This window comes from Aegilops tauschii, chromosome 3, assembly GCF_002575655.3.
Source record: "Aegilops tauschii subsp. strangulata cultivar AL8/78 chromosome 3, Aet v6.0, whole genome shotgun sequence".
Classification (NCBI taxonomy): Eukaryota; Viridiplantae; Streptophyta; class Magnoliopsida; order Poales; family Poaceae; genus Aegilops; species Aegilops tauschii.
Genome location: NC_053037.3, coordinates 557,382,265 through 557,454,353, shown reverse-complemented (window position 1 = coordinate 557,454,353; position 72,089 = coordinate 557,382,265). Strand labels below are relative to the sequence as shown.

General features: G+C 45.7%; 1 protein-coding gene and 2 pseudogenes across 1 annotated transcript; all 3 read left to right on the top strand.

Moving 5' to 3' along the window:
• Positions 1 to 20,813: 20,813 nt before the first annotated feature.
• LOC109764077 (uncharacterized) lies at positions 20,814 to 23,473 on the top strand (annotated as a pseudogene).
• A 1,704-nt stretch (positions 23,474 to 25,177) lies between these two features.
• On the top strand, positions 25,178 to 27,942 carry LOC109764076 (uncharacterized). Its single transcript, XM_020322919.1, has 3 exons — positions 25,178 to 25,541; positions 26,401 to 26,633; positions 27,412 to 27,942. The coding sequence occupies exons 1-3, from the start codon at positions 25,178 to 25,180 to the stop codon at positions 27,940 to 27,942; spliced, it is 1,128 nt and encodes a 375-aa protein (XP_020178508.1).
• Positions 27,943 to 38,550: 10,608 nt separating this feature from the next.
• Positions 38,551 to 41,271, top strand: LOC109764066 (uncharacterized; annotated as a pseudogene).
• Positions 41,272 to 72,089: the final 30,818 nt, after the last annotated feature.

Below are 72,089 nucleotides of genomic sequence, written 5' to 3'. Positions count from 1 at the left end.
GAGCTAGGAGGCTCCAAATGAGGCGCGGTTTTCGCCCACACGATCGTGATCGAACGACCTAGGGCATGGAAGAGAGTTTGGTGGGTTTTGGGCTGGTTTTTAGGTGGGTTTTGCTGCGCACACAAATGGACTTTGCGGGTGACCGGTTAATCGTTGGAGTACCAAACGACCTCCAAATGGAACGAAACTTGACCGGTGGTCTCCGGGTGGTGTAATAAGGTCACTTGAAAAGTCTCGGTCCATTCCGATAAAGTTTGACACCCGCACACGACAGAAAACAAAAGGGATGCGCCGGAGGAGATAGGAGCGCCGGATTGCAAAACGGACAACGGGGAAAATGCTCGGATGCAAGAGACGAACACGTATGCAATGCAATGCACATGATGACATGATATGAAATGCATGACATGACAAAATACAAAACGAAAGACAAAACCCGACCACGGAGGGAAAATCATAACACATAGCCGGAAATGGCAAGAGTCGGAGTTACAAATATGGCAAGTTACATCCGGGGTGTTACAACACTCCACCACTACGAGAGGATCTCGTCCCGAGATCTAGGACTGAAAGAACTCCGGATATACGGAACGGAGGTGGTCCTCGCGTTCCCAGGTGGCTTCCCGGTCGGAATGGTGCGACCACTTCACTTTCAGGAATTTGATTGACTTGTTGCGAGTCTTCCGCTCAGTTTCTTCAAGAATAGCCACGGGGTGCTCATGATAAGACAAATCTTCTTGGAGGTCAATCTCTTCGAAGTTGATAGCGCGCTCAGGCGTCTTGAAGCACTTGCGGAGCTGTGACACGTGGAACACATCATGCACGTTCGCGAAGTTGGAAGGAAGCTCAAGTTGATAGGCGAGGTCGCCTCTTTTGCCAATGATCTTGAAAGGACCCACGTATCTAGGGGCAAGCTTCCCTTTGATACCGAAGCGACGAGTGCCTTTCATTGGAGAGACGCGGAGGTAGACATGGTCTCCGATCTCGAAAGCCAAATCACGATGCTTACTATCATAGTAGCTCTTCTGGCGCGATTGCGCGGCTTTGAGATTATCACGGATGACTTTACACATTTCTTCAGCTTCAGTGATTAAGTCATTGCCAAGAAGTTGGCGTTCACCAGTCTCTGACCAATTGAGAGGAGTGCGGCACTTTCTTCCATAGAGAATCTCGAATGGGGCCTTGCCCGAACTCGCTTGGAAGCTGTTGTTGTAGGAGAATTCAGCATATGGAAGACAATCTTCCCATTTCATGCCAAAGGAAATGACACAAGCCCTGAGCATATCTTCAAGAATTTGAGTGACTCGCTCGACTTGGCCACTAGTTTGAGGATGGAAAGCTGTGCTGAAGCGAATGTTAGTGCCCATGGCCTTCTGGAAGGAGTCCCAGAACTTGGAGGTGAAGATGCTTCCACGATCAGAAGAAATCAATTGTGGAATGCCGTGCAAGGAGACAATTCTGGAGGTGTATAGCTCTGCCATCTGAGCTGCTGTGATGGATTCTTTGATTGGAAGGAAATGAGCCACTTTAGAGAGCTTGTCAATGACAACGAAGATAGCATCATTTCCGTGCTTGGACTTTGGAAAACCAGTCACGAAGTCCATTTCGATATGATCAAACTTCCATTCTGGGATAGCAAGAGGTTGGAGGAGACCAGCTGGTCGTTGGTGTTCTGCTTTCACTCTTCGACAAATCATATTCATTCACGAATTGAGCAATTTCTCGCTTCATTCGAGTCCACCAATACGACTGCTTGAGGTCATGATACATCTTCGTACTTCCAGGATGAATGGAAAGGAGAGAATTGTGCGCCTCGTTCATAATGACTTTCCTTAGATCACCTTTAGGAACCACAATCCGGTCCTCGAAGAATAAAGTGTCTCTGTCATCAATGCGATATCACTTGTATTTGGAAAGACCCTTGTCGATACCACGTTTCACCTTCTTCACCATGGCATCAAGGAGTTGTGCCTCACGAATTTGATCTTCCAAAGTAGGAGAGACTATGAGGTTGGCAAGAAAGCCTTGAGGAACAACTTGGAGATTCAGCTTGCGGAAAGCTTCACAAAGATCCGGTTGGAAAGGCTTGAGAATTAAGCTGTTGCAATAAGCCTTCCTGCTTAAAGCATCTGCAATGACATTTGCCTTGCCTGGAGTATATTCGATACTCGGGTTGTACTCTTGAATCATTTCGACCCATCGAGTCTGCCTGAGGTTGAGGTTGGGCTGAGTGAAGATATACTTGAGACTCTTGTGATCGGTGAAAATGTCCACTTGTCTTCCCAACAAGAGATGTCTCCACGTTATTAATGCATGGACAACTGCCGCCAACTCAAGATCGTGAGTGGGGTAGTTCTTCTCGTTGGGCTTCAATCGACGAGAGGTATAGGCCACAATTTTCTTCTCTTGCATTAATACAGCACCGAGACCTTGGAGAGAAGCATCACAGAAAACTTCATATGGCTTGGATTCATCAGGAGGAGTCAAGACAGGAGCTGTGACTAGTTTCTCTTTGAGAGTGTTGAAAGCAACGTCACACTTCACTTTTAGTCACTTCACTTTTCGGAGGAAAGTTGCAAGTGTCAGATGATTCAAAATCAAAAAGACTTCAAAATCCATCATAATGGAATTTTCCATGCGGGTTTCTCAAATGTGACCAAATGTAGTGCCACACTTGTGTGGTATTCTTTTAGTCTTGCGACATTTAGCGTCAGTGTTATGGATGTATCATATTACCCTCAATATTCATAACATACGTCCCATCGATGATGGAAGTATGGCCCTTATGTTATTCATAATACTTAACAACAATTGAACAACTCTTTTGCAACAAACATTGTGCAATGGGCTAGAGTGTATGAAACTCTAAAATGAATTATGAAAGTAAACCCAGAGGTATTGTATTATTATCAATATTCATAACATACATCTCATTCATAATGAAAGTATGGCCCTTGTGTTATTCATAACATCGAACATAAAAAGTTCTCTTATGAACAACCTTCTTGCAAGATACCTTATGCAATGGGATAGAGTTTGTAAAACTCTAAATGAATTATGAAAATAAATACAGATGGCAATACACCGATGGAAGGTATAGTAACATTTACTATGTTCCCTGTGTATACCTTAACCTCATTTCTAGCTAGTCTTTCAGGCCATAGTAGTTCTTACATCGAGTTGCAACAGAATGCAATCGAGCGGGCATTTTTGTGATGAACTCACAATACCGAAGAATTAGTGATTAACATGTTTAACCATAATTCGCAAGAACTATATCTTTGACCAGCCTTCTATACATCAAAAACTTGTATGACATTCATACATGAGCTGGATATTCCAGTCTTCTTTCCTTTTGCCTTTATACTTCTAACAGTTTAACTTTTAGTATTTCTCCTACTCTCAGAAGAAGCACCCAACTTAAGAGTGGCATTAGCCCCGGACTTCCTAGGCGTGTAAGTCATACTAACACCCTTTGGACACTTCCTTTCTCTTTAAGTTGTTGTTTTATTCACCTTTCATTATATGACAGGCGTTCTTCCGGATCCCTTTCCCAACAGTCAAATGCATAGTAAGCACTTTTACTAATACTTGCAAACAAACATTGCTTTGTTTGTATCTAAAAATAATTTTCAGTTCCATGAATATCATATAACTATCCCAACTTTCGAAGTTTGGGTTTCATGGAAGCAAACATATTCCACTTGACCATAACAGAATTCTAGCTTTTGGATCGAAGGACGAGAGTCACATGATCCATAGCATTAGCGGGAGGATACGGAAAGCATGCGATAGGACAAAGTCCTTCTCGGCACTTTTGAGGACAATCCTCATATTACGTTACCAATCGTAAAGTTTTAACCAGATATTTAACAGCTATTCAATTTTAATAGGGAAGGTGGAAATGCGAGCCATTATTCTACAACTATTATGCAAGAAACACTTAGACAGTGTTCATAATTAATTGCACTGAGAATTAAACATGTTAATTCAACAGTGCGCTCCCACTCAAATCAATATCTCTCACAATTAATTTTGAGTGATACAAGATTCAGACTTCAATTCATCACCATAGAATCATCATCTCATAACGGGAATTTTAATCGGTAGGCCAACTTGCCGATCACATCTCTATGTGACTCTTGCTCATCTTTCGATGCGTGTTTTCTGAGCTCAGGACGATCCTGCCATGAACGTCAAGACAACCAAGTGATCTTGCTGCGAGGTCTGACCTCACCCGCCTCACACTTCTCTAATCGTTCGTACCCATGCATCCATGGCGCACCCCGAAAAGATAGGTGCCGTGACGGTGCTACACTTGGGAGAACACTAACTACTTGATATTTTAAGTGAGAGATCACCCTAATAAAAGCAACTACCGCGCAATCAAGAAGGGTGCATCATAAGGGATAAACATCTCAGGCAATTCATAATAGCATGATATGGTATAGCCCTTTCTGACGGAGAAGTATTTCATTTCTTCGTCTTCGGCATTCGCGTTGGTGGTCACCTTCACGAAGATTGCCACCACCTTGTCGATGCACCAGATAATATTGCTATCTCTATAGCTAACAAAATAATGCATTACAACAAGGTTGACACGCAGGTCATTAAAATGCAATCATATGGCTCCAGCCATCATGCCGAATCATGACACGCAGGTTATGTTAATCAAATTACATCATATAGTCATCTCATACATAATCGAATTAGTATGAGCACTGCTATACCACAGCACGGCTCTTGATGCCACTTTAGGGGAACGCAACAGAAAACAAAAAATTTCCGACCTACGCACCAGCCCAGGACCACTATGGAGACTGCATACATGGTTTGATCTTTTTCGTTACCAACTCGTAGCGCAGCGGGAAGTAGAGTCGATGACGATCGGCGGTGCAGATCCCCGCAGCTAGGATTTACAACCTCCCAACCACGAGGATGTATACCCTCATCTGCTCCTCAGACAGCCCTCCAGGAGGCGGTCGAACAGCCCCCCGGACGGTGTCGCGGACAGCCCTTCGGGAGGACCTTCGAAACTCGAACGGTCACTCGGACAGCCCTTCGGGAGGACCTTCGAAACTCGGACGGTCACACGGACAGCCCTTCGGGAGGCACTCACGAACTAAGACTGAAACTACGATCTCTCTACAGAGTTGCACACATACGGTGTCATCTATCCGGCAGGGCTTCGCCGTCCAGAACTAGTTCCTACCGGAACCCAGACAGCCTTACGGCTCTACGAAACTCTTTTCGTGGGAGGGAGAGAAGAAGCCAGATAATGCATGGCATGTGTATGAGAGCAAGGGATGAGTGTGGAGGGATGCCCCTCCACCTCTATTTATAGGAAATCCCAAGGGGGTAGGGCATTTTCACAAAAAACCCAAAATGCACATGAATGAAGTCCTTCCACAAGGACCTAGGAGTGAAACCAAGGAACAAGAGGGTCCCCAAGGGGGGATACCCCATGTGGCTTGCCACACCCCCATGAGGGGCCCAAAAAATGGCTCCTATCCATCCATGTCATCCCCAAGATCTTTTGGAGCAAAGCCCCAAAAGGTGGCTTTCCATAAAGTAACCATAAAGCTGATTTTCACTATTCACGACGACATTTTTCAGCGTCTGATCGAACTGAAAATATTTATGTGGGCTAAGAACATTTCCAGTACCCACTAAAATGATTTTCAACGCGTTCCGAAACAATTCCGGTTTTAGTGATTTTCATCTGCGAAACGCATCTGAAGTGCTCCGGCAGCTCCGGAACATTTCCGGTTTTTATCTCAGAAAATTCCAAAAAGCTTCCAGAATGATTCTGGCATCCTCCAAGAATTATCAGGCATGTGCCGAAACCAATTTGACTTAATGGTGTATCCCGAAACAACTTTTCGGTATCATCCAAACTTATCCGATGACCTCACTCTGCGGTACGATTCCGCTGTCCGAAACTTTTCGGTGTCCGAAACTTTTTCGGTGATTTTCTCTCAGACTCCCTGTCTAGTATTCAGCAGATAGATGATCCTTAAGCGTGTGACCCTATAGGTTCGGTGAAGTATAGACATGACCCGGAACCCCTTCCGATCAATGATCAACATCGGAGCCGTGGACACCCATATTGACCCCTATACCCACACGAATAAATATTCGAGTGAACCTCCAGTTGCCGTGTGCTATTCCTGTTACTTCGCGATATGTTACAAATACCCGAGGTGAGACATGTTGGCATTCCCGTGAATCAACAACTTGTCCACTATGATAGTTACCTCGTTACCGGTATTGTTCTCTTTTCTCGTTATCGTGTTCCGGCATCCCCGTGATCAAATCACAAAGTGTCTGGCCAGACGATGATGGATACCGTAACACCGAGAGGGCCCAGAGATATCTCTCCATCGTCGGAGGAGCAAATCCCAATCTTGAGCTATCAAGTTACTTGACACACTTTTCCATGAACCCGTAAGCCGCCGTAATAGCCACCCATTTACGGATGACGTTTAACAAACCCCAAAGTTCATGAAGCAAGCATGAAGAAACTCGATACTCTCATGATCTAAGGAATCATGCAAACGTTAACCATCTCTGTGTTATGTACCAATAAACTTGTGACGAATGAATCTCATAGCATAACATCATGCCGGGTCGATTCAACACAAATGTTCTCTTAACATTATGCCCTCAAGGTTGCTGACATAGACATGCCCATGATCAGGAAAACATAACCATCATGCAACACTTGAGCTAGTCTTAGAGGCCAGACTAGGAATACATTTTACCGTTTATTATTCCACACGTGCATATGAGTCTTCCTCCGAGCCTCGTGGTTATTGCAGACTCGAGAACCATAGCAGTTATAGCATGGAACATAAACATAATTATGAACTCGGAGATAAATAATATCATTTATTATTGCCTCTAGGGCATATCTCCTACAGACTCCCACTTGCACTAGAGTCAATAATCTAGTTAATGCTAATGCACTTTACACCTGTGGCACACCGGTGTAAATATGCTTCGCTTGTGGTATAGCCTGATGTCCAACGGATCTGACGACTTCAGTTCCGTGTGTATCTTTGCATGTCCTCGCGTTTTCACGTTTTCACAAAATTCATATTTTGTGTGGACTTGGCTTTGTATGTATGTGAATCACAGGTCAAACCTGGATTCCTCAGACTGAGTTTTGGAGCAACTACCTGCAGTAGTGTCCCATTGTCAAAAGCCATCTTGGAACTATACTAAGTTCATGAATGAACTATATGATTCAACATCTTCTTTGTCGCTTCTAAAGCGTCAACATACTTAGCCCTTGTTATAGAATTCGCCACAGTAACTAGTTTGAACAAATTCCAACTAACTGTGCCACCACATTGTGTGTTACACAAAACCCTTAACTTAAATCGAAAATCGCACGGTGAAAAGATGAAGACTATCGATGTAACATTTTACAACGAACTCTTCATGATCTCCGCTTGCAATAAAACATATCATCAGGAGGCGGGGCGGCGGCCTGAGGGAGGAGGAGGCGAGGTGGCGCCGTCGGTCGCCGGAGTGGAGGCCGCGGGCGGAGGCGCGGGAGGATGCCGGCGACGGGGAAGACGGCACCCGCGGCGGGCCGGCGAGGCGGCGGGGTCCGGCAGGCGGCGGGCGGCGCAGCCGCCGGCGCGGAGGCGGCGAAGGCGGCGAGCCTCGGGCGCGGGGCAGGCGCCTCGGGTGGCGACGGGGTTCAGGCCCCGCGGGCCGGATCTGGGCTCGCGGGCCCGCGGTGGGAACGGCGGCGGCAGGGACAGGTGGCGGCACGGGATTCGTCCGGGACGGCGGCGCGGACACGTCCGGCGGCGGGGAATTTCGTCCGGGCGCGAGGTGGAAGAAGGTAGGGTTTGGACTGCAGATGTATTTCGGGATGCCCACATATTTATAGGTAGAGGGAGCTAGGAGGCTCCAAATGAGGTGCGGTTTTCGCCCACACGATCATGATCGAACGACCTAGAGCATGGAAGAGAGTTTGATGGGTTTTGGGCTGGTTTTTAGGTGGGTTTTGCTGCACACACAAATGGACTTTGCGGATGCCCGGTTAACCGTTGGAGTACCAAACGACCTCCAAATGGAATGAAACTTGACCGGTGGTCTCCGGATGGTGTAATAAGGCCACTTGACAAGCCTCGGTCCATTCCGAGAAAGTTTGACACCCGCACACGACAGAAAACAAGAGGGATGCGCCGGAGGAGATAGGAGCGCCGGATTGCAAAACGGACAACGGGGAAAATGCTCGGATGCAAGAGACGAACACGTATGCAATGCAATGCACATGATGACATGATATGAAATGCATGACATGACAAAATACAAAACGAAAGAGTCGGAGGGAAAATCATAACACATAGCCGGAAATGGCAAGAGTCGGAGTTACAAATATGGCAAGTTACATCCGGGGTGTTACATCGCCGGCCAAAGGCTGCGCGGCGTAGGCGGCGGCGGGGCGTCTTCTTCCTGCGCGGCGGCTGTACCAAAAATTCATGGGCAGGCCGATTGTTTTGGTGTGGCTAGGACCAGCTTTGGTTGTTATCCAAACGCAGTCCTAGTACCCAAGAGCACGTGCAGAGCATAACACGATGCTAACATGAGAATTCCAGATGAGAGGTTTGTTGCATTCATCTTGGAGAGGTGGAGCAGGGTGTCCCTCTGAAAATCTTGAAAACAGCAGCTATTGTCCCACAAGCTCATTTAGATTGGGATGGTGCAACTTTGAAATATTTGGCAGAGGTAATCCCTCCGGTCCTTATACTCCGCCTATAAGAATTCTCTCAAGTCAAACTTTGTAAACTTTGACCAGATTTATATGAAAAAATATCAACATTTATAATACTAAAGTTATATGGTATGAAAATTAAATTCGTGACGCATCTGATGACATTGATTTCGTATTGTGAATGTTGATATTTTTTTCTATATAGTTGGTCGAACTTTACGAAGTTTGACTTCAATCAAATCTTATATGCAAAGTAAAAAAGACCGGAGGAAGTACATATAAATCAATTGATGACTAGGTGGGTAATTTAGAACTACATCTAAGCTAAAAAAAATAGAACTACACGTGTAAAGCTTTTACTAAACCATTAAAAAGACCCACAGGAAAAAAATGTAGAAAATCTTCATGTGGCTACTCAAAAGTGTATGTGTATGGAAATAAACTACAAGTCAGTTTAAAATCTACATCTACATAACTACAAACTAGATGTTTGATATACTCTGATTTAGAATTACCAAAGAAAAAAATCCTTATATGCAAAGAACAAATGGGATTTAGTAACTACAACTATGTGTTCATATTCTTGCTGAACTCATTACTTCGAACCTTATATTGCCTTTTCCTGATAAACACAATTTTAAAACCTCGACCCTAATGAAACACATGTTTCTCCCCAACAAGCTTGACTTATCCGAGTATAAAGATGTCACAGGTTCGGCCAGTGGTGTCCTGAGCGTACGCTTTCGTCCAATCACTTATCTTCTATCCCGTCTAACTAAATGGAAACTCTCTATCAACCCTGGCATCCTGCCTAGCCTCGCAAGAGCTATTAATTTCTACGAATGTATACGAGCCAACCGAAACTACCTTCCTAAAGCAAGCCTTTCTTGACGAGCTTGCTTCAATTGTCCCCCTGCATCCATGCCCTGAATCACAATTGGGGGCTTAAATCTAACGCGACAACCCCTGGACAAAAAAAAAAAACAGTTCTTTCAGACAAAACGAGGCTGATATGTTTATAAGTCCACGGTCAATAACTTGGCTCTAATTGAAATTCTCCTTCTAGAATGGATATTTATGTTGTTATTAATAGATGTTAACCAACTATGGAAAAAAATTGGTCGTGCTTTCATAAACATTGCTTGGGAGCAACTCCTCCCAACATAACTGCTGCATCGCTAACTTGATCCACCTTCAACCGTGTGCTCCTAATTACCTCTATTGGTATGACTATGCCCAATTGCATCACTTTTTGATTTGAAAACTGATGGGCCTAGCTGCGTAGCTATAGGTGATCCATGGACTACCCTATAAGGCCATGTACAATGTAATGTGCTTAGAGAAGATGCTTAGAGAAATAAACCAGTTTTCTGTAAGCATCGTGCTTATTTGTAGAGAGAAAATACTTAATTAGACACCTCTTGTAGAGCTAAGCGCTGGTGGTTAAAAAACTTGAGCACCTTACATTGTACAAGGTCTAAATAAGACTAGTATTTCTCCACAGCTGTAAGAAAACGACCAGGCAGGAACGCACGCCCAAGGCTCAAGCCCCGAATGCACGACTACACGATTTGATCGTTAGCTCATTTTTTAATTTGTACGTTCTATGTATATGCTCCCTCTCCTTGTACACTGAAGGATGGACTTGATGACTCAAAGTCTATAACTGACACACAACGACGGTGAACCTTAGCGTCCAGCGAGGGAGAAGCATGTCAAGCATGTCAACAGGTAGACATAGTATAGAGGAGTGCGCCAGTGAGGCGGCGGCTGACAACTGTTGGGAAATGTAGTAGAAAACAAAAAATCACCCTACGATCACCCAAGAGAACTATGAAGATGCAGTAAACGGTTTGGATCAGATCTTTACCAACTCCGAGTTGCAGTGGAAGAAGACGAGCCGATGTAGATCGTACTTGGAGTCTCTAGAACCGTAGATGAACGATCACACAAACCCCTCCCTCGAATGGAAGAGCAAAAGCACGGCCTCTCTACAAGTTGTAAGCGTACGATCTTCACGATCCGGCAGCGCTTCGCCGTCCAGAGCTAATCGTCGCCGGAGAATTAGAGGAAGGAGATTAGAACCACACTCGAGTATATATAGGTTGGAGGGAGGGGAGAGGGGGCACCACAAGGGGAAGGAAACCCTCCCCCTTTTGCCAGCCAAGGAGGGGGGAATCCCCCTCCAGTTCGGCCTCCCCTTCCTTCTCCAAGAAGAAAAGGGCGACGCTACTCCTATTCGGTCCAAGTGGTGTTGGGGAACGTAGTAATTTCAAAATTTTCCTACGCACACGTAGGATCATGGTGATGCATAGCAACGAGAGGGGAGAGTGTGTCCACGTACCCTCGTAGACCGAAAGCAGAAGCGTTATGACAACGCGGTTGATGTAGTCGTACGTCTTCACGATCCGACCGATCCAAGTACCGAACGCACGGCACCTCCGAGTTCAGCACACGTTCAGCTCGATGACGTCCCACGAACTCCGATCCAGCAGAGCTTCGAGGTAGAGTTCCATCAGCACGACGGCGTGATGACGGTGATGATGATGCTACCGACGCAGGGCTTCGCCTAAGCACCGCTACGATATGATCGAGGTGGATTATGATGGAGGGGGGCACCGCACACGGCTAAGAGATCAAGAGATCAATTGTTGTGTCTAGAGGTGCCCCCCTGCCCCCGTATATAAAGGAGGGAGGGAGAGGCCGGCCCTAGAGGGGGCGCGCCAAGTGTGGGGAGTCCTACTAGGACTTCCAGGTCCTAGTAGGATTCCCCTTTCCTTTCCGGAGTAGGAGAGAAGGAAAGAGGGGGAGAGGGAGAAGGAAAAGGGGGCTGCACCCCTTGTCCAATTCGGACTAGAGGGGGGGCGCGCGCCTCCTTCCTTTTGGCCTCTCTCCTTTGTTCCCGTATGGCCCAATAAGGCCCAATACTTCTCCCGGTGAATTCCCGTAACTCCCCGGTACTCCGAAAATACCCGAATCACTCGGAACCTTTCCGATGTCCGAATATAGTCGTCCAATATATCGATCTTTACGTCTCGACCATTTCAAGACTCCTCGTCATGTCTCCGATCTCATCCGGGACTCTGAACTACCTTCGGTATATCAAAACACAAAAACTCATAATACAATCGTCACCGAAACTTTAAGCGTGCGAACCCTACGGGTTCGAGAAATATGTAGACATGACCGAGACATGTCTCCGGTCAATAACCAATAGCGGAACCTGGATGCTCATATTGGCTCCTACATATTGTACGAAGATCTTTATCGGTCAAACCGCATAACAACATACGTTGTTCCCTTTGTCATCGGTATGTTACTTGCCCGAGATTCGATCATCGGTATCTCAATACCTAGTTCAATCTCGTTACCGGCAAGTCTCTTTACTCGTTCCATAATACATCATCCCGCAACTAACTCATTAGTTACAATGCTTGCAAGCTTATAGTGATGTGCATTACCGAGTGGGCCCAGAGATACCTCTCCGACAATCGGAGTGACAAATCCTAATCTCGAAATACGCCAACCCAACAAGTACCTTTGGAGACACCTGTAGAGCACCTTTATAATCACCCAGTTACGTTGTGACGTTTGGTAGCACACAAAGTGTTCCTCCGGTAAACAGGAGTTGCATAATCTCATACTCATAGGAACATGTATAAGTCATGAAGAAAGCAATAGCAACATACTAAACGATCAAGTGCTAAGCTAACGGAATGGGTCAAGTCAATCACATCATTCTCCTAATGATGTGATCCCGTTAATCAAATGACAACTCATGTCTATGGCTAGGAAACATAACCATCTTTGATCAACGAGCTAGTCAAGTAGAGGCATACTAGTGACACTTTGTTTGTCTATGTATTCACACATGTATCATGTTTTCGGTTAATACAATTCTAACATGAATAATAAGCATTTATCATGATATAAGGAAATAAATAATAACTTTATTATTGCCTCTGGGGCATATTTCCTTCAGTCTCCCACTTGCACTAGAGTCATAATCTAGTTCACATCGCCATGTGATTTAACATCAATGGTTCACATCTTTATGTGGTTAACACCCATAGTTCACATCGACATGTGACCAACATCCAAAGGGTTTACTAGAGTCAGTAATCTAGTTCACATCGCTATGTGATTAACACCCAAAGAGTACTAAGGTGTGATCATGTTTTGCTTGTGAGAGAATTTTAGTCAACGGGTCTGTCACATTCAGATCCGTAAGTATTTTGCAAATTTCTATGTTTACAATGCTCTGCACGGAGCTACTCTATCTAATAGCTCCCACTTTCAATATGCCTAGATTGAGACTTAGAGTCATCCAGATCAGTGTCAAAACTTGCATCGACGCAACCCTTTACGACGAACCTTTTTGTCACCTCCATAATCGAGAAACATATCCTTATTCCACTAAGGATAAATTTGACCGCTGTCCAGTGATCTATTCCTAGATCACTATTGTACTCCCTTGCCAAAATTAGTGTAGGGTATAAAATAGATCTGGTACACAGCATGGCATACTTTATAGAACCTATGGCTGAGGCATAGGGGATGACTTTCATTCTCTTTCTATCTTCTGCTGTGGTCGGGTTTTGAGTCTTTACTCAATTTCACACCTTGTACCATAGGCAAGAACTCTTTCTTTGATTGTTCCATTTTGAACTACTTCAAAATCTTGTCAAGGTATGTACTCATTGAAAAAACTTATCAAGCGTCTTGATCTATCTCTATAGATCTTGATGCTCAATATGTAAGCAGCTTCACCGAGGTCTTTCGTTGAAAAACTCCTTTCAAACACTCCTTTATGCTTTGCAGAATAATTCTACATTATTTTCGATCAACAATATGTCATTCACATATACTTATCAGAAATGTTGTACTGCTCCCACTCACTTTCTTATAAATACAGGCTTCACCGCAAGTCTGTATAAAACTATATGCTTTGATCAATTTATCAAAGCGTATATTCCAACTTCGAGATGCTTGCACCAGTCCATAGATGGATCGCTGGAGCTTGCATATTTTGTTAGCACCTTTAGGATTGCCAAAACCTTCTGGTTGCATCATATACAACTCTTCTTTAATAAATCCATTAAGGAATGCAGTTTTGTTTATCCATTTGCCAGATTTCATAAAATGCGGTAATTGCTAACATGATTCGGACAGACTTAAGCATCTCTACGAGTGAGAAAATCTCATCGTAGTCAACACCTTGAACTTGTCGAAAACCTTTTTGCGACAATTCTAGCTTTGTGGATAGTAACACTACTATCAGCATCCGTCTTCCTTTTGAAGATCCATTTATTTTCTATGGCTTGCCGATCATCAGGCAAGTCAACCAAAGTCCACACTTTGTTCTCATACATGGATCCCATCTCAGATTTCATGGCCTCAATCCATTTCGCGGAATCTGGGCTCATCATCGCTTCCTCATAGTTCGTAGGTTCGTCATGGTCAAGTAACATGACCTCCAGAACAGGATTACCGTACCACTCTGGTGCGGATCTCACTCTGATTGATCTACGAAGTTCTGTAGTAACTTGATCTGAAGTTTCATGATCATCATCATTACCTTCCTCACTAATTGGTGTAGGAGTCACAAGAACAGATTTCTGCGATGAACTACTTTCCAATAAGGGAGCAGGTACAGTTACCTCATCAAGTTCTAGTTTCCTCCCACTCACTTCTTTCGAGAGAAACTCCTTCTCTAGAAAGGATCCATTCTTAGCAACAAAGAATTTTTGCCTTTGGATCTGTGATAGAAGGTGTACCCAACAGTTTCTTTTGGGTATCCTATGAAGATGTACTTCTCCGATTTGGGTTCGAGCTTATTAGGTTGAAACATTTTCACATAAGCATCACAACCCGAAATTTTAAGAAACGACAGCTTCGGTTTCTTGCTAAACCACAATCCATACTGTGTCATCTCAACGGATTTAGATGGTGCCCTATTTAACGTGAATGCAGCTGTCTCTAATGCATAACCCCAAAACGATAGTGGTAAGTCGGTAAGAGACATCATAGATTGCACTATATCCAATAAAGTACGGTTATGACGTTCGGATACACCATTATGCTGTGGTGTTCCAGGTGGCATGAGTTTGTGAAACTATTCCACATTGTTTTAATTGAAGGCCAAACTCGTAACTCAAATATTTGCCTCTACGATCATATCGTAGAAACCTCTTTTTTTCTTGTTACGATGATTCTCTCCTTCACTCTGAAAATCTTTGAACTTTTTCAAGTGTTTCAGACTTGTGTTTCATCAAGTAAATATACACATATCTGCTCAAATCATCTGTGAAGGTTAGAAAACAATGATACCCGCCGTGAGCCTCATCACTGATTGGACCGCATACATCGGTATGTATTATTTCCAACAAGTCTGTTGCTTGCTCCATTGTTCCGGAGAACGGAGTCTTAGTCATCTTGCCCATGAGGCATGGTTCGCAAGCATCAACTGATTCATAATCAAGTGATTCCAAAAGCCCATCAGCATGGACTTTCTTCATGCGCTTTACACCAATATGACCTAAACGACAGTGCCACAAATAAGTTGCACTATCATTATTAACTTTGCATCTTTTGGCTTCAATATTATGAATATGTGTATCACTACGACCGAGATCCAACAAACCATTTTCATTGGGTGTATGACCATAGAAGGTTTTATTCATGTAAACAGAACAACAATTATTCTCTAGCTTAAATGAATAACCGTATTGCAATAAACATGATCAAATCATATTCATGCTTAACACAAACACCAAATAACATTTATTTAGGTTCAACACTAATCCCGAAAGTATAGGGAGTGCGATGATGATCATATCAATCTTGGAACTACTTCTAACACACATCGTCACTTCACCCTTAACTAGTCTCTATTCCTTCTGCAACTCCCGATTCGAGTTACTAATCTTAGCAACTGAACTAGTATCAAATACCGATGGGTTGCTATGAACACTAGTAAAGTACACATCAATAACATGTATATCAAATATACCTTTGTTTACTTTGCCATCCTTTCTTATCAGCCAAATACTTGGGGTAGTTCCGCTTCCAGTGACCAATCCCTTTGCAGTAGAAGCACTTAGTCTCAGGCTTAGGTCCAGATTTGGGCTTCTTCACTTGAGCAACAACTTGCTTGCCGTTCTTCTTGAAGTTCCCCTTCTTCCCTTTGCCCTTTTCTTGAAACTAGTGGTCTTGTCAACCATCAACACTTGATGCTTTTCTTGATTTCTACCTTCGTCGATTTCAGCATCACGAAGAGCTCGGGAATCGTTTACGTCATCCCTTGCATTTTATAGTTCATCACGAAGTTCTAGTAACTTTGTGATAGTGACTAGAGAATTCTGTCAATCGCTATCTTATCTGGAAGATAAACTCCCACTTGATTCAAGCAATTGTAGTACTCAGACATTATGATCACATGCTCACTGGTTGAGCTATTCTCCTCCATCTTGTAGGCAAAGTACTGTCAGAGGTCTCATACCTCTCGACACGGGCATGAGTATGAAATACCAATTTCAACTCTTCGAACATCTTATATGCTCCGTGGTGTTCAAAACATTTTTGAAGTCCCAGTTCTAAGCCGTAAAGCATGGTGCACTAAACTATCAAGTAGTCATCATACCGAGTTTTTGTCAAGACGTTCATAACGTCTGCATCTGCTCCTGCAATAGGTCTGTCACCTAGTGGTGCATCAAGGACATAATTCTTCTGTGCAACAATGAGGATAATCCTCAGATCATGGATCCAATCCGCATCATTGCTACTAACATCTTTCAACTTAGTTTTCTCTAGGAACATATCAAAAATAAAACAGGGGAGCTAAACGCGAGCTATTGATCTACAACATAGATATGCTAATACTACCAGGACTAAGTTCATGATAAATTAAAGTTCAATTTAATCATATTACTTAAGAACTCCCACTTAGATAGACATCCCTCTAATCCTCTAAGTGATCACGTGATCCATATCAACTAAACCATGTCCGATCATCACGTGAGATGGAGTAGTTTCAATGGTGAACATCACTATGTTGATCATATCTACTATATGATTCACGCTCAATATAGGGCATATTTCCTTCAAGTGGCCCAATATCCTTTCCACCACTAGGGCTTTTAAGGCCCATTGATATTAATTAAAATATAAAAGCCTTCTAACTATTATTAGAGCCTTTTATTATTAATTTAACATCTTCGGAAACATTTTTCACCTATATATTATTTATCGGTAATACCTGATATTGCCCGATAAACCCCGAAACCCTTCCAATGACCCCGAAACGCTTCCGGTTCCTCCCGAAACTATTTCAAATATTATTGAAACTATTTCATAAATATTTCCTCATGACTCATGTTTATCAAACACTCAACAGATCATGATTACCTTAAGCTTGATACGACTATGTTGAACAAAGATTGTACACCCAAAGGTGCACGTGGTTTAGGTGTCAAAAACATTCTAGTGCAAAATGTTTTCCTTATGTTCAAATTCACCCATACATTTTTTCACATTCCCCAAACCTACCGTGGAAAGATTGGGTTCAAAACCACGCGCCACTACCCATGTCCTATGGTGAAGATGCTTCATACCTACCTAAACTCATACACAAACACGTCGATAAACTTAGGCTTATCTCTCGATGCAAGATTGGGAGTAAAAAATCTACCTTCTTATGGTTGGATCGTCGGACCTTTGCCAAAGCTACTAGCCACAACATGCTCTGCCCTATTAACACACCACCTTCATTAGCATTCCATGGTAGACAAAATTTTAGAGGATGGAATCGATGTTGACTTACATAATTGGCTAACTGTAACTGCAACCAATGAGCCATCTTCCTTAAGATCCTGTAGTGGATCATTATTTCGTCGTGCATAGATGTTAGAACTCTCTTGGACTTGCAGGTGCCATAGGAGGTGAAGATCTTATGTTTGTTCCTCTACCTGACTGGTTAATTAAACACAAGGAAATATCTTCGCCACAAAACCTTGCTAGATAATATATGTGTTCTATCCTAGGTGCAACTCAACACTTGAAGATTGTTATCACCCATTCTTCTCATGTCTTGCTGCTCACCAAGTTTGATGCCAACTGTCATCTCAAATACGAAGATTGATCCGACTATGTGGTCAAACATATTGAGAATTGTTGATCACAAGGTTCATGCCGGTCTGTGGCATGACTACCTATCCTTTCGTTTACACTTCCATGTAATATGTAAAATATCTTGTTCATGCTCAAGAATGATGTGTGAATGGAAATATTTAGGTGTGGAGTCTTAATGGCATGTCCTTGGCTGTTAGAAGAACTCTGCGCTGAAATTGTTCACACATGAAATCCATGGGGGCAACTATTATGCATGCACCTAATTTTTTTGGTTCAGTGGCTACAGCCATTATATTGAAATCCAATGGCTACAAGACCTTCTTCCTCCTCAAAAGATCCGCCCACCCTAGCCCCAACCTAACCGCCTGCTCCGCCACCCCCCGCCACACACACACATCCCTATAACCCGCGAACCAATCGCTGGTCGCTTGACGGTGTACCAGCGCGACAATCAATTCACGAAGGCAGTGACGGAATTGAACTGTACTAATTGAAAATTAACTACTCCAAACCAATTAGGTTACTTGCGTGAATGTCGGAATTTGATTTTTACCAAAAAAGGCTTTCACCCCGCTTTATATATAAAAGCAAACAACCAGAGCCAAACAACAACATACAAAGATCCAACACAACACATGCACACGCACACACCACACACGTAGCAAACGAACAAGGTACGAGAGGTTGATGCTGAGGGCACAACTCAAGAAGCCCAAGAGAACATAAATAACAGGAGGACGGCCGAAGCCGAGCCTCGACGAGTCGGTGAAGCGGACATCTAATCCGGCTCAGGTGGTGGAGTGGGGAGCAGCGGCGCCAAGTGATGAGCCAACGTCCGAAGATCAGCAATGTAGATGTCGATGGCGTCTAGATCCGTGGCATGGCTAAGCGGCCGCCAAATCTGCAAATAGCCACACATTTTGTATAGAGCGTCACTAGGAAGTCTCAGGGTCCATGCAATCAGCTTGTTGTGAATCGCCCACAGGGTCCACGCAAGCACACCAATGGTCAACCACTTATAGCGGTGTGAGCTCGGAGGGGAGGTCTAAAGCTCGTCGAAGAGGTCTGGGAAGTTGGTGTTGCACCATCTTTCGGGGACCACCTCTCGGAAGCAGCTCCAAAGGAATTGTGTCATTACACAAGTGAAGAAAAAATGATTGGAATCTTCCTCGGTCTCACATAGCATGCACAATCCATCTACATGGACATGGCGAGGACCTCCACCCCAGAAGGAACACGTCCACGAATCCATTGTCACAACAATCTCGATCTTAAGTGGCAGCTGAATGGGCCAAATCTGCATGAGGGATTCCAGGCCGGGAGACGCCGCAATCGCCTGGTAAAGCGATTTCGTGGAGAAACGGCCGGAAGAGGCGAGGTGCGAGGCCATATGGTCCTGAGAGTGGTCGATGTCCGGGGGGTTGAGGGAAACGCAGTCAAGCAGCATGAGCCAAGGCTCCTGCTCCGGTGGGCCGAACGAGCGCCTAAAAGCGAGGCGCTCTAAGTCAATAGAGGCCTCCTCGACAGAAATCCGCGGGTCTGTCACGATAGAAAATCGAAATCACTAATTGAGGAGTACTCGTTGCAAAGATCACTCCAATTCCCCTGGTTGCGACAAGTGGCGCACATGCAGCGTGCCACTTATCGCAACTTGGGAGTTTTCCCTTTTTTCGTAGATCCGTTTATTCAAAAAAAATTATCTCTCAAACCGTGCGTCCAAATCTCGAACCGCTTTCACCGTTGGATTCCTCGCGTCGAGATCTTCAAAACTAGATGCTATGTTGATAGGTTTTGATGAACTTTTTTTTCACGAAAAAACCGGACGAAAAAACCGAACCGGGAGCATGGGTTTTTCCCTTTCCGAAAGAGGCACGCCCGTGCCTCTCATGAAATCACAACCGTGCCTCTCGCGGAAGCAAAACCGTGACTCTCGCGGAAGGAAAAATAAAAAGAGAAAACGTGTTTTTCTTCCGTTTCCGAGGAGGCACGGCCGTGACTGTCGTTAAAGCACAACTGTGCCTCTTGCGGAAGCAAAACCGTGATTCTCGCGAAAGGAAAAAAACAAAAAACGTGTTTCTTTTCCTTTCCGAGAGGCACGGTCGTGACTCTCGCGAAAGGAAAAAAAGCGCGTTTTTTCGTGTTTTTTATCAAATTTTTTCTTTTGATTGAAAAGCTAATGAAGACCGGTGGAAAACGCTGAAAAAACCCAAAAAAACCGTTTAAAAAGCCGAAAACGCGTGCGGAAAAATAAAAAAAAATAAAATCCGAAGGGAGCGCCTAGAGCGCAACATGTGATGAATGGCTGAGAGCGCGCCAAGTGGCGCTGATCGTTACGAGGCTTCCGAAGGAGCGCTCGTTAAAATTCTGAACGTGCCATGCAGCTGCGGGTCGCAGATCGACGGAGCTGCCGCTAGGGCGCGCGACAAGCCAAATCGCGTCCGCCGATGGCCGAACAGATTTTGCGGAATTTAATTCCCACGCGAACGAGCAAGATGCAAATCTTGTGCTGGACCCGCCGCCGCCAATCCAGCACTATTCGGCGCTGCCGCACGCTAGATGCAAATCTTGTGCTCGATTCTTCCTCTTCTCCGACGGCCTGACGGACGTTGCCACTCGTCCTGCCCCAATGCACCGCCTCTCGCGACCACTTCTCTCTTCCATGGCCTCTGCTCCGCCTCGCGGGTGGCCACCAGCGTTTGTGCGACGAGTTTACGAGCCTCCCAGTCCACATGTCCGTCGTGTTTCCAGGTATGTTTTATTCTTCTCATGGAATAATTTTGGATCTGGACTGCGACCAAAATTGGATTTTTATATAATATAAAAGAATTTGGATTCTTATTTAGCAGCTTGGCACCCACAGGAGAGAAAAAGGCCGAAAAATTAAAAATCGATTTCAGCCTTGGAACTTGGGTTCATATTACATTCCCGTTTTAGTACCGACTGACCAACGATGGCATCTTATTGGTACTGGATTCTGAAGCTGGCTTTGTACCACGTTCTAATTTAGTGATAGATTTCCTCTCTTTGATTTCGGAACAGGGCCAGCAGCAGTGAAGTACAAGGCCATGATACTGGTAAACCAGACACGAACACCATCGAGACGAGGAGCCCAACAGGGGAGTTCATTGCTTGTTATGGAGAGGTGTGCTCCCTTTGGATGTATTTCCGAAAAGCAGGCACCGTGATGGTTCTATATACAAGTGCACACATCCATGGACAACAATGTCGCATTGCAGACCGCAGTGAGAGTAACTGATCGATACCTCCCCCCCCCCCCCCCCCCTCCCCCCCTTTTTGTTCTCTCTCTCGTATAAACTATTTTGGTAAAATTCAATTCTCTCAATTCCTCGGCAATCGCGTCAAAAACTCGAGTTCCTTTTGGAGACAACGTCTAAAGGCACGCCCAGTTTGATTTAAGGCATGACAGTTAACTCTCTCCTACTTTTGCTTAACACCTAACAAATTCGCCCCCTTTGACGAGATTTCCTCTTTCATTAGCTCCTGAAGTATTATAAATACTAGTAGGCGAAATTGAGACCAAAGAATTAATTTAGTAGATTGTGTTTTACGTATATGTTTTAAAATCCAAAATGAAAAGAAAAAAACATGTTGATTATAGAAAAATTAGGAGGAACCTAGAATTAGAGTCTTATGGGCAATGACACTATTGCTGATTTACTAACCTCTTAGTAATTTCTGCAATTCATTCGACATTATACCACTCCATAATGATATTTATCTTTTCTGCTCATAAGTTTTACATTGAAAATTTGTCAGACGGAATATCTTCATAACTTTTCAACAATTTAAGCATGTAACTGTATATCCTTAGTAAACAGGTTTAGTTGTTCTTAACCTATGGAAGTAGTCATGTAAATTTATGAAAATGTTTTATAAACATAAGGCAATGTTGCCATCTACTACTGGAAAGAAAAAATCAACTTGAAAGAAGATTTGTGGAAAGAGAAACATAAGCAGATATTTTTTAGAAGCGGGCCTTTCCATTATGAGGTGATTACGTATCATCGCCTTTTCTTTGTGTTGTCCTAAAAAAAATAACTTTTCAGGGGATCAGAATGTCTAGTACAACATAAATAGTTTCCACATAGCTATAAACAAAAACATTCAATGGGGCCATGGAATCCTGCAAGCACCATTAGTTTTTGTATGGCAAGTCTTTATTTAGTACATGAATTTTGATTTATAATATAACTTGTATTTTCTTATGAAGCTGTTTTCGAGGCAAAGATGTTTACAGAGCCCTCAAATTGCTTCATCCTCGATGGAACTTGCATCCGGCATGCACCTAGTCACATGTTCCAAATTTTATCAATAATGTTGGCTAAAATTGATGTGGATGGTGGGCCAGTAGCGTTGTATGGATACATAGCAGTGCGGGATAATCTGGATCCGTTGCTTAATTATGTCATTAAGTTTAGCAGGGATGATCCCATCATCGTTGAGCAGGTGCACTTAAATACTTATCTGCAGTTTTTCAATGAATAAGTCTAGCTAACCAATCAAGTATAAAGCCAGGTATCCAACCCCTTGAAAGTAGTCAACACCATCTAAATCATCCCTGAGTAAAGTTTTAGTGGTAGGTTTTGCCCATGTGGATCACATGGACAAAACCAGCTCCTAAACCACCTCAGTTAATGATTTAGGTAGTATGGAATACTTTGAAGTCAGATATTTGATTTTATAGACAAACCTCGCTGGATGCCCAGAGGGAGTTGAATAGACTTATTCCTTACTTAAAATTACTTATTTTTTCGGTTCACAGTGTCACAAGCATAGAATGGATGAGATTGGATATTCCATACTCTCGATCACATGCTACAGCCACTTCTTTTCTTTTCCATCATTAAAGATACTGTCATCTCCTTAATCTGTCCAAAAGCAGCAGAATAAAGAGATTGTTCATCAATTGTGAAATATCCCTTATCTGTAAATATTGTTACAAGTAAAACATCATAAGGGAAGCGTTAGCTTTAGATGTTTCTCACTTTTATTACTAAGAACTACTATATAATAATAACTCTGTAGGGTTCTCTCATCAACGTTGGCGGCCTCAAGCGAGGGATTGATTTTTTGGGTGATGTTCTAATCGAATATGACATGAGGATCAAAAGTGGTGAACAAGAAAATCAAGATCTACAGTTGATCGATGGTGCATCAATGATAGGCCACATGGGCTTACGGAATCGTCATGCGTTCACAAATCGCATCCATGGGGAGTGCGGCGCAATTGACCTAACTTTTTCAGGTCTTGAAGATGCAGTTGAGGCGACTATAGAAGTTGCCATATCAAAAGTGCAAAGCAGTTTCGATCTGTCTCTCGGTTGTTTTACCAGTGCTTTGAATGAACAAATCTATCTCTTCAATGGCCCCATTGGTGAGGCGCAAGGCTTAAAAAGGTATGTTGTTGCTGTAGTGGCAGGTTCTTGGATACACCTGAAGTTGAAGATTGGCCAGGAGTCATCCGGTTCCGCCGAACATGATTGTTCCTTCAATGCTAGCAACCACGGGTCTAATGCTCAAAAGATAAAGACTAATTTTGCGTTAATCTCAGTGAAGATGACCTGGTCGTCGTTGCCTAAGGGGCACTAGTCTTTGTTCCAGTTCATCACATCCCTGAATAAACTTTGTCAATAGCTGTATATGCAAGAAACTGTCAGTTATGCTGTCGGGGAGATAGACCCCGGGTAGCCTCATCCGCACCCCTTAACATTTCAAGACATTGGGGCTAGCACAAGCCCTCAAGCCCAGCGACCAGGCGGCCGGCTCCCAGAAGACGGCGCGCCCCCAGAAGACGGCTTGGGGAGCAGGCCGGCCTCTAGTAGCCTGCCTCTCCTTCCTCTCGGAGTCTGCACTCACCTGCTACAACAAGACGGAGCATAGCAACAGTGCCACCTGCTCCCCCCGAATCCCGGAGGGGCGTGGCTACAGTGCGCGCTGACCAGGCGGCCACCTACCCGCCTGGCACGGGACTATAGCCATGCGACTCATGACGCGGCCCTCGTCAGCAAGTACGAAGCTACAGCAAAAGGCAATCAGCGTGGCCCGCAGGCGGCGGGCCCTACCTGTCGGCCGGGTTCTCGGCACCCGGCGAAGAACCCAGCGACCCTAGACATTGACGTCCGGGTCCTACACCTATCCGTATTACCATTGTATCCCTGGGGGGTTGGCCTATAAAACCCCCCGGGGCTCACCCATGCAAAGGGTTCAGCCCTCATTCCACACACACTCACCATAGCAAGGAGAAGAGAGGTAGCTCTACCCTTCTTCCCCCCCTAGCCAAACAGCTCAAGGAGCAACCTTGTACACTCTTGATCATAGTCATCATAGCAGGACTAGGGGTGTTATCTCTCCGGAGAGCCCCGAACCTGGGTACGTCTCGTGTCTTCCCGAGTTCGTGCTCACTCTCGCTTCCGAACCCCGACGACGTCCTCATGGCTCCACCCATGATAAGGCATCCCCTGGCATCTGACGTGAGATTACCACGACATATGCAGTCGAGTTGTGGACAATGAAAAAAAATAGCGCGCTATAGCAAAATAGCGCCGACCTAAAAATATGCTATTAGCAAGCTTTTGTACACTGATCTATTTAGCGAGAGAATTCTCAAACCGCTATAGCGCTATTTTTTTTTTCAGTGGTTGTGGACCTGTGGGGTTTTCATAACTGAACAAGTTAATTCTGAACGTACGATACAAATCGGAAGGAGGGCTGCGGGTTGCTGATCCGGCGACCTGCTGCTGCTGCGCGCGGTAAGCCAAAATTGCCAAATCGCGTCCGACGCTGAACAGATTTTGCGGGATTTTGCTTCGCCGCGGCCCGCGGGAACGATCGAGCCTCAGCCCTCCGCCGCCAATCCAGCCGGCGCCGCGCGCTCAGGCGCGAATCTTCCGCCCGATTCCTCGTCTCCTCCGACGACATTGCCGCTTCTCCTGCCCCAATGCACCGCCTCTCGCGACCACCTGTCTCTTTCATGGCCTCTGCTCCGCCTCGCTGGTGGCCAACGTCGCTCGCGCGACCAGTTTACGAGCCTCCCAGTCCACCCGCCGGTCGTCTTTCCAGGTATGTTTCCTTCTTCTTGTGCCATAGTTTTGGATCTGGATCGCGACCAGAATTGGTTTCTGACTCCCACAACAAAGAAAATTTAAAATTGATTTCAGACCTTGGTTTATATATATTGCATTCCTGTTTCAATACTGGCTGATCGATCGATGGTATCATCTTATTTGTGTCGGGTGCTGACAAAGGCCTTGCACGTTCTAATTTTGTGATAGGTTTCCTCTTGGATTTCAGAACATGGCCAGCGGCAGCAGGGAGGAAGCAGAAGGCGATGACTCTGGTAAACCAGACACGCGGCTGAACATCACCTCTGCCAACGACCACTCTGCCGACACCCAAGCAGGCATGAACAACATGGGGACGAGGAGCACAACAAGCGAGTTCATTGCTTGTTATGGCGAGGTTACAGGTGCTGGTCGTGAGGAAGGAACCACGGTCAGTGACGGCGAAGAATATGAGAGGTTGGACGCACTGAAGGCTCCATGCCCCTTCGACGGCGTGTTCCCTCTAGATGTATATCTCAAGAGGAGGCACCGTGATGGTTCTATATACAAGTGCACGCATTCAAGGGCAAGACGAAGTTTCGCAGACCGCAGTGAGAGTAAGTGATCGATACCTCTTTCCTTCTTTTTTAATTTCAACATTTTTCAAGTATATATACGGGGCTAACTAATATATTCTCTGCTGAAATCTTGAGTTTATTTTTTCTTTACTTTGTTTGCTTTCACTAGTTGAATGCTTGTGCATTGCCGCTAGGAAAAGGAAATCTCGTCAAAGGGTACTCGGGGGTTTAATTTGCTAGGTGTTAAGCAAATTAAAGTAGGAGACAGCTACCTGTTGTGCCTTAATGCAAATTGGGTGTGCCTTTAGACGTTGTCTTAGTCATTGCTGTGATTCATTGGAAGTTGTATCACTCCATAATGTTATTTATATTTTCTGCTTCTCATAGTTTTACGTTGAAAATTTGTGAGGTGGAATATTTTCACCAGTTTTCATTGTTTTTAGCATGTAATTATCCTATCTAAGTGTTAAACAGGTTCAGTTGCTCCCGGCCAAACTATGCATATAGTCATCAAAATGAAAATATTTTCTAACATATATATAAGATAATGATGTTATCTATTATCGGAAAGAAAAAAACTTAAAAGAGAACTTGGAGGGAGAAACAGAAGAAGAAGAAATCATGAAGTCTAAAGTGATTGAGCTACAAAGGAACTTTGTGAAAGTGTGAGTTACATATTACTCTCCTTTTCTTTGTATTTTCCTCAAAAGAAATTATAACTTCTCGGGGCATCAGACTTTGTAGTTTATCGTAGATCGTTTCCACTTGCATGTAAACATATATTTGTAATAGGGCCATGGAATCTTCAGTCGACATATTTACCATTTATATGCCAAGTATTTATTTACTACTGTAGATGAATTCCCAATTACAATATAACTTGTATTTTTTTATGAAGCTGTTTTCGAGGCAATGATGTTTACAGAGCCCTCAAACTGCATCATCCTCGATGGCACTTGCATGCGGCATGGACCTACTCGCATGTTACAAATTGTATCAATAAAGTTGGCTAAAATTGCTATGGATGGGCCAATAGCGTTGTATGGATACATAGCACTGCGGGATAATCTGGATCGATGCCTTAATTATGTCGTCAAATTTAGCAGGGATGGTCCCATCATTGTGGAGCAGGTGCACTTCTATACTTATAAGCAATTATTTCAATGAACAGGTCTACCTAACTCTCCGGAGTATTGAGGTTCACCTACTTAAGCCTGGTATATTCCACCTCTTAAAAGTATTGAACACTATCTAAATCGCCCCTAGGTGCAGTTTTATAGGTAATTTTTGCACATGTGCCCTGTGGACCACATGGGCAAAACCACCTCCTAAACGACCCCAGTGAATGATTTACACAGTATGGAATACTTCGGGGTCAGATACCCGATTCTATAGACTGGCCTGGTATTCGACCTCTTACAAGTATTCAACACGGTCTAAATCGCCCCTAGGTGCATTTTTGTGCATGTGCCATGTGGAATGCATTGGCAAAACCACCTCCTAAATCTCCCTAGTGAATGCTTTAGGCAACATGGAATACTTCGGGGTCAGGTACCCGATTTTATAGACTAGCCTCGATGCCCTGAGAGAGTTAAATAGACTTAGTCCTTACTTAAAGTTACTTAATAATTTTTCATTTCACAATATCACATGCATAGAACAGATGAGATTATGTACTCTCGATAACGTGCCATGGCTACAACTACATCTCTTTTGCATAAACAAAGATGCTTCCATGTGATTAATCTGTTCAAATGCATTAGAATGAAGAGCTTGTTCATCAACTGTAAAATATCCCTTTTATGTAAATATTGTTACAAGTAAAACATCATAAGGGAAGTGTTTAGGATGTTTCTTACTTTTATATGAAAGAGCTACTAATAACTTATACTCCGTAATTACTTTGTAGGGTTCTCTCATCAACTTGACTGGCCCCAAGCGAGGGATTGATTTTCTGGGTGGTATTTTAATCGAATACGACATGAGGATCAAGACTGCTGAACCAGAAAATCATGATCTACAGCTGATCGATGGGGTATCAATTCTAGGCAACATGGGCATGCGGAATCGTAGTGTGTTCACGGGTCGCATCCATGGTGATTGTGGTGCTGTTGACATAACTTTTTCAAATCTTGAAAATGCAGTTGAGGCAACTGTAGAAGTTGCCATATCAGAAGTGCAAAGCAGTTTCAATCTGTCTCTCGACTGTTTTACCAGTGGGTTGAATGAACAAATTCGGCTCTTCGATGGCACCATTGGTGAGGCGCAGAGTTTAAAAAGGTTTGTGGTTGCTGTGGTGATAGATTTTTGGATACACTTGAAGTTCAAGGTTGCCCCGAAGCGATCCAGTTCCGCTGAACATGATTGTTTCTTCAATGCTGGCAACATTGCATTAATGTCAGTAAAGGTGACCTGGTCGCCATTGCCCGAGGGGTTCTAGGTTTTATTTCAATTCACGACACCCTTGGATAAACTTTGTCGAATAGTTGTGAATGTAACAAGCTGTAAATAGGCAGTCAAGTCGTGGACCTACAGCCTAAATTTAGGTGTGGCGAACATGTGTCCAAGTATGCATTTGTAACTCTTCTCTGTATGTGTATTTGAAGCGGCGACTATGTATGCTCCACAACTGAAGCAACTATGAACTGATGATCGTTCATCTGATGATTTGATTGTTGGGATGGTCAGCTGATTCTAAAGCTTGCTGTTAAAAAAGGTCGTTGATGTCCTGGCTGGGTAAAAAAGATTGCCTGGTTGAGAAGGGAACATTTCAGCCGAAGAAGGTGCTGATACAACAGGGAAGTTATTTGAGATCAGCTTGTGAGGTGACTGTTATTATTTTCCCTAGTTTTGCTCCCAGCTAGAAGTAGAGATGGTGATGAAAAAATGACTCATATGTGTGTCCACTAGCTAGCACTTTGTTGACATGAGAAGTTTTGGAAGAAAGGCACGATAAGCAGCGCCCGGCTAAATTAATGAAGCCCAAACTGACATGAGAACTGAGAGGTGTTGAATTTTATCTGCATCTTGTTAAAGGGCCTGTGATTTGCAAACTATGTGACTGGCACGGTGGGAGCTGCCAGTGTAATGTTAATGAAGAGCGATGTTCCAGAGGATGGCTGACTCCAGCCAGGTGGTCAAAGATCATCCAAGCATCGCATTGATGGAATGGAAGGCACATGCTCTATAATTATTGTCAACAAATAAACGTGATGATAGGGCAATATAATGTTCAGCAGGACCTCCCGAATGGCCGCACGACGTACAAGCACCTTGAGTGTACAATCATTTTCCTCATCGTCGTCAAACGCATTTACCAGCAGCAAGTGCCGGATCCGCAAAGTCATCTTGAGTGTTTACGTGATGTGCCGTTAGGTCTAGGGCCATCCACTTGTTCTAAGATTCGTAAAAATGTATGGCCCACCTAAATGTATAGCACAGGTATATTTCTTGTATCTTTATTTTTAGTCAAATCAGTGGCAGCATAATGGACCCCAAAGTACACCTTTTGACAGGGACGACACACATGCAAGTTTCTCTTCTCACTCTACCTGCAGAACAAATCCATAGAATTTATTTCCTCTTAGAGAATTTAAATCAACCATATCTTTTAAACTATAGACTCGTTTATGAAACTTTTATATATTTGGACTCCTGGCGTCAAGAACTTTAAAACTAGACCAATTTTGGTTACATTTTAAACACATTTAATTTTCAACGTTTCACATTTCATATGTGAAATAAACACATTTCACTATAAAAATCTGAAACAAACCTATTTCACTAGAAATATGTGAAAATAACACTTTTCACATAAACCTATTAAACTCAAATGACACCTTGAGAAACTAATCATTTGGAAGTATGTAACATTTTTATTTCAAAAGAGTAAAATAAGTTATTTTTCATAACATTTTTTTGAAATGTGTAACAATTTATTTCAAAAAAGTGAAACATCATCTTTTAAAAAATGTGCAATTGAAATATATGTGTTTTTATGAAACAAGTAAGTGGAAAGTGAAATGTATGTTCTGAAAGTGAAAAATAATATGAAACCGAAAAGTTAACTTGTGAAACTGATTATTACCAATGTGTAACAGTTTATTTCAGAAGAGTGAAACATGTTATTTCAAACATGTGCAATTGAAATGCATGTGTTTTTTGTGAAACAAGCCCGTGGAAAGTGAAATTCAAGTTCTGAATGTGAAAAACAACACAAAACTGAAATGTGATTTTGTGAAACTGATTGAAATCATTTTATTCATAAGGTTTTAAGCGGGTGAAATATGTGAAATGTGTTTCATGAATTTTAACTTCTTTAAAATGTATCGAAAATCGGTCTTGTTTTAAAGATCTTTGTGACATGATTTCAAATATATAAATAGTTTTGAGATCGGAAGTTTGGTTTAAGAGATATGAATGATTTTAAGTTAGCAAAGGTGAAATAAATGTATGCATTAGTTTGAGAGAGAGAGAGAGGGAGAGAGAGAGAGAGAGAGAAAGAGAGAGAGAGAAAGATAGAGAGAGAGGGGGGGATGGATAACACATGCATGGAAGACGTTGTGTCATCTGACAAAAAGCTGACTTTGATGGGACCTGTGTATCATGTTTGCATGCTGTATAGCTATGTATTTCCGAGAACAGAATGCTTTATTTTTTATACTACACAGTGCTGCATCAATCTTTAAAACGCAATGGACGGCAGGAGATCCGTCGGTACGAGACGGAACAGCGCAATTTTCCGCTTCGGTGGCGGATCTAGGGGTGGGGTGGTGGGGGCCATGGCCCCCACATACAATTTGCAGAACTTTTTTTACTAATGCATTCATATGTATATTTAGTACTTTATTAACTATTTGCAAACCATCAGTGAGTTGCAATGCCTTACTAAGCATTTCCTAGATCTTGAGTTAGGCGTAGCTACTTCCTCCCCCCATGTTCTCCTGATTCCCCATCCTTCCGTTGAAGCTAAACCAGTATCAGTTGTGCTTCCGTGCCAAGAACCGAAGATTGTGTGGGTCACCGAAGATTGTGTGGGTTGTAAGAGATGTGAATCTGCCTGCCCGACAAATTTTTGAAGTGTCCGCGACAGCCCCTATAATAGTAGATAACACTCCAAGTGTCATTCTTTTGTTCATTGCTATACCATTGTTTGCTCTGTTATACTCAATGGACGGGGTATTAGTAGATCCAGCCATTACTATCAAAGCTATTGGACATCAATGGTATCGGAGTGCGCCTCTTAACGAGGGTGATTTAAGTGCAACGAAATGTACCGGTGGTTCGCGAAGCATCTGGTTTACCGGTCATCTCCCATTCCCTTTGGGAGGCCCGCGCGACGGGCTATTAGCTCAGTGGTAGAGCGCGCCCGAATCTAACTTTCTTGTTTAGGTAGTGTATGAATAGGCCTGACTAAATCCTTGTATGGCTTCCTCTATTTCTCTATAAAAAGAAATATGACCAAGAGTGGTTCGAATGTGACCAAAAAAACTACTACCCTTTGTAATGTTGCCCTTACGTTGGTCAAATTCTAGATCCGCCACTGCTAGCAGCCAGATGCAGTACGAAACTGCTTGGAAGATTACGGCTGCGATCTCTCCGCGGCGACCACATGCCGAGCATGACCGTAATCAGAAAGAACAGGCGTGGAAGACAACCTTAGAGCAACTCCGACGTGCCGATGCAAATGGACGCGGACTTCTTTTTTGCTTTTTGTCCATGCGTACAAGGCGCCGACAAATTTTCGTCCGCGCGGCTATTATGCGGTTATTATTCCTTTTTGCATACATAACAAAAAAATGCAAAAAATCACATAATTCAACCAAATACAAATATCTCATAAAAAGTTATCATAGTTTACAAACCAAATAAAATTTATTTCATCGCAAATGCATTGAAAGAACAAATAGCCGATATATCTATTGGTTGCCAAGGTGAGCCCATATATGCTTAATCAAATCATCTTGTAGTTGAATTTGAGTTTTCTAATCATGCATTTGATGATGAAATTGAAACGTGATGATAGGGCAATATAATGTTCAGCAGGACCGGGAGGATATCTGGTGCTACGGGAGCACCTAAGATTAGGTGCTCCAGGAGCTTTTCAACCGTTAGATCTGAGATCCGAAGGCCGAGGAGAGAGCTCACGCTTTTATTCAAAGAACACCCCTAGAAATTTGGTATTGCAAATCAGGTCCAGCGCATCTGTAGATGACCGTTGGATTTCAGATCCGATGACCGAGAAGCTCTTGGAGCACCTAAACTTAGATGCTCCCGTAGCACCTGATATTTTCCCCAGCAGGACCTCCCGAATGGCCGCACGACGTACAAGCTGGCAGGTTCCTTGTGGTACCGCGACGGGCGATGATTAGTCTGGATCTGAACTTCTGGAGCAACTTCAGTGTACAATCATTTTCCTCATCGTCGTCAAACGCATTTACCAGCAGCCAGATGCAGTACGAATCTGCTTGAAAGATTTACGTCTGCGATCTCTCCGCGGCGGCGATCACATGGCCGGACATGACAGTAATAGGAAAGAACAGGCGTGGAAGATAGCCTTAGAGCAACTCCAACACGTCGACGTAAATGGACGCGAATTTCAGGTTTTTCTCCATTTGAAGCAGTGTTTTAAATTGCGGGCTATGCCAAAGAGCGGCGGCCCTTCAAATCAGCTATTGCGAGGCTATTGCCCGCTATAGTCGGCTATTTTGTAAGTTTAGAGGGCTATGCCACATATTGGCACCTGCTCCAAGCGCTATAGCCGAGTTATAGCCGGCTATTTAAAACTTTGGTTTGGATCGGTGCTTTGGGCTCTGTCTGCCTGCGTTCGTGTTCGGGTTGGTACTGTGTCCAATGCGCCAACGCATTATCGTCCGTGTAGCTAGTATGTGGACATTTTTCTTTTTTGCATACATGTCAAAAAATTGCCCAAAATTCGCATAATTCAACCAAATACAAATATCTCATAATTTCACAACCAAATAAAGTCTCATAGTTTACAAACCAAATAAAATTTAAATTGTCACAAATACATTTGAAAGAAAAAATAGCCGATACATCTATTGGTTGCCAAGGTGAGCCCACACATATGCTTAATCAAATCATCTTGTAGTTGAATGTGAGTTTTCTAATCACGCATTTGATGATGAAATTGACACCCCAGATCAAAGAATTCATCCTCGCGCTCATCCTCTATGATCATATTGTGCACGATCACATAAGCGATCATCATCTCTCACAACTTCTTGTTGCTCCAAGTTCTAGCAGGATGCTGAACGATGCCCCAGATTGAAAAACACCGAAAGCACGCTCCACATCCTTTCTAGCACTCTCTTGGGCTTGAGCAAATCTCTGCCTCTTCTCTCTTATCGGGTTGGAGATTGTCTTGACAAGAGTAGTCCACTGAGGATAAATATCACCAGCTAGGTAGTATCCTTTGTTGTAGTGGTGACCATTAATCTCGACGTTGACCTCTGGGCAGTTGCCTTCTGCAAGCCTTGCGAACACCGGAGAGTGCTGAAGTACGTTGGTGTCATTGTTAGAGCCGGCCATGCCGAAGAAATATATAGTGTCAAATCCACAGATCTTGTGAAGCCACGACCTCAAGTATGACACTTCAAGCTTTCACATCGCCCCTATAGTGCCCCTGCCAAGTAGAAGGGCAGTTCTTTCATTCCTAGTGCATACAATCTATGCTACCAAGCATCACGGAAAATCCCTATCGGCATTGATCACCAACAACCAGATTGTATCTGCAGCAGTTGGCTCTCTCAAGTACTCCGGGCCAAATACTGCTACCATAGCCTTGCAGAAATTATGCATGGAGTCTAGGTACGTGAACTCGCTCATGCGGACATACTCATCAATAAGATCACCGGGTATTCTGTATGCAAGCATCCGAATAGCTGCAGTGCATCTTTGATGAGAGGAGAAGTTAACCTTTTCTAAGGCATCCTCATTGCATTCAAAATAGTTATCGTACGCCACCACTCCTTCCCGGATGCGATTGAACACATGTCTAGCCATCCGGAAGTGGCACCGAAATAGTTTGTGTTTGAAGAGTGGGTCAGCGGACTGGAAGTAGTCCTGCCAGAGTAGGTAATGGCTGCTCTCTCTGTTACGATTCAATGCCCGAGTATATGCCCCGAGATCGAGCAACTAAGCATTGGCCACTGCCTACTAATGTATAATGTGGTCATGGACGACCAAAGCAGCAACCATAATCTCCTCATCGTCGGACGACGATTCATCTGGATCGCAAATGAAGTTGTTGAAAAGTACTCATCCCCACGATCCATTTGTACCTTGCGGACGAAATGTCAAGCACCTTGCGAGTGTGGTGGAAGACGTCGGCCAGTGAAGAGCCCTGCGTCTCTCCCAGACCAGGCAGCAAGCCTATTGGCGAGCGAGGTAGTTGCGGTTGGAGCGTTGCTGGCGGCGGCGACGGAGGCAAGGGGGTGGCGTGGACGTGGGGGGGGGGGGTGCAACAACGGCGACAAAAACAGCCCACCAACGGCGGCGAGAACGACCGTCGGGTGTGGTGTACTACTGGGTGGGGGGGGCTATATGGGTTCGGGTGGCGGCCTGCAACTGGAACTGGGCGGCAACAGCTAGGGCGGGGTGGCCGGGTGTGTTGACTATCGATGGGAGAGAGGGGGCAAATGGCCAATGTGTCACCGACCAACGGGCAAGGAGGACAAGGGCGGGAGTCGCGCGTGTCCGCGGTGACGCAAACCCGGTTCATATTTAGGCCTGAAATGGGTCGCACGTGAACAAAAAGCGGACGCTCGTCCGTTTGCGTCGGAGTTTGGGCCGTGATTTATGTCCGTTTCGATCCAAACACACATTGGCGGACAGTTTGCATAGGCACGTTGTAGTTGCTCTTATCGGCTACATGCATGCATGCCTACATGTAGCAGCAGATGGTGGTACTCCTACGGTCCACGTACATTGACATGGCCAGCCCCAGCCATGTGTATGGTGGATGCATCATGCATGCACCGTTTGACTGTTCAAGTGTGCAACGATAATGCTGCCCTGTCCAGGCAGATGCAATGCGTCCTCCGCGCGGGCGCGGCAAGCAGCACATGGATGGATGGAGCGAGAGGACCAGCCATTTTCGGAAAGAACGGGCGGGGAAGATAACCTTATCGGCCTATAGATGCATATACATTGACAAGGCCAGCCATGTGTATGGGATGCATGCACCCTCCGTTTGTGATTGGTCAGCCGGACCCGGGAATTCGGGAGCTCAGCGGGTCGTTGTGCTGGCTCCTATGGGCGCCATCGGTTTGGTCTGGTGCAGGCAGTGAGTGAGAAGCGCGGCGTTGCTGTCCGAGACTATGGGCGCGTTGGATTGTCTGCATCATTTTTTCCCTCTTTACATGTGTGTTTTAGATAGGCTTGACTGAAGTAGAATATGTCAAAAACCATCATTTGTACATAATTTGGTTGGTTGCACGACGGAAGCAATATTGACCCGCCGTTTGGTTGCATGTGTTGCACTGGACTCACAGACTATACGATGTTTGGTTGTAAACTTCATAAGGTGCTATTAACACTTCTCACTAGTCATGACCTTACCACACACGAATTTGAACACAGTTTCAGTCCTAGCAAGGAAACAAATCGCAGTTCATCCTAACTACTAACAAATACCAGTACACATATTATAGTCAGATGGCTCAATAGGGGAATGTTCATCGATGTCGAACTAGTTGGAAGTCCATCCTTGTCCTCTTCTTTTTCTGCTGCTTCTTCTTCTGACTCTTCTACCTCTGTTCTCCCATGTTGCCTGAGCCCACTCCATCATTTTGTTCTTTCAGGCTTTGTTGTAAAATGCCTCCACACCATGGCCAGAGCTGACAACATCATCAGGCGTCACCTCTTCCTAATTCAGCACCAGGTCATCACAACCCCATTGCAGGATTCAGTTGTGCAAAATGCAACAAGTAAGAACAGGCTAAACATGGGTGGGAAAAGTGTAGAATGACTTCTTATCTAGGATCTTAAAACTATTCTTCAGAGCTCCAAATGCCCTCTCAACCGCAACTCTAAGGCTAGAGTGTTTGAGATTAAACAGTTCATGCGGAGTCCTAGGATAGTTCCTACCAGTGAACTCGTTCAAATGGTACCCAGCCCGAAAATAGAAGCTCACCGCGGGGTCCACAACGTACTCCAGGTTTCTAAACCTGATGGTCTGTCCTAGAGCAAAGTTTTCGATCCGACCGAGGTGGCCAGACGAATCAGCATAAAGTATGATGCTGCCGAAGACAAAGAGTTATCCGGGGAAGAAAGTTTTACCACAGTCGATGCTTTCATAGATCTGAAGGCAAGCCATCGAGCCGCTGCGACAACACAAGGGGACCTGCGTGGGCCACCAATGACGAAGGTAAATCCGGCAGATTTCGGGTAGGGCGTCTCGAGCTGGTGATCTTGGCACGATGATAACAGGACGCAGAAGGGCCATGGTGTTTACCTAGGTCTAGGCCCTCTCGAAGAGGTAAAATCCTATGTTATGCATGTATTGTATTGATTGTGGATGGGGTGCAGAGTACATGTTGATCTACCTCGAGATCGTATGTGTGAATGAATCTACCTCTATGGTAGAAACCCCTCATCTCATATAGACACCGGTTGTACCTAAGGTTACACGTAGGTCGGTTACATTGGGGGTAAACATGCCGAGTATTACATCGTGTCTTGGAGTGTGCACCAAGTCTCCGGGAGGTTCTTGAGTACGTCGTGGGGCCTGAAAAATGCGGCCCACTTGGTTGGTAGTTTGGGGGTTCTCGGCCCAGCCCATGCTTGGGAGCCGACGTGGTTACTACCCCCTTATTCAGGACACCATCAGCGGGGTAGATCGGATCTCTGTACTGTAAAACCCTAGCCCCCATCGTGCATATAATGTGGAGGTTGTGGGGCTCTCATTCCCATCTACTCCCGCAGACACAACTCTCGGTAGCATCTCATACTCTCCATTATAATCGCTCACACGAGGTATACCCATGATGAATAACAACAACAAGAAGCAGGACATAGGGTATTACTCTGATCCGAGACTCCAGCCACGTTAGCAATCGTACCAAGGGGTACTCACCGGATTATGCACCGTCAATACCCTAAGAAGGTATGTGATTGTTGTAGTGACAGGTTCTCGGATATACCTGAACTTGAAGGTTGGCCCGGAGTCAGCCAATTCCGCTAGACATAGTTGTTCCTTCAATGCAACCACGAGTCTAATGCTCGAAAGATAAAGACTAATGTTGCGTTAATCTCAGTGAAGGTTACCTGGTCGCCATTGCCAAAGGGCACCGGCCTTTATTCTAGACTAATGTTGCGTTAATCTCAGTGAAGGTTACCTGGTCGCCAGTGCCAAAGGGCACTGGCCTTTATTCTAGTTCATCACATCCTTGAATAAATTTGGACCCTCATTCCTGGCGAACATTCGTGAGAAGATGGGTAGTGAACCAACATGGTCCCCTAGCAGTTTCACTGCATTTGAGTGGTGTTGGGCAGGCAGTTTTTGAAAATGCCATGGCAGTTATTTCCTTTAGGACGTCTTCAATGCAGGGGTGCTTATTTGGGCGCTTGCAGTATTATCGTTTAAATTAATAACAAAGCATCCGCATTGGAGTCGGTGTTTGCAACACAGGAGCGCTAGTTCGAGCGCTTATGTGATTTCTTTTTCTTTGGTACCAACCAGTGAAGCGCTCATTTCTCCGATGCACACAATGAAGCGCCCGTCAAAAGTCTGTTTATTTTGTTGAGGCTACGAGATTTTCCAGGAGAATTTTAAGCGCTCGGAATAGTCAAAATAGTCGTGCAAATATAAAAGAGCCCAAGTGCCCGATGAGTAGCGGAGCAACGACGCTAGAGGAAATCCTGGGATCGACCAGGAATCGAGCGAAACGGCCGGGAAAGAGACCCTGGCGCCTGGGCTAAGCGCCCGCGTTATAGATGCCCTTAGGGCATCTCCAACGCCGGACGCTTAGACGGGCGCTAGGATAAATTTCCTATTGATTTCCCGACCAATTAGCAGTTAGCTCATCAAATCCTAGCTTCAAGTGTGGCATCGATGCAAAGGTTTGCATCGGGCGCTAGGCTTCTTTTCTTCTCTCCGCCTGGTGTGTGTGGTTGTAATTAGCGCTTGAAGTTAGCGTCTAGCATTGGGAGGGTAGGGCGCTTAGGTATTTTTTGTTTTGTGATATTTATTTTTTCACTTCCTAAGCGCCTCTTGAAGGTCTAGCATTGAACATGCTCTTACGAGACTTTTTTCTTTTGGATATTTTGGCCAAAAACTGCCCGCCGTGGGATGGAGATCATGCGGCCTAGGGGCGTTCGCTGAGGTTGGCCTCGCAGGGAACGTCAACGAGATAAAAGATTTCTCAAAAACTTTGTCAATAGCTGTGTATGCAGTCGAGTTGTGGACCTGTGGGGTTTTCATAACTGAGCAAGTTAATTCTAAACGTACGATGCAAATCGGAGGGAGGGCTGCGGGTTGCTGATCCGGTAAGCCAAATCGCGTCCGATGCTGAACAGATTTTGCGGGATTTAGTTTCGCCGCGGGAACGATCGAGCACTACTCCCCTGCGCCGGCGGCGCCGCGCGCTCAGGCGCGAATCTTCCGCCCAATTCCTCGTCTACTCCGACGGCCTGCGGTACCTGCCCCAATGCACCGCCTCTCACGACCACTCGTCTCTTTCATGGCCTCTGCTCCGCCTCGCGGGTGGCCACCAGCGCTCGTGCGACAAGTTTACGAGCCTCCCAGTCCATCTACCCGTCGTCTTTCCAGGTATGTGTCCTTCTCGTGCTATAGTTTTGGATCTGGATCGAGACCAAAATTAAGGTTCTGTGTCTTGTGAGTTGTGACTCGCACAGCACACAAAAATTTAAAGCCCGAAAAATAATTCAAAACCGATTTCAGCCCTTGGTTATATTGCATTCCAGTTTCAATACTTCTGGCTGACCGAAGATGTTATCTTGTATGTGTCGGATGCTGACATTGGCCTTCGTTCTAATTTGGTGATTTCCTTTTTGATTTCCGAACATGGCCAGCAGCAGCGGTGAATCAAAAAGCAATGAGGATTCTGGTAAACTACTCATCTCTTCTGCCAACAAGCACTCTGCCGGCACCCAAGGCATGAACAACATGGGGACGAGGAGCACAACAAGCAAGTTCACTGCTTGTTATGGCGAGGTTACAGATGCTGGTCGTGAGGAAGGAACCACGATCAGTGACGGGGAAGAACATGAGAGGTTGGACGCACTGAAGGCTCGATACCCCTTCAACGGCGTGCACCTTCTAGATGAATTTCCGAAGAGCAGGCACCGTGATGGTTCTATATACAAGTGCACGCATTCATGGACAACACAACGTTTCGCAGACCGCAGGGAGAGTAAGTGCTTGATACCTCTTTTCCTTCTTTTTTGTAAACATTTTTCAAGTATATGGGGTCAACTAATATATTCTCTGTTTGAATCTCGAGTTTAATTTCGTTTTACTTTGTTTACTTTCACTAGTTGAATGCCAATGCATTGTACCATAAGAAGGAAATCTCGTCAAAGGGTACTCGGGGGATGAATTTGTTAGGTGTTAAGCAAATTAAAGTACGTAAGAGATAGCTAACCGTTGTGCCTTAAAGTAAATTGGGCATGCCTTTAGACGTTCTCTTAGTCATTCCTGTGATTCATTGGAAATTGTATCACTCCATAATGTTATTTATATTTTCCGCTTCTCATACTTTTACATTGAAAAATATTTTCATCAGTTTTCATTATTTTAGCATGTAATTATCCTATCCTAAGTGTGAAACAGGTCCAGTTTTTCCGGCCAAACTATGCAACTAGTCATGGAAATGAAAATATTTTCTAACGTATAAGATAATGACGTTATCTACTATCTGAAAGAAAAATCAACTTAAGAGAGGACTTGTGGATGGAGAAACAAAAGAAAAAAAATCACGAGGGGACCTTTTCCTTCTGAGGTGATCACTTGTTATTCTCCTTTTCTTTGTATTTTCCTAGAAAAAATAACTTCTCCAGGGACCAGACTTATAAGAGTTTAACATAGATAGTTCCACTTACATTTAAACAAATATTTTTAATAGGGCCAAGGAATCCTTAGTCGGCATGTTTACCGTTTGTATGACAAGTATTAACATGAATTTTCAATTAAATAGAACTTGTTTTCCTTATGAAGCTATTTTCGAGGCAATGATGTTTACAGAGCCCTCAAACTGCATCATCCTCAATGGCACTTGCATGCGGCATGGACCTACTCGCATGTTACAAATTGTATCGATAAAGTTGGTTAAAATTGCTATGGATGGGCCAATAATGTTGTATGGATACATAGCACTGCAGGATAATCTGGATCCTTTGCTTAATTATGTCGTCAAATTTATACTTATCATTAATTATTTCAATGAATAGGTCTACCTAACTCTCCAGACTATTAAGGTTCATCTACTTAACCCCTTCAAGTATAAAGCCTGATATTCCACCTCTTAAAAGTATTGAATAGTATATAAATCTCCCCTAGGTGCAGTTTTGTAGGTAGTTTTTGGCTTTTTGCACATGCGCCCTGTGGACCACATGTGCAAAACCACCACCTAAACGAACCCGGTGAATGGTCTAGACAGTATGGAATACTTCAGCGGTCAGATACCCGATTCTATTGACTAGCCTGGTATTCGACCTTTTACAAGTATTCAACACCGTCTAAATCGCCCCTAGGTGCATTTTGTTAGTTAGTTTTTCCACATGTGTCATGTGGAATGCATTGGCAAAACAACCTCCTAAATCACCCCAGTGAATGATTTAGGCAACATAGAATACTTCGGGGTCAGGTACCCGATTCTAAAGACTAGCCTCGACGCTCTGAGGGAGTTAAATAGACTTATTCCTTACTTAAAAAGTTTAAATTACTTAATTATTTTTTTCATTTCACAGTATCACATGCATAGAACAGATGAGACTACGTACTCTCGATGATCACGTGCTACAGCCACTTCATATCTTTTGCATCAACAAAGATGTTTCCATGTGATTAATCTGTTCAGCTTGTTCATCAACCGTAAAATATCCCTTTTATGTAAATATTGTTAATTACAAGTAAAACATCCTAAGGGAAGTGTTTAAGATGTTTCTTACTTTTATATGAAAGAGCTAATAAACAATAATAACTATGTAGGGCTCTCTCATCAACGTGGGTGGCCTCAAGCGAGGGATTAATTTTCTGGGTGATATGTTAATCGAATACGACATGAGGATCAAGACTGCTGAACCAGAAAATCATGATCTACAGCTGATCGATGGGGTTTCAATTCTAGGCAACATGGGCATGCGGAATCGTAGTGTGTTCATGGATCGCATCCATGGGGATTGTGGCAACTGTAGTGTGTTCATTGATATAACTTTTTCAAATCTTGAAAATGCAGTTGAGGCAACTGTAGAAGTTACCATATCAGAAGTGCAAAGCAGTTTCAATCTATTTCTCGGCTGTTTTACCAGTGGGTTGAATGAAGAAATTGGGCTCTTCGATGGTGCCATTAGTGAGACACGGAGCTTAAAAAGGTCTGTGCTTGCTGTGGTGATAGATTCTTGGATACACTTCAAGTTCAAGGTTGGCACGGGGCCATCCAGTTCCGCTGAACATGATTGTTTCTTCAATGCTGGCAACCACGAGTCTAGTGCTCGAACGATTAAGACTGATTTTGCGTTAATCTCAGTGAAGGTGATCTGGTCGCCTTTGCCTGATGGGTTCTAGGTTTATTTCTATTCATCACACCCTTGGATAAACTTTGTCGAGAAGTGGTGAATGTAACAAGTTTTCAAATAGGCAGTCGAGTCGTGGGCCTGTGGCCTAAATTTAGGTGTGGCGAACATGCATGATTTGTAATCGAACTAGTGTCCATGTATGTACAGTTACTCTCTGCATGCTCCACAAGTGAAGCAACTATGAACTGATGATCGTTCATCTGATGATTTGATTGTTGAGATGGTCAGCTAATTCTAAAGCCTGCTGATAAAAGAGGTCTTTGATGTCCTGGCTGAGTAAAAAAAGACTGGCATGCCTGGTGGAGAAGGGAATATATTTCAGCTGAGGAAGGTGATGATACTGCAGCAAGCTACAACAGGTAAGTTGTTTGAGATAAGCTTCTGAGGTGACTATTATTCTTTCCCCTAGTTTTGCTCCCAGTTACAAGTAGAGATGGTGATGACAAAATGACTCGTGTGTTTCCACTAGCTAGCACTTTGTTGACATGAGAAGTTTTAGAAGAAATGCACGATAAGCAGCGCCCGGCTAAATTAATGAAGTCCAAACTGACATGAGAACTGAGAGGTGTTGAATTTTATCTGCGTCTTGTTAAAGGGCCTTTGATTTGCTTTTGTAGTTTGTATGTATGTACAAGAAGAGTATACCGTACGTTGAAGAAGAGTATAAAGTATGGTGTGGGTCGTCAAACTAGGATATCACTCTGATATTTGAGATCTAACCATGCCTATGTGATCTACTCCCTCCGTTCCTAAATATAAGTCTTTTTAGACATTTCAAACGGAATACAACATATGGATGTATGTAGACATATTTTAGAGTGTAGATTCACTCATTTTATCCTGTATGTAATCACTCCGAGAGCTCTAAATCCTCGTCCCTTGGTGGAATCTCTAGAAAGACTTATATTTGGGAACGGAGGGAGTATGTGACTCGCATGGTGGGAGCTGTCATTGTAACGTAAACGAAGAGCCATGTTCAGACGAGGAGGTGGTCAAAGCATCGCATTGATGGATGGAATGGAAGGCCCATGCAGTGCTCTGTAATTTTTGTCAACAAATAAATGTGATGATATCAAGTGTCCCTTGGTCGTGAACGAAGTGGGTGGAGATAGGGAATAATGTTCAGCAGGACCTCCAGAATGGCCGCACGACGGTCGATGATTAGTCTGGATCTGATCTTCAGAAGCAACTTGAGTGTACAATCATTTCTCCCATGGTCATCCAAGGCATGCAGCAGCTAGATGCAGTATGAAACTGTTTGGAAGATTTACAGTTGCGATCTCTGCGCCGCGCGGCCGTAGGTCTAGGATTTTCGCACGGAGGGGGATGACCAGCCGTCACTACAAAAAAAAGACACATCCGTGACATTTTGGGCCGAACGAAATTTTTTCTGTCATACATATGACACTTCTATGACGATAATTGTGACAAAACCCGGTATCATCATAGATGTGGTGGGCTCCTACTTCTATGACAAAAAATCATGACAGAAAATGGGCTTTTCGCCTGGGCGGGCCGGAGACGCAGCTGCATGACATTCTTTGGACCGTCCATGACGGAAAAAACCGTGGTAGAAGCGAGGGCGAGGAAAATTTCGGGGAGTTCCCGGTTACGGTGGGAGGTCGGGGCCCGAGCGATGCGCGTTTCTCTCGTCAACGTACGCGCGTGTGTGCGAGGCGTTGGCTCTAACTGAACCCGAGCGAGGCGTTGCGCTCTAACTGAACACGAGCGACTGCACTGCAGGCTACGCGTTACTGAACCCGAGCGATCGATCGATGGCTGTTAACTGAACCCGGTCGAGCGATTCCTTCGATACTGCTGCTAACTGAAGCCGATCGATGCTGCCTCTGAATGAACAGTGAGCGTTGCTGGGGGAGGTTTGGATGAACAGTTCCCGGTGGGGGTGGATGAACAGGACCCCGTGGTGTTGCCTCTGGATGAACAGGACCCCGATCGATCGAGCCGGTTGGGGCTGGATGAACAGGACCCCGTGGAGGGCAGGATGAACAGGACCACCCCGTGGAGGGCAGGATGAATAGGACCACCCCGTGGAGGGCTGGATGAACAGTAGCCCGTGAAGGGGTGGTTGAACAGGAGCCCGTGGAGAGGGTTGGTTGAACAGTAGCCGGTGGACTAGCGCGTGGTGGAGGCTGGATGAACAGGAGCCCGTGGATGAACAGTCGTAGGTGGAGGCTGGAGGAGGTCAACGGTGGATGAACAGTAGCCCGTGGAGGCGGGAGGGGGTCGACGGTGGAGATGAACAATGTCCGTGGAGTCCCGTTTTGCGGTACGCCACACCCCTCCCAATGAACAGGACCACCGTTTCGACCGTAGCGCTCCAACACAAGTCCGTTTCTTCCGTTTTGCGGTACGCCACACCCCTCCCGATCAACATGACCCCCGTTTCGACCGTAGGAGGTCCGTTTCCTCCGTTTTGCGGTACGCCACACCCCTCCCCATGAACACGACGCATTCCGTTGCCTCCCCATGAACACGACGCTTTCCGTTGCTTCCCCATGAACACGACGACGACGCTGTTTCTCCGTTCCGACCCAGCCATGTACACGAGCCCTGGCCGTACGTATGCGCGAGTAGGCGTTCGAGACCCCGCCCGTATGTACACATACGTGGCCGTATTTTCTTTCTTGCACCCCGTCCGCTGTACGTACGTGTACATGCTACGTGCGCGCCTCTACTACGACACGTGCGCGCCTCTACATCCACCAGTATATATGTACGTACACGTTCGCGACCAGAATGACAACGCTATGTACGCTTCGACCAGGTGGGTCCCGACTGTCAGGCACTTCCTTGCCTGCGAAGATGTAACTGGTGGATCCCAGCAGTCAGGGGGGCGAATCGTTTTTTTTGCCCGGACGCACTTCCTTGCGTGCGAAGATGTAGCTGGTGGGTCCCAGCAGTAAGGGGGAAACATTTTTTTCGCGAAATACAGTGGCCCGTCCGGTGGGTCCCAGCTGTCAGGTGGAGGAATAATTATTTACCACGTAATAAGGAGGCACTTCCTTACTGCGGCCGTGGACCCAGCTGTCAGCCTCTCCACGTACAGTCCACGTCCGATGGAAGTCGTTCCTTGACCACGTTGACCACGCCGCGCCGAGAGCACCAGGGCGGTGGACGACGGCGAGGCCTAGGAAGGGGACGACGGGGAGCCGGGGAAGACGCGGCAGTGGAAGCCCGCGCGGAGAGGAGTACGAGGGTTCACTGGTTCGGCTGCGGTGTGAGGCTGCCGTCGCCGCAGGGCCTGGCCAGCGGTGGGAATAGTAGGGGGCGATGAGGCCTCCACGGCAGCACAGCTGGCCACAGGAGGCATGAGCATGCGGCACGACCGGTGCTGCTTTGGGCGGCTGGACCAAGAAGACCAGAGGTTGAAGAAGCACTACGGCCGTTGGATGGACATCGTACGGTCACTGGAGTTAGAATCGTTCATATTGACTAAAGTTGACAAAGGCCCCCGTCCCAGTCAACTTAGTAGGCCCACAAGTCAACCTCCCACCATGGTGGGTCCCAGCTAGCAGGGGGAGTATTCATTTTTTTGTGCGTAATAAGGAGGCACTTCCTTGCGTGCGAAGATATAGCTGGTGGGTCCGAGCTGTCAGCGGCGGTAACGTTTTTTTGCAAAATATAGAGGCCCTTTCGGTGGGTCCCTAAGGTCAGGTGGAGGAATCATTATTTTGCGCGTAATAAGGAGGCATTTCCTTGCGTGCGGCCGTGGACCCAGCTGTGGGCCTCTTCACGTACAGTCCACTTCAGATGCATGTCGGTCATTGACCACGTTGACCAGGCCGCGCCGAGAGCACCAGGGCGGTGGACGACGGCGAGGCCTAGGAAGGGAACGACACGGAGGCAGGGAAGACTCGGCAGTTGTTTCCCACGCGGAGGGGAGTACGACTGTACGAGGGTTTACTGGTTCGTCTGCCGTCGCCGGAGAATAACAGCAGGTGTGGGTGAGTAGAGGGATGACTAGGCCAGCGATGGGAGTACGGTGGGGCGGTGAGGCCTGCACGGCAGCACAGCCGGCTGCGGGGAGGAGGGAGCAGGTAGTCCCGCGGGCGCTTGTTTGAACGGCTGGAGCAGGAAGAGCAGAGATTGAAGAAGCACGACGGCCGTTGGATGGACATCCAACAGTCAGTGCTTGTGCGTCAACCTATTTTTTAGGAAAGTCTCAAATCTGTGGAAAACAGCATACAACCCATCTGCCATTATTTCTGATAATTTACAGCCCATTTGCTAATTCTTAAGGTTTTTTTGGAGCCCGTATTCTTTTTGTTAGCATTACAGCCCATATTGTGGCCACGGTTAAAAAATTATACGAAATTTTGCATATTTCGGTGCGGTCCGAACTATTTTTAATCCCGAAATTTCGACTCACATTCAAACTGATTTAAAAAATAAATGTATATCAATATAAAATCCAACAAATTCTCCACGCATAAAAATTAATGTAATTTAAAATCTTGAAATGAAAAAAAGGTATTTGAAACTAATTGCCGGTTTGATGTGTTTTAAAAATGTACAGCCCATTTCTCATTACTGTGGGCCATTTTCTCGGCCAGCCGAATGAAAGCTCTCCTTATCTTGAAAGATTTGCAGCCCAACAGGCCTGACAAAGCGACTTACTTGGCAAATCACAAAAAAACTGGGCTGTGGCCGTGGACCCAGCTGTCAGCCTCTCCACATACAGTACTCTTCCGATGAAAGTCGTTCCTTGACCACGTTGACCACGCCGCGCGGAGAGCACCACGGCGGTGGACGACGATGAGGCCTTGGAAGGGGACGACGCGGAGCCGGGGAAGACGCAGCAGTGGAAGCCCGCGCGGAGAGGAGTACGAGGGTTCACTGGTTCGGCTGCGGTGTGAGGCTGCCATCGCCGCAGGGCCTGGCCAGCGGTGGGAATAGTAGGGGGCGATGAGGCCTCCGCGGCAGCACAGCGGGCCACGGGAGGCAGGAGCATGCGGCACGACCGGCGCTGCTTTGGGCGGCTGGAGCAAGAAGACCAGAGGTTGAAAAAGCACTACGGCCGTTGGATGGACATCGTACGGTCACTGGAGTTAGAATCGTTCATATTGACTAATTTGACAAAGCCCTTCGTCCCCGTCAACTTAGTAGGCCCACAAGTCAGCCTCCCACCAAGGTGGGTCCCAGCTAGCCGGGGGAGTATTCATTTTTTTGTGCGTAATAAGGAGGCACTTCCGGTGGGTCCGAGCTGACAGCGGGGGGACCTTTTTTTCGCGAAATACGGTGGCCCGTCCGGTGGGTCCCAGCAGTCAGGGGGAAATGATTTTTTTCGCAAAATACTGGTGGCCCGTCCGGTGGGTCCCCGCTGTCAGGTGGAGTAATAATTATTTTCCGCGTAATAAGGAGGCACTTTCTTGCGGCTGCCGTGGACCCAGCTGTCAGCCTCTCCACGTACAGTCCACGTCCGATGAAAGTCGTTCCTTGACCACGTTGACCACGCCGCCCTGAGAGCACCAGGGCGGTGGACGACGGCGAGGCCTAGGAAGGGGACGACGCGGAGCCGGGGAAGACGCGGCAGTGGATGCACACGCGGAGAGGAGTACGAGGGTTCACTGGTTCGGCTGTGCTGCCATCGCCGCAGAATAACAGGGGGTGTGGGTGAGTGGAGGGATGGCCTGGCCTGCAGTGGGAGTAGTAGGGGGCGGTGAGGCCTCCGCGGCAGCACAGCCGGCCACGGGAGGCAGGAGCATGCGGCACAACCGGCGCTGCTTTGGGCGGCTGGAGCAAGAAGACTAGAGGTTGAAGAAGCACGACGGCTGTTGGATGGACATCGTACGGTCACTGCAGCTAGAATCGTTTATATTGACTAAGTTGACAAAGCCCTTTGTACGTCAACTTAGTAGGCCCACAGGTCAGCTTCCGAAACGGTGCGCCCCAGATGTCAGGGGGAGGAATCATTTTTTGGGCGGGTGAAGCTAGAATATTCGAGATTGAAGAAGAAGCACGGCATCCGTTGGATGGACCACTACTGCTAGAACCGTGTGTTGACTATAAGTTGACAAAGCCTTGCATACGCGTCAACTCTGTTGTTTTAGGGACGCGTCAACTTAGTAATGCCACACTTATAGCCCATTTGAGATTTGTAAGAATGTGTAGCCCATTTTTGAATTCTAATGGAATTTACTACAGCCCATTTACAGTTTGTTAAAAGTACAGCCCATTTCAACCAACCGTTCAAAACAGAATTCAATAAAATTTCTCACATTTTGATGGGATCCGAAATATTTTTATCCCAAAATTTCTAGTCAGATTAAATACAATTTCAGTATAACTTTATATTACGTAAAAATCCAACGAAACATTGCGCTCGCAACAATTAATGAAATTAAAATTTTCAATATCCAAAAATAATATTTTATAAAGTAATCACGTGTTTGGTGCATTTCTTTATAGTTACTGCCCAGTTTTTATAATTACATCCCATTTATTATTTATTAAAGCTTCTTGTTAAGCCTAATGCATCCCTCCTAGGAAAGATTTGCAGCCCAGCGGGGCGGAGAATAACAACTTGACCTTGCCTGGGTATTCCTAAAAAAAGTATAGCTGGGCTAGCCATTTTCAGCTTGACAAAAATTAATATCTGGGCTGGATATCTGGCCTGGGCTAGACGGGCCACAACCCGCCCAGTTAATACCTGCAGCGATGTTTTCGTTGTTGTTCAGAGGAGAAAAATTAATATCTGGGCTAAACATCGAAAAACTCTGCAGTGCTCACACCTCAAAAACACAAATACTGCTCGAGCTGCTTGGTCCCAGCTGTCGGCCGCTTCTTGTGCAATTCTCTAGTTTATTGACTACTACATAGGTTGACAATGGTGTGGGGCCGTGATGTCAGGAAACCAGGAGGAAGCAAAATAAATTATATATATATATATATATATATATATATATAATAAGGAGGCACTTGCGTACGTGAGGCTATGGACCTGGTGGGTCCCCATTGTCATCCTCTCCAAGTAAAGTCATCTCCTCGCCCGCGCGCGCTTTCCGCGCGAAACAGTCAGCGCCGCCCGCCCCGCTTCCCGGTGCAGGCGATTGCTCCGCCTTCAAACGACACAAGTGCCGTCCGTCCGTCCATCTGCCGCCCACATTAATGATACGCGGTTGCCGAGGTGGCCACTCCGGCGCCACACGTCCGTCCCTCCGCCCGCCCACCATTGCTATATAAACTGCTGCGCCGGCCATAGCCGCAGTCATCCGCATCCGTTCCCTTTCTCCTGTCCACACTACTACTGCCCACAATGGCTTCCTCGCGCTCCAGCGCTCTTTGGGACAGGCGGATGACGGACCACAAGGAGATGGCAGCCATTGCTGCCGACCGGCTGGCCGGCAGGCAGCTGGAGGACGACGACGTCCCAATGGAGAACATGGTAGTCGACGATCCGGCGCCAACCCCCTCCTCCACGCCATCCTCGCCGGTGCATTGCACCATGACCATCGGCGAGGCCCGTGCCCAATATATGGACAGGGTGAGGCAGATGCGTGAGGAGCAGTTCCGGGAGGCACAGGCCAACGCCGCCTACAACCACCATCTTCTCCAGGAGCACCTGCAGGCGGAGGAGCAGATCGCTGCGGAGCGGGCGGAGCAGGAGGCGCTGCTCGACTCGTACCGCTCCGCCCGCAAGGGCCGCCTCGAGCGATGGCGGTACCGCATGCGGGTGACGGAGGCTGCGGCCGCCTACAAAGAGGCTAGCAAAGAGGGCGATGAAGCGGGCGAGGCGCTGTTTGGCGAGACCGAGGACGAGGCAGAGGACAATGCCGGCTTCGACGAGTCCCCGCTCCGCTGGCGTCGACGAGGCCCTGCTCTGCCAAGGCCCCGCGGCGCCAACAACGAGGCAGAGGACACCGCCGGCTCCGCCAAGGCCCCGCCCCGCCAACAACGAGGCAGAGGACATCGCCGGCTCAGCCGAGGCCCCACCCTGCCGGCAATGTGGGGGAGTTTTTCCACCGCTCCGCTGAGGCGCCGCCCGCCGGCAACGAGGCAGAGGACATCGCCGGCTCCGCCGAGGCCCCGCCCCGCTGCCAACGAGGCCGCGCCACACAGAAAACGAGGAAGAGTAGAACACAGTAGGTCGCCGCCGCTCGGGTCCAAGTAAGGCCACCGCTGCTACCCTCCGGTTGAAGCCAAGCTAGGCGGGTTGACCATTGACGGCCGGTTAGCTTCTTGGCGGCGACGTGGAGTCGGAGAGCTGCGCTGGAGAAGAACGCTGCTTCTACTTAACTGCTGGTGCAGTTGGCTGACTGACACGTGGGCCCAACAGGACACATGTCAGTTACGCAAATGCACCTGGAGTTAAGTCACTGAAGCTTCTGTTCGGCTCAGCGGGACACAGGTGGGTAGCTTCGGTTAATTAATTATACCTCCAGCGCACCCCTTTTTAGTTGAAGAATGTATGAAATGTAATGAAATCCGGCATGTTTGTATGAAATCCGACCGTGTATGAATGAATTTATTTCGATTAGTTCGAATTCCTGTATCACTGGCATTGGATGAACATGCAAAACAATACATACTAGCATTATTCCCAGGGTGATCACCTCGTTTGCAGCAGTTTCACATGTACTCCCTCCGGTCCTTTCTAGTCTGCATACAAGTTTTGTCTGCAGTCAAAGTATCTCTACTTTGACCAATCTTATACAAAAAAGTATGTACTTTCACAATGTGCGAAGTAAAAAGGAACAGAAGGAGTACAAAGAGTTTGAGCAGCTTTTTAGCGTTTTTGTACATTGCAATCAAACACACAGGCCTGGCAATTCATAGAGAGCATTCAAAACAATCGATGATTATGCATCTCAGCTACTCACATGTCAGAGGCAATATTTACTTCACAACTAAAGAATAAAGAAAAAATTGATCGACGCTGCTGACAGCAAAGGGCGTCCCATTCGAAAATATCAAACGCATGTCTTGCTAAAACCAATGAGGAAAATTTGACAAGGTTGTCCCATTCCAAAATATCAAATGCCTATGATTGTGGAATGGGCAGGGTTTGCCATCAGTTCGGACATTGACATGGCACCTCGTGCTAAATAAACTGGCTGTTCTTTTTGTGCAGTTCCACCAAAATCAACCAAATTCGCGCGTAGCTTGTATGATTTCGCCCTCATATGTTGCAACGCCTTGAACTTATCGGCACCTCCTTTCTTGTGGTGGAAATGAATGATTCGTTGTATTCATGAACATTTTGTGCAGTTCCCATTGAAATCAAGCTGAGCACCCCTGTTTGCACAAATACAAAAAAGTGATTAGTATAAAGCAAACTGTACTATGAATTGACAGTTTCAACAGGCACATACATGGTCCATGTAGAGCACACTTTTAGAAAAATGGAACTCACCAGAAAGAATCCTAGAACAACATTGTACTCGCGCATCACAGCAAAAAATGGAGATTTGTCAGTCCTTCTGAGCTGAAGTTAGTTTGGTCTTGTGGGGAGTAATGTAACCATCCTTCAACTGCTCCTTCTGATGAGAAGATAGACATGGCTTCTTCATCCTGGCATAATCGGAACTAATCACTTCACTGTAACACCCCGCATGTAACTTGCCATATTTGTAACTCCGACTCTTGCCATTTCCGGCTATGACATATGTTTTTCCCTCCGTTGTCGGGTTTTGTCTTTTGTTTTGTATTTTGTCATGTCATGCATTTTCATATCATGTCATCATGTGCATTGCATTCGCATACGTGTTCGTCTCATGCATCCGAGCATTTTCCCCGTTGTCCGTTTTCCAATCCGGCGCTCCTATCTCCTCCGGTGCACCCCTCTTGTTTTCTTTCATGTGCGTGTGTCAAACTTTCTCAGAATGGACCGAGGCTTGTCAAGTGGTCTTAATATACCACCCGGAGACTACCGGTCAAGTTTCGTTCCATTCGGAGGTCGTATGGTACCCCAACGGTTAACCGGGCCTCCGCAATGTCCATTTGAGTGTCCAGCAAAAACCCCCTCCAAAACCAGCCCAAAGCCCACCAAACTCTCTTCCATGCTCTAGGTCGTTCGATCACGATCGTGTGGGCGAAAACCGCACCTCATTTGGAGTCTCCTAGCTCCCTCTACCTATTTATATGTGAGCACCCCGAATTTACGTTCGCAGACGAAACCCTAGGTTTTTCCCCGCCGCCGCCGGACACGTCCGCCGCCTCTGGACACTTCGCCGCCGCCGCCCGCAGCCTACCGGAGCACGCCACGTCGCCTCCTCCCTCTCCCACGCCGCCGGCCCGCCGGGCCCAGGCGGGGCCCGCCCGGCCCGATCCGCCGCCGCCTCCCGGATCCGCACGCCCGACCCGGCCGCCGCCCGTCGCCACCGCCGGCACGGGGCTCCGCCGGCGCCGCCGCCATCCGCCCCCGCAGCTCCGGCCGGCGCCGCCGACCGCCGCCGCGCCCGCGCCTCTCCTCCTTCGGCCCCGAGGCGCCGCCTCTTTCCTCTTCTTCCCCGGCCGCCGCGCCTTCCCCGCAGCTCCGGCGAGCTCCACCGGCTTCGTCCCGATCTGGATCCGCTCAAACACTGTACGTGCGTTGACCTCTCCCTCGCGACCATTTTTTTCTAAGTCTCAGAATTTTCTCAGCAAGTGCCTATGTTCGAGATGCGATAACTTTGTGCATGTAGCTCCGATTCGCGCGTATAATATGTCAAATTGTTCGTGTCGTGATGCTCTTCATTTTGTTCAATTGCACCATGTTCATTAGAGGTCATCTTGATGCCCAGATCTTCGTTGGAAGAGGGCTAGTTGCTGTTAATCTCGGGTTCTTATCAGAACTTGGAGATTTGTCATTTTTGTATCATTTAATCTGTGCATCTTTTGAGCATGAGCTCTATATGTGTTTTGAAGTATGCCATGCCATATTTCCAGTGGTATAGCCCATGTATTTTTGTGATCTCTGTGGTGACTAGCACAAGCATGCAAAGTAGGTCCCGTAATAATTCTGATTTCAGGGACTTAGTGATTTCTCTAAGTCTTTGTCTGCTGTAATTTTGTTGCCATGTAAACTTGATGCTACAGGGATATCCATGCATATTTTGGAGATGTTCAGTAACGATTTTTTGTAGCTATAGTTGTAATTGATCCATTCCTGCAATTGTTTGCAATTTTAGAGTACCATAGCATGACGCAATCTTGCTCTACTTTTGCTATAAAATATTTATGGCAGATTCGTAACATGATTTGCAATCTTGCCAAGCTTATTGTAGTTGGTCCAAACATATTATGCAATTGTTCTTGCCATGGATAGCTTCATAAACATGCCATCTTGCTGTAGGTATGCTTGGTTTGTCATGCATTGCTCTGTAGTGAGTGCATCAAGCTCACAAAGAGGCCTACATATTTATATTTCTGCCATGCTCTGTTTTTCTGCTAAGTCTGAAACCTGATAACGAAACTTGCTATGTTTACATGCTTGCCATCATATCTTTTTTTCCTTTTTGGCTTATGGTCAGTAAGGGACTTTTGTCATGTGCTTTTAGTAGTACACTACCATGCCTTGTTTTGCTATGTTAAGTTCCTGTAGCATGTTGTTTTCGTGCTCTGAACATTGCTACCTGATGCTGATTTCTGCCATGTCCAGTTTTTCACCAAGTCTGTGAACCTGTAATCTTTTGCACTTTTGCCATGCTTGTTTGAGCTTGATATGTTGTGAACTAGCCGTAGCTCAGTGTTCATCTTTTGTCAAGCATCTCCTGTAGATTACTGTCATTTGCTTTGTTGCTATGTTGGGGTGCTGTAGCATTGTTACTTGTTGTATTTTAAGTGCTATCTTGCTGTTTATCGCAGATTAGTGTCATTCTTGTTTTGCTTGCCATTTGCAAACCGTGCATCCGATTCCGGTGATCTTTATATCGATTTCGACCGAAATCATCTCATCTTTCCAGTGGCATGCTTGGTTTGCCAAGTTACTGCCATGTTCATCATTTTCCTTCCGGAGCACGCATACGCATCGCATATCATATCTTGCATATCATACATGTCTTGCATCATGTTGCTTGCGCATTTCTCGTTGTTGATTGTGGTTCCGTTTGTTTGTGTTCTTGTCTTGGGTAGAGCCGGGAGACGAGTTCGTGAACGAGGAACCTGTCGAGTACGCTTACGAGGATCAAGCTTTCGACAACTCTGAGAATCTTGCAGGCAAGATGACCACCCCTCGAAATCACTTCTATCTTTGCTATGCTAGTTGTTCGCTCTATTGCCATGCTCCGCTACCTATCACTTGTTATATCATGTCTCCTATTTTTTAGCCATGTCAGCCCTAACCATCCTTTCCTAGCAAACCGTTGTTTGGCTAAGTTACCGCTTTTGCTCAGCCCCTCTTATAGCGTTGCTAGTTGCAGGTGAAGTTGAAGTTTGTTCCATGTTGGAACATGGATATGTTGGGATATCACAATATCTCTTATTTAATTAATGCATCTATATATTTTGGTAAAGGGTGGAAGGCTCGGCCTTATGCCTGGTGTTTTGTTCCACTCTTGCCGCCCTAGTTACTGTTATACCGGGATTATGTTCCTTGAGTTTGCGTTCCTTACGCGGTCGGGTGATTTATGGGACCCCCTTGACAGTTCGCCTTGAATAAAACTCCTCCAGCAAGGCCCAACCTTGGTTTTACCATTTGCGACCTATACCTTTTTCCCCCGGGTTTTCTAGAGCCCGAGGGTCATCTTTATTTTAAACCCCCGGGCCAGTGTTCCTCTGAGTGCTGGTCCAAACTAGAGCCACTTGCAGCGCCACCTTGGGGAAACTCGAGGATTGGTTTTAGCTGTACGTAGTGTTCATCCGGTGTGCCCTGAGAACGAGATATGTGCAGCTCCTATCGGGAATTGTCGGCACATTCGGGCGGCTTTGCTGGTCTTGTTTTACCATTGTCGAGATGTCTTGTAAACCGGGATTCCGAGACTGATCGGGTCTTTCCGGGAGAAGGTTTATCCTTCGTTGACCGTGAGAGCTTATGATGGGCTAAGTTGGGACACCCCTGCAGGGTATTATCTTTCGAAAGCCGTGCCCGCGGTTATGAGGCAGATGGGAATTTGTTAATGTCCGGTTGTAGATAACTTGTCACTTGACCCAATTAAAATACACCAAGTGCGTGTGTAGCCGTGATGGTCTCTTCTCGGCGGAGTCCGGGAAGTGAACACGGTCTGTGTTATGTATGACGTAAGTAGGTGCTCAGGACCTCTTCTTGGTCATTGCTAGATGACGTCCGTTCCATTGCTTCTCGTCTCGCTCTCATTTGCGTAAGTTAGCCACCATATATGGTTTTGCCGCTGCAGCTCCACCTCTTTGCACCTCTTGTCCTATAAGCTTAAATAGTCTTGATCTCGCGGGTGTGAGATTGCTGAGTCCCCGTGACTCACAGATACTTCCAAAACCAGTTGCAGGTGCCGACGATGCCAGTGCAGATGATGGCGTCGATCTCAAGTGGGAGTTCGACGAGGAACGTGTCTTTTCCTGTTGATCAGTAGTGGAGCCCAGTTGGGACGATCGGGGATCTAGCATTTGGGGTTGTCTTATTTTTATCTGGATTTTGACCGTAGTCGGTCTATATGATTGTATTTTGGATGATGTATGAATGATATTTATGTATTGTGTGAAGTGGCGATTGTAAGCCAACTCTTTATCCCATTCTTGTTCATTACATGGGATTGTGTGAAGATGACCCTTCTTGCGACAAAACCACTATGCGGTTATGCCTCTAAGTCGTGCCTCGACACGTGGGAGATATAGCCGCATCGTGGGCGTTACATTCACGTACTCCATATTCTTCTTCAGAGGAAGATGATCCTGTTGTGCAAAGACAAGAGGACTACTAAATGCTAGCATCCCTGTTTGCTCGAAAAAAAGGAAAGGAAATATTTAAAACAACACAGATGAAGCACTTCTCAAGGACAATACCACTTTTTCATGACAGTATCTAAACAGTAGCACAACACCAATAGAGATGACAAAGCTCAATCATATGGATGAAACCAGTGGGCGAGTACCAACCTTTGTCAGGAGGCTTATTGTGTAGAGCATACAGATGAAGCACTTCTCCGGAACCATCTGTTGCTATCTACGGTGGTGGCCATGCTTACTATATACTCCTTGATTAGTTTAATGTTTCCAACATCTTCTTGTGCAGTTGCACTAAAATATATGGTATCTTCAAAGAAGATCCCTGTTTGCACAAGTAGAGATAATTACATATTACATTAAGAGTGGCATCAAATCAGTGGCAAAACAATTGCTCGTTCCAGCCATAGCAATAAATTAAGATGCAAAACTATATCATTACTTGTGTCATCACAGTTCCAGTGCTTCATTACAGCACCGGGAGTTGATTTTTGTTTTTCTTCCGCTTGTTCTTCCCCTTCATCACTTGGTTCAATAACAGACAAGCTTCGCCTTCAATGTAAGATTTGGCATGTCAATTAGGGAGCACAAGTATAGTACTAAACTTAATTTTCTGATGAAAGTGGCAAAATACAGGCCAGCAGTTGTGAAATATCCTTATCTTACCTCAATGGGATATTACGGTGCACATACAGATTGGAAGTCTTGTCTCCATTTCTGCAGTTCACTAAAATCAAGCAACATTATCGTACAACACTAGTAGAAAACTGGGCTTTGGCCACAGGGCAATATTCACATTAGTCCCGGTTCAGTCACGAACCGGGACTAATGTGAGCATTGGTCCCGGTTCGTGCGGCCAGGGGCCTGCCGGGCCTCGTGGGGGCATTGGTCCCGGTTCGTCCGGACCCTTTGGTCCCGGTTGGTGGGACAAACCAGGACCAATGGGCCACGCTCCTGGCCCACAACCCTTTAGTCCCGGTTCCTACCACAAACCGGGACTAAAGGGCTGGTCCTAGTTGCGGCCAGTGTTTAGTCCCACCTCGCCAACCGAAGGGCGCTCACACCAGTTTATAAGCCCGTCCCTCTCTGCCTTGTTGAGCTCCTCTTAAAGTGAAAATAGATGCCCTTATACAGGGAATTTGACCTAAATTCACAGTAAATTTCATAGAAATTTAGTATGAATTTAGGTTGAATTTTCTCTATAAGCGCATCGATGTTCATTTTTTTATATTTATAAAATAAATAAACCTTAATAAAATAAATAAAACTAAATAAACCTTAATAAAATAAAATAAAATAAAATATAGTAACTAAAATAAATAAACCTTAATAAATTAAGTAAAAATAGCAGCAGTAAAATAAATAAAAATAGCAGCAGTAAAATAAATAAAAATAAAATAATTAAAGTAAAATACATAAGTAATTAGAAATAAAATAAATAAGTTTTTTGTTGTAAGTAGAAACAAAACAAAACAAATAAAGCAAAAGAGAAAAAAAACAGAGGAAAAAAATTATGCCACCTACTGGGCCACCACGGCCTGAATACGACTAGAAACCCATCCATGGGCCAGGATTCAGGCTCGCAGAAGGCCCGGTAGGCCCCACAGGCAAAGAGAACAGTTATGCCCGAAAGCCTGCAGTTGAGAGGAGTTCGAGAGGGTGGGCGCAGCAGCGCTTATAAACCACTCTCGAGCTCTCTCAACTAGCGAGGTGGGACTAAACTTTTGACGCGGGGCAGCACAAGGCCTTTGGTCCCGGTTGGTGCCAGTTCGTGGCACCAACCGGGACCAAAGGCCTTTAGTCCCGGTTGGTGCCACGAACCGGGACCAAAGAGTTCCCTATATATACCCCATCGCCACAGCAGAGCACTCCACAGTGCTCTGTTTTTTCTGGCCGGCGAGGGGAGGGCATTTGGGTGCTCTAGCTCACCTCCTATGCACATGAGGTGTTCGATGAAATGTCTGAGCCACACTAGTTAATCTTTGTCCTCTCGAAACTCGACCTCCGAGCTCCATTTTCCCCGAGATTTGTCTAGGTTTAGCGGTCCGTCACGTCCCGTCCCCGTCTTCACCGCCGTCGATCGCCCGCGCCGATCTCGTCGCCAGCACCACCGTGGTGAGCCTCTTGTTCTTATCTTCTTTCTGAAAGGAAAAAATTCTTACTTTAGATAGCTACTTGTCTAATTTTGTTACTTTTATTATTCCTTCTTATTACATAGTGCGATGGTTTTGGTATCCGCCCCCGTCGGCCCTCGTCATGTCTATTATTTGGATGTGGTATATATTATCTTTTTATAACTATTTGGTTCATTTATTGTTTATGACAAATATACCGACCAACGTGACATAGATTTTATTTATCTAGGAGGTGGTTGAACCGGAAATTCTAACCGACCCTATTGTCGAGAGGTTAAATTTAGTTGAAGAAGAAAACAATTACTTGAAGGAAAAAATAAAAAAATTGAGGAGGAGAAGATGATATTGGAGTTGCATGTTGCGGATGTCGTCGATGATCACAAGATCAAGATGGATGCAATGCGCTTGAAGATTAGAAAGATTAGAAAATATGCCATTCATACCGAGGCTTGGTATCATTATGCCGTTGGATCAATTGTTACCTTGGTTGCGATTATGATCGCATTTGTTTTCGCATTGAAATGTTTTACATAGTTTCAATGTATGGTTTAATTAATTAGATGCTCTGGAGAGCTATATATATGTTGTTAGATGAGAACTATGTATGTACTTTGGTTTTATTGTGATGATGAACTTCTATTAATTTGGTCACTAAATTATCTATTCATGATGTTCTGTAATGGTTTTTGACACACTTAATTATATATAATGCACGCATATGAACCGGCAATGGATGTACGGTGACAGACACACCTCCGAGTACATTAAGGGCGTGCATGATTTTCTCGAAGTGGCTGAGGCAAACAAGCAGAATGGTTTTATGTGTTGTCCATGCCCTATATGTGGGAATACGAAGTCTTACTCTGACCGGAAAATCTGTCACGCCCACCTGCTTTACAAGGGTTTCATGCCACACTATAATGTTTGGAGGAGGCACGGAGAAATAGGGGTTATGATGGAAGACGGCGAAGAAGAAGAGGACGATGACAACTATGTGCCCCCTGAATACGGTGATGCTGCAACGGGGGAAGCTGCTGAAGATCAAGAGGAACCAGACGATGTGCCCAATGATGCTGCAAGGGGGAAGCTGCTGAAGATCAAGAGGAACCAGTGCCCGATGATGATGATCTCCGCCGGGTCATAGTCGATGCAAGGACGCAATGCGAAAGTCAAAAGGAGAAGCTGAAGTTCGATCGCATGTTAGAGGATCACAAAAAAGGGTTGTACCCCAATTGCGAAGATGGCAACACAAAGCTCGGTACCGTACTGGAATTGCTGCAGTGGAAGGCAGAGAATGCTGTGCCTGACAAAGGATTTGAGAAGCTATTGAAAATATTGAAGAAGAAGCTTCCAAAGGATAACGAATTGCCCGACAGTACATACGCAACAAAGAAGGTTGTGTGCCCTCTAGGATTGGAGGTGCAGAAGATACATGCATGCCCTAATGACTGCATCCTCTACCGCGGTGCGTACAAGGATCTGAACGCATGCCCGGTATGCGGTGCATTGCGGTATAAGATCAGACGAGATGACCCTGGTGATGTTGACGGCGAGCCCCCCAGGAAGAGGGTTCCTGCGAAGGTGATGTGGTATGCTCCTATAATACCACGGTTGAAACGTCTGTTCAGAAACGAAGAGCATGCCAAGTTGATGCGATGGCACAGTGAGGACCGTAAGAAAGACGGGAAGTTGAGAGCACCCGCTGACGGGTCGCAGTGGAGAAAAATCGAGAGAAAGTACTGGGCTGAGTTTGCGGCTGACCCAAGGAACGTATGGTTTGGTTTAAGCGCGGATGGCATTAATCCTTTCGGGGAGCAGAGCAGCAATCACAGCACCTGGCCCGTGACTCTATGTATGTATAACCTTCCTCCTTGGATGTGCATGAAGCGGAAGTTCATTATGATGCCAGTTCTCATCCAAGGCCCTAAGCAACCCGGCAACGACATTGATGTGTACCTAAGGCCATTAGTTGAAGAACTTTTACAGCTGTGGAATGGAAACGGTGTACGTACGTGGGATGAGCACAAACAGGAGGAATTTAACCTGCACGCGTTGCTGTTTGTAACCATCAACGATTGGCCCGCTCTCAGTAACCTTTCAGGACAGACAAACAAGGGATACCACGCATGCACGCACTGTTTAGATGACACTGAAAGTATATACCTGGACAAAAGCAGGAAGAATGTGTACCTGGGCCATCGTCGATTTCTTCCGACCAACCATCAATGTCGAAAGAAAGGCAAGCATTTCAAAGGCGAGGCAGATCACCGGAAGAAGCCCGCCATGCATACCGGTGATCACGTACTTGCTATGGTCAATGATTTACACGTAATCTTTGGAAAGGGTCCCGGCGGACTAGCTGTTCTGAATGACGCTGAGGGACACGCACCCATGTGGAAGAAGAAATCTATATTTTGGGACCTACCCTACTGCAAAGAGCTAGAGGTCCGCTCTTCAATCGACGTGATGCACGTGACGAAGAACCTTTGCGTGAACCTGCTAGGCTTCTTGGGCGTGTATGGGAAGACAAAAGATACACCTGAGGCACGGGAGGACCTGCAACGTTTGCACGAAAAAGACGGCATGCCTCCGAAGCAATATGAAGGTCCTGCCAGCTACGCTCTTACGAAAGAAGAGAAAGAAATCTTCTTTGAATGCCTGCTCAGTATGAAGGTCCCGACTGGCTTCTCGTCGAATATAAAGGGAATAATAAATATGCCAGAGAAAAAGTTCCAGAACCTAAAGTCTCATGACTGCCACGTGATTATGACGCAACTGCTTCCGGTTGCATTGAGGGGGCTTCTACCGGAAAACGTCCGATTAGCCATTGTGAAGCTATGTGCATTCCTCAATGCAATCTCTCAGAAGGTGATCGATCCAGAAATCATACCAAGGCTAAGGAGTGATGTGGCGCAATGTCTTGTCAGTTTCGAGCTGGTGTTCCCACCATCCTTCTTCAATATCATGACGCACGTCCTAGTTCATCTAGTCGACGAGATTGTCATTCTGGGGCCCGTATTTCTACACAATATGTTCCCCTTTGAGAGGTTCATGGGAGTCCTAAAGAAATATGTCTGTAACCGCGCTAGGCCAGAAGGAAGCATCTCCATGGGCCATCAAACAGAGGATGTCATTGGGTTTTGTGTTGACTTCATTCCTGGCCTTAAGAAGATAGGTCTCCCTAAATCGCGGTATGAGGGGAGACTGACTGGAAAAGGCACGCTTGGAGGGGGGGACTCAATAATATGCATGGACGGATATTCTTGGTCTCAAGCACACTACACAGTTCTACAGAACTCTACCTTGGTGACCCCGTATGTCGATGAACACAAGAACAGTCTGCGCTCCAAACACCCGGAGCAGTGTGAGGACTGGATTACATGTGAACACATCAGGACTTTCAGCAGTTGGTTGGAAACAGGTCTCAGAGGTGACACCACTGTTTGTGATGAGTTGTACTCGTTGTCCAGGGGACCATCTTCGACTGTATTGACTTACAAAGGATACGAGATAAATGGGAATACATTTTACACGATCGCCCAAGATCAAAAGAGCACCAACCAAAACAGCGGTGTCCGCTTTGATGTAGCAACCGAGAGGGGAAAGGACACATATTATGGTTACATAATGGACATATGGGAACTTGACTACGGACATGATTTTAAGGTCCCTTTGTTTAAGTGCAAATGGGTCAATCTGTCAGTTGGCGGGGTACAGGTAGACCCACAGTACGGAATGACAACAGTGGGTCTGAACAATCTTGGGTACACTGACGAACCGTTCGTCCTAGCCAATGATGTGGCACAGGTTATCTATGTGAAGGACATGTCTACCAGACCGAGGAAAAGAAAAGATAAGGAAGCGAATACATCATACGATGAGCCAAAGCGCCACATAGTTCTTTCAGGAAAAAGGGACATTGTGGGAGTGGAGGGCAAGACAGACATGTCTGAAGATTATGAAAAGTTTCATGAAATTCCTCCCTTCAAAGTCAAGGCTGACCCAAGCATCCTGATAAATGATGAAGATTATCCATGGTTACGGCGCAATAAGCAAATGACACAAGCGAAGAAAAAGTGAAGACTTTCTCCCGCAACTATTATGATGATACCATGCCAACTTTGTAATAGACGAGTATGATACCATTGTCCGTTTTGTACAAGAAGTGCATCTAGTTTTTGCCGTAACCCTCTCAACTTTCTTGCACATGCTATGTGGATGAAATGATGATACCATGCCAACTTTTAACCTTTTCAGAGTTCATTTGAAATGCTTTTCAATTTTAGGGTCTTATAGCTCAAAATAATTAGTAAATGCATGAAAAATAACAGGCCAAAAATTAAAAATTATGCCACCTACTGGGCCACCACGGCCTGAATACGATTAGAAACCCATCCATGGGCCAGGATTCAATCCCGCAGAAGGCCCAGTAGGCCCACAGGCATGTACAGAGAGGTTAGGCCCGTAAGCCTGCTTTAGAGAGGAGCTCGACAGCTCAGGCGCACCGCACCTTATAAACAGGTGCGGCTCTCTCTTAGCTAGCGAGGTGGGACTAAACTCACCACCACGCCGCTGTGCAAGGCCATTGGTCCCGGTTGGTGGCACGAACCGGGACCAATTCCACCCTTTGGTCCCTGTTGGTGCCACGAACCGGTACTAATGAGGCTGTGGCCCCACGAGCACCTTTAGTACCTGTTCGTGGCACGAACCGGTACTAGAGTTTCTTACTAAGCAGTTTTTTAGTCCCACCTCGCTAGCTGAGAGGCACTAGGAGCGGTTTATAAGCCCTGAGTGCAGAGACGAGGAAGAAGAGGTGCAATGCTCACGTTGCTTAGCTTCAAGCCTTGAGGAATAAGGTAGACTGTATGGAGCTATGTGCAGTGCAGTCTACACTATTCCGAAAGGCTTGAAGCAAATCAACGAGCATTGCGCCTCTTTTTTATTTTTAATAACTTATTACAACTCCGGACTTCTTGTGTTCCGACAAAATAAAATAAACTTCAATAAAATTTATGAAACTAAAATTAACAAAGTATTTTCTGTTCAAAACATTATAAGAAACCTCTATTATTATTGAAACTAAAATCATATAAAATTGATGCAACTAAAATTATCGAAGTATTTTCTGTTCAAAATCATTAAAAGCAAAAAGAATTTTCATAAAGAACTTTTTTTGATAGAAACTTTAATAGCAAAAAGAATTATCATAAAGTAAAATAAATAAGTAATTAGAAACAAAATAAAATAAAATAAATAAGTTTTTTGTTGTAAGTAGAAACAAAACAAAATAAATATAGCAAAAAAGAAAACAAAAAAACTAAATACAGCAAAAAGAATTTTCATAAAGAACTTTTTTTAATAGAAACTTTAATAGCAAAAAGAATTATCGTAAAGTAAAATAAATAAGTAATTAGAAACAAAACAAAATAAAATAAATAAGTTTTTTGTTGTAAGTAGAAACAAAACAAAATAAATAAAGCAAAAAAGAAAACAAAAAAAACAGGCAAAAAATAAAAATTATGCCACCTACTGGGCCACCACGGCGTGAATACGACTAGAAACCCATCCATGGGCCAGGATTCAGGCCCGCAGAAGGCCCAGTAGGCCCACAGGCATGTACAGAGAGGTTAGGCCCGCAAGCCTGCTTTAGAGAGGAGCTCGATAGCTCAGGCGCACCGCACCTTATAAACAGGTGCGGCTCTCTCTCAGCTAGCGAGGTGGGACTAAACTCCCACCACCACGCCGCTGTGCAAGGCCCTTTGGTCCCGGTTCGTGGCACCAACCGGGACCAATTCCCCCCCTTTAGTCCCGGTTGGTGCCACCAACCGGGACCAAAGGCCCACGGTTCCCGCCCTTTGGGCTGCTGAAAAGGGACCTTTGGTCCCGGTTGGTGGCACCAACCGGGACTAAAGGGTGGCATTGGTCCCGGTTGGTGCCACGAACCGGGACCAATGCCCTTGCTATATAACCAGGACTTGTGAAAATTTCACATCTCCCTCGCCTCCCTCGCCAGTTGCCCCCACCGCTAGGCTGCCCAAATCGCGCGCGCTCCTCGTCGCCGTCGCCGTCGCCGGACGCTATCCCCGTCTCCCTGTGCCCCTGCCCCGCGCCCGAGCCCACGCCGGCCGCCGCCCCGTGCCCCTGCCCCGTCCCCGAGCACGCACGGCCGCGCCCCTGCGCCCCGGCCCGCCCCCACCATTGTCGTCGTCACCGGCGCTCGCCCCCATTGCCGCCCCTGCCTCGACGCCGCCCCTCCTCCCCATTTGGTCCGGCTCCGGCGACCCCCTTTCCTCCCTGTCCCCTCGATCCTCTTCATATAATTTTTTTTCATATAATTTTTTTTTCATATGCATATGTTGATTATATGGATGGATGGATGATGTATATGTTCATTATATGGATGGATGGATGATGTATGCTTTTTTCATATAATTTTTTTAGGCAGATTTTTAGAATTTTTTGTGCATGTATGTTATGTTTATATGTATGTATGTATGTTCATATGTATGTATGTTTATATGCAAAGCATATGCAAAGAAAATGTATGAATGGTCATATGCAAAGAAAAATGTATGTATGGTCATATGCAAAGAAAATGTATGTATGTATGTTCATATGAAAGAAAAATGTATGTATGTATGTTCATATGCATATGCAAAGAAAATGTATGTTCATATGCATATGCAAAGAAAATGTATGTTCATATATATGATGATATGTTCATATAAAAAGGAAAATAAGAAGAGGAAGAAAGGAGAAGAAGAGGCGAGGAAGAAGAGGAGAAATAAATAAGAAGAGGAAAAAAGAAGAAAAAGAAGAGGAGAAGAAGAAAGGAATAGAAGAGAAGAAGAAATAATAGAAAAAATTCCATTTTTTCTTCTTCTCTCCTCTATTCCTTTCTTCTTCTCATCTTTTTTTTTGTTCTTTTTTTCTTCGATCTTCTCCTCTATTCCTTTTCTTCTTCTCCTCTTTTTATTTCTTCTTCGTTTTCTTATGTTTTATCGGGTGTGTCGTCGTCGATATACCCCTCTCCCGATAACTTCAACACGAGGGGGGTCGATATACCCCCTCCCCGCCGATAATATTATTTTCCCATGTACGTATGTCGTCGTTGTCGATATAACTCCCTCCCGATAACTTCAACACGTGGGGGGGGGTCGATATACCCCCTCCCCGATAACATTATTTTCCCATGTATGTATGTCGTCGTTGTCGATATATATAACTCCCTCCCAGATAACTTCGACATGATGGACGGTCGATATTTATACCCCCTCTCGACCGTGATAACTTATACCACGGGAGCACCCCCCGGCCCTCTCGCTCGACCAAAACTCTCGAGGACACCCAAACCCTAGAAAAAAACGATGTCGATCTCCTACCCCCTCCCGCCGCGCCCCTACCCTTGAAGCGTTGCCTAGGCCACCCCAAACCCGGAATAAGCTAGGTCTACGTTTGCACTAATATATCCACCTGCTGTCATGTTTGTGTAATAATTGCCATGTTGTAATATTTGCAGAAACAATGGAGCACGGACGAGACGAGCAAGCAGAAGAGGTGTTGGGGGACATAATCTTAGCCGGAGGTGATATCTTGTCGTATCTTAACGACAATGATGGTTTGGAAGAACAGGGTGAAGAAGTAGGCTACGGTGATCGAAGAGTGGAGGAGGAAAGACATGATTATGATGGCTCCGGTGACCCAATGCTGGTGCAAGAAGGAGCCCGTGGTGACGGCTCCGGTGACCGAACAGAGTCCGGCCAGGTAAATATATTAGTTAAGCCTGTGCTGACTAGCTAATTGATGCATTCATTGTTTTGGTATGTACACATATTAATTAACACTCGTCTTTCTTCTTTTTTCTAGCCCTCCGGATCGAGCACAACTGCGGTAAAGAGATGAGGCCTGAAGAGAAAGTTGCGCTCGGATGAAAGGTTTGAGATCACAGCAATCGCGCGCGACGGCCAACCGATTGAACCCATCCGGACAAAGGATGCATTTGCTGCTCAGTCCGGGGTTCTAGTTAGGGTCAAGATCCCGATCAGCATCCACCAATGGTATAAGCCTAAGAAGGAAGACCCTGAGGTGTCTTATGTCAATGATATGCAGAAAGATGATCTTTTTTTTGGACTGAGCTGAAGGCAAATTTCACCCAACCGCCAGAGGAGGATCCGGAGAAGCTAGTTATAGAGCAATTAATCAAGTCTCATGCTCTTAAGAAGATGGCAGACCTATTCAGGAGGTAGAAGAATGAGCTGAAAACGTTTGTCGACAAAGAAGAGACACCAGAATTCATCGGCCGGTATGAGAAGATCAGAGATCACTGGCCCGCATTTGTGGCCCACAAGACATCGGAAAAGAGTAAGAAGATGTCAGCGACAAACAAGAAGAATGCTGCAAAGAAGAAGCTTCACCATCGCACGGGGTCAGGTGGCTACCTCAAAGCCCGACCTAAGTGGGCCAAGGCTGAGAATGATCTGCTTGAAAAAGGGATCGAACCACACACAATGAACTGGACAGACCGTTGCCGGACTGGGCTGGCGGAACCTTGGACCCTGTATCAGGGAGGTGCGTTTGGACGAACGAGCTTTTGAGAATACCAGTCAAGAAGATTCAGCAATATATCGATGCAGCGCAGGAAGGGAAGTTCGTTCCAGACAGAGAGAACGACGAGCTCACAATGGCCCTCGGGAATCCTGAGCACCCTGGACGGACACGAGGCACGCCAGGCTCCGTTCCGTGGAAGGCTGGTTTTCCGGACGCGGGCGGTTACAAAAGCCAGGAGAGGAGGAAAAAAGTGGAGCAGATCCAAATTCAAAAGCTACACGAAAGGGTTCAAGCGCTAGAGGAACGAGACGGCAATCTACATGCCGAAACTGCCCCCGAAGCTACACCGCCATCTCAGCGGAGAAGCAGCGTGGCTTCCACCGAGCTGCTTCAGCTGGAGCATGCGGCTCCTGCTAGCTACCCCGTGGATGCTATCACGGAGTCTCAACATTGCCACCTTATGGCGAAATGGCAGAACTTCAAAGTCAAGGCGGCTGTTGGCTCTGTTTTACCTCCTGAACCCGGTGCAACCTACCACTGCCGGCCAGAAGGATATGCTAGGGTGATGGTGGATGAAATAACGGAGGGATTTGAGGAGCTCCAGCTTGACCACCCTACCGGTGAAGGGGAGACTCGGCTGGGTTCTGCTCTGAAGACTCCATGCCTATGGCGGAAGGAGCTCATCAAGCTTCCGAACTGGACGGCTCCGGCGAGTAAGGGCACTCCGCCTCCTCCTCCGGCGAGTGATCAGGGCACTCAGCCTCCTTCTCTGGCGCGTGGTGGCACTCCGCCTCCTTCTCCGCCAGCGCCGGCGCGCCAGAGCAGCCAGCCTCCTCCTTCTCCGCCTCGTCAGCAAGGGCGGAAGAGACCCGCCGCCGCTGCGGCTGCTCCGGCGCGTCGTAGTCCTTCTCCTCCGCCTCGTAAGCAAGGAAAGAAGACAGCCGCAGCCGCTCTGTCTGCTCTGCCGGCGTCTAGCAGTACAGCTGCCAGAGGCGGGACGCAATACAGATTCGGTCCTTCTCTGAAGACTCCAGAGAAGTTACCATACGAGAGGACCGAGGAGGAAACCAGGAAGATCGTGCGAGCCGAAGTGACAAACTTCTTTGAAGGGGTGAAAGCAAAGAAACATCCACCTCCGGAGGAGAAGGTAGATCCGGTGAAAGCAAAGTGCACTCTGGCTGCCCTGACAAAACCACCAAAGTCTCCGCCGAGAGGCAACTATGAGCACATTCTTGCAAAGACATATGCCGAAGCGGAGCGGTCGGGAAGTACTGTCAGTGATCAAAGGTTAAAAGAACGACGAGCTGAAAAAAAAATTGCCCAGCTCGGCGAACAAGCGAACCAATCGTGCCCCCCGCTCAAGGTGTCAAAAGACATCGTCGCTAATGATCCGAGTATGGTGCCCGGTTATAGCAATCTTGGAGATTACCTGCCCGACGATGTACATTATGAAATCATGGAGGTGGACGAACACAAATACCATTACAGGAAGCCTCTCGTCAAAGATGAAAGATCTCTAACAACGATGATGCGAAGACTACATGATTGGTACATGAAAACCTGCAGAGAGTCTGATGGGATGAATACTTTGACGCTGAGAGTCAAACCGGAGCATGACCTCGTTGGAATTGATCTGTGAATGTTTCATTTGAGGATTTCTTCCAGTTTTACAATCAAAAGGCCCTCAATAAAACAACAATCACTTGCTACTGTCTGTAAGTAGTACTACTTCTGTCATTAAGTCTCTCTATATAGGTCAGCTCTTTCATTGCATGTATTTATAATTATCCTCACTATATTATGCAGATTGAAGATCGCCGAATTGAAGAAAAGACAAATCGGTGATATTGGGTTCATTAACACATCTCATAGATGCATATACGGTTGAAAAACATCCCAAAGAAGCCGAGGCCAACTTGCTACAATCGTTGGTATTAAATCAAAACAAAGATATAATACTCTTTCCTTACAACTTCAAGTGAGTGTTACTGTCTTGTGCATATTCGGTTTCCCTTATTAGTCCAGGTTATGGTAATGTAATTGATGACTTATGCATGCATGCGCAGCTTCCAGTATATTCTCCTAGAGATTAAGCTTGAGCAGGGAGTATTAACCGTCTTAGACTCGAGACGAAAAGATCCCCAGGACTATGCGAACATGACTCAAATGCTCGAGAAGTAAGTTAAATCGATCATTATCCACCATATCAGCAACTTTGCTCATTTCCTGATATCAAGTAATTGTTTTCTTTGTCTGGCAGGGTTTGGAGAAAATTCACCACAAAAGCTCCGGGACTGCCGAAGAAGCTGCAATTTAATCACCCGAAAGTAAGTACTATAGTAGCATGTTCCGCGCATCTCCTAGTGATTCAAGCGCTAGTTTCATCAATACCATTTAGCATGCTTGCTTATCAGTTTTATTGACCTCTATTTCTTGTAAAGTGGTTGTGGCAGGAACCCGGGAATAATTACTGTGGATACTACGTTTGCGAGTCCATCCGCTACACGACCTGTGAGCGGGGCTACACTGAAGAACAATATGAAGTGCGTAAGCAATAATATTCACAATTTTATTTTATTACCATCATTTGTGTTGAGTTTCATTTATCCATATATATATGTATTGACCCCCTTCTTCAAATTAGATGTTTCGGAAGCGGGATGAAACTCCTAGCACCAGATCGTATGCGAGGAATTCAAGAGGAATTGGCGGCACTCTTCCTTGACCACGTGATCGCTGAAAACGGAGAATACTATGTGGACCCTGTGTTCCTACAATTTAATTAGGAGATTGTATTGTAAGAGATAATTATTGTATATATGTAGCCGGTAGTGTCGGATAGATATACGAGAACTTGTTGTTCGACCAATATCTCGGAGAAGGAGAGGTGGTCGATATCACTTCTCTCTGTATGGATATGTTCATGACGATCTTCTGTTTCCTTCATTTGATTACTAGCTAGCGTGTCTACTCCTCTCCATACGTATATAGTACGTAGCGTCGACCAAGCACGGAGATAAGAGAGGACACTTCTCTATATTAATTAGCTAGCTAACACAATATATGAAACACCTAAATTAACCCCCCAAAACCCCTAAACCACCCCCTTTCAAAAAAACAAAAACCTCAGCTCCTGCCAGCTGCTGACGCGTGGATGCCTATTGGTCCCGGTTGGTGACACCAACCAGGACAAAAGGCCCTGCCTATTGGTCCCGGTTGGTGTCACCAACTGGGACCAAAGGCCCCCCTGCCTGGGCTAGCAGCTGTGGCCCCGTGGAGGACCTTCTGTCCCGGTTCGTGTAAGAACCGGGACTAAAGGGTTAGGGATTTAGTAACGACCCTTTAGTCCCGGTTCGAGAACCGGGACAAAAGGCCCTTACAAACCGTGGTAAAAGCCCCTTTTCCTACTAGTGCAAGTAGCACAACATATGAAAGCACACTGCAGAATCATGTGAAAGAAGGCTAGTACTGACCTCTCATGATGCGGAATTCAAACAACTCACAAGAAGAAGATCTGAACCAAATTCGCCTTAACGGATAGGAAGTAAGATCTCCTCTTGTGCAGTTCCACTAAGATCAAGCAATCAAGCAACGTTGTCAGTGTGACATTTTGGTTGAACTGCACAAAACACTCTTAAAACAAAAGTGTTTTGTGCAGTGCAACAAAAGGTCACAATGGCAACGAGGTGAAGTAGATAACCCTGTTTACACAGAGGTGCAAAGGAAACAATTAGTGGTCAATAACGGTGGATGACACAGAAGCCAACAAAAAAAACATCTACCTTATCTAAATGGGAAAGAAAGCAAGACAGTAGCATTTCTCAAACGGTGGCATTGATTAATATTAACATAGAGATTATATTAACAATAAAATTCGTTAAACATGTAATTTGCTTTTAACTGTGGCATTGCATCAATTTTCTAGCGGCATTATTAGAGGGTGTTTGTTTACAGGGACATTTTGGTGTAGGGACTAAAAAAACTCCGTGTTAGTCCCATCTAAACCAAACAGGAGGGACTTTTAGGGACTAAAAGTGGGCATTTGGGACTAAAGAAAGAAGACCCCGAGGGAGTCTTTTTGGGACTTTTTCCAACAGTTGCCCCTGCCACGCATCGCACCTTGTCTCTATTAGTTCATTACTAGGGGTAACATGGTCTTTTAGCATGTCATTTAATAACCTCTAGTCCATGTTTAGTCCCTGGAACCAAGCAGGTAGGGACTAGGGAGTTTTTAACCAAACAGGGCCTTAGATTAACAACAGCTAATGAGTTGCACGGGACAGTGGACGCACCAGCACCATGTGCATCTACCGATGTACTGTGGTCATGCACAGTCTGTTGCAACAAAGAAAAAACAACCAAGGAGCATATTTGTGTTGGTCCCAGTTTTGTTATCTTTAGACATCTTTCCCTATGTGAGCGCAGCAAATCTAGTCCTGCTCAAACTCTACAGCCTTGTCCCTTCCTTTCCTTTTTGAACTAGTACTTTCGCCCCTTCCTTTCCTCTTTGAACCACGTCCTAGATTTATGCGATACAACTTTCCCCACTACTTTCCCCCATTCCTTTCCTCTATGAACCATGTCCTAGATTCATGCTATACAACTTTCCCCCTTCATTTCCTCTTTGAACCACGTCCTAGATTCATGCTATATACAACTTTTCCCACTACTTTCCCCCACTCCTTTCCTCTTTGAACCACGTCCTAGATTCATGGTATACATGCAGCTAGAGCAATGCATGTGGAGTAAGTAAATTATACCTTAAGGTTCTTGGGGCATGGTTTGGTGGGCGACGGGACGGCGGCGAAGAAGAAGGGGTCGGAGGCCCTCCCGCGCCGCCGCTGGGTGAAAGTGAACAGCTGCCGCGGTAGTCCCTCGCCGACGGCGACAGCGTTAAGCCTCCTTCCCTTCCCGGTGGACAGATCCTGCCGGCTCTTTGAGCAGCAATGAGGGGAGAGAGAGGCCAACAAAGTCTTGTTTAGATCTGAGAGGGCGAGAGAGTGTGAAGAGAGCAACTACAAGTGCTAAGGCTCCAGCGGGAGAGGGCGAGAGAGTGTGAAGAGAGCAACTACAAGTGCTGAGGCTCCAGCGTGTATATATATACTGGAGAGAGAGTGTGAAGTGTGCAAACCCTAGGAAACATTTTGACCAGTCAAAGAATCCACCCGAGACCTCGAGTTTGATGAGCGAACAGGCTAACCAGCTACACAACCCTCCCGTTATGTTCAACGAGAGGGAAATAACCTTTTATACATTCCTGCATTCGTGTGACAAGCATGCCGTGTTTTTTTGTGTGTGTGGGAGTCATTGGGATTTCAATCATAATCGTGTCATGTGGATTTGGTGGTAAGACTATCCACAGTGGTGCAGAAATAATGCAGCCTTAGTCACCTTACCTCTCTCCACGTAGTACGTTGGGTCCCACCAGTCAGAGGGTGAAACAAACAAATTAATAAGAAAAATTAAAAGCGCCAGCGGTGTATCTTACCTCACACATCTCGCTACTGCTCGGGAACACTGTCCAATTGATCCCTCTATTCACTCACTTACTATTTTAAGTGAATCCTTATTATAACATGCACATAAATTTTGGGCACTTGTATTCGACTTAAGTCAGTGTGCCACCGTATCTCGTATACTTACTACTCCCTCCGTCTAGGTGTAATAAGTCATGTTAGAAGGTGCAACGGGACCAAGGTGCGTGCGTGTTCGTGTGTGTGTGTGTGTGTGTGTGTGTGTTTAACAGCATGTGTGTGTTAGAGAGAGCGACAGATCGACCTACTCCTACAGAGAGATGTTGTGTAGTGTAGTACGATTTTAGCCGCGAGAGTCGGTGCATCCTCTCGTTTCCGGGCGTGTCCGGTAGGGACATGTGGATAGCTGCCACGCCCACTCCTGACCAGCCTGGCCCACCCAAAGCCCCTCCATCGCCCGCGCGCGCTTCCCGCCCGAAACGGTCAGCGCCGCTCCAAAGAATCGGTGCCGCATTCATGCCCGGGCAGAGCGGACGCGACCTCTCACTGGCGCAAGAGTGATGGTTGCTTCGTCCGTCTAACTTACTGCTGGGTCTATGTGATTTGACGGCTCATTGGTCTTTATTACTGAGGTGCTAGGACTGCTGGATGTCCCACACTTTCGGCGAAAGGAGGTACTACTACTAGATTACAATTTTCTCCATTCTTACAGCGGAGGCGTGCAAGAGCAGTGAAAACACACAGGCTCAGTGATTAGATGGCCCACCTCACACTATCACCGTGCGACACCTAACTCT

Excerpts from the sequence above, each read along its gene's own strand:
- LOC109764076 (XM_020322919.1), top strand. The coding sequence starts at position 25,178 with ATGGCCAGCGGCAGCAGGGAGGAAGCAGAAGGCGATGACTCTGGTAAA. Across the intron at positions 25,542-26,400 it reads TTTCGCAGACCGCAGTGAGA|CTGTTTTCGAGGCAATGATG; the intron begins GTAAGTGATCGA and ends TTTTTTATGAAG. Across the intron at positions 26,634-27,411 it reads GTCCCATCATTGTGGAGCAG|GGTTCTCTCATCAACTTGAC; the intron begins GTGCACTTCTAT and ends ATTACTTTGTAG.